Source organism: Lotus japonicus, chromosome 1, assembly GCF_012489685.1.
Source record: "Lotus japonicus ecotype B-129 chromosome 1, LjGifu_v1.2".
Taxonomy (NCBI): domain Eukaryota; kingdom Viridiplantae; phylum Streptophyta; class Magnoliopsida; order Fabales; family Fabaceae; genus Lotus; species Lotus japonicus.
The window spans coordinates 64,686,354-64,757,811 of record NC_080041.1 but is presented as its reverse complement, the minus strand read 5'-3'; the positions used below and the strand labels follow the sequence as shown (position 1 = coordinate 64,757,811).

At 35.8% G+C, this 71,458-nt stretch overlaps 6 protein-coding genes across 7 annotated transcripts; 4 read left to right on the top strand and 2 right to left on the bottom strand.

Annotated features, from left to right (window-relative positions):
• Positions 1 to 2,900: 2,900 nt before the first annotated feature.
• Positions 2,901 to 8,488, bottom strand: LOC130738678 (cyclin-A1-4-like). Its single transcript, XM_057590781.1, has 12 exons — positions 8,418 to 8,488; positions 8,024 to 8,273; positions 6,371 to 6,800; positions 6,070 to 6,203; positions 5,280 to 5,372; positions 4,780 to 4,913; positions 4,538 to 4,613; positions 4,365 to 4,441; positions 4,241 to 4,274; positions 4,005 to 4,154; positions 3,782 to 3,913; positions 2,901 to 3,039 (listed from the first exon to the last, which is right to left on the bottom strand). Exons 2-12 carry the CDS (start codon positions 8,246 to 8,248, stop codon positions 2,977 to 2,979), a joined length of 1,548 nt encoding a protein of 515 aa, XP_057446764.1. The 5' UTR covers positions 8,249 to 8,273; positions 8,418 to 8,488; the 3' UTR covers positions 2,901 to 2,976.
• Positions 8,489 to 9,996: 1,508 nt separating this feature from the next.
• On the top strand, positions 9,997 to 20,487 carry LOC130738694 (replication factor C subunit 2). Its single transcript, XM_057590804.1, has 12 exons — positions 9,997 to 10,171; positions 10,265 to 10,343; positions 10,423 to 10,502; positions 10,582 to 10,704; positions 10,797 to 10,866; positions 10,951 to 11,024; positions 11,489 to 11,609; positions 11,709 to 11,771; positions 12,287 to 12,346; positions 12,911 to 13,036; positions 13,141 to 13,224; positions 20,175 to 20,487. The coding sequence occupies exons 1-12, from the start codon at positions 10,128 to 10,130 to the stop codon at positions 20,277 to 20,279; spliced, it is 1,029 nt and encodes a 342-aa protein (XP_057446787.1). The 5' UTR covers positions 9,997 to 10,127; the 3' UTR covers positions 20,280 to 20,487.
• A 1,341-nt stretch (positions 20,488 to 21,828) lies between these two features.
• On the top strand, positions 21,829 to 23,123 carry LOC130738663 (uncharacterized). Its single transcript, XM_057590761.1, has one exon. The coding sequence runs from the start codon at positions 22,124 to 22,126 to the stop codon at positions 22,676 to 22,678; it is 555 nt and encodes a 184-aa protein (XP_057446744.1). The 5' UTR covers positions 21,829 to 22,123; the 3' UTR covers positions 22,679 to 23,123.
• A 16,231-nt stretch (positions 23,124 to 39,354) lies between these two features.
• Positions 39,355 to 45,862, top strand: LOC130738653 (metal transporter Nramp7.2-like). 2 transcript variants are annotated; one of them, XM_057590749.1, is made up of 14 exons: positions 39,355 to 39,752; positions 40,691 to 40,799; positions 41,085 to 41,160; positions 41,270 to 41,310; positions 42,279 to 42,357; positions 42,505 to 42,609; positions 42,731 to 42,840; positions 43,465 to 43,646; positions 43,794 to 43,863; positions 44,055 to 44,228; positions 44,345 to 44,449; positions 44,751 to 44,882; positions 44,971 to 45,066; positions 45,375 to 45,862. In XM_057590749.1, the coding sequence occupies exons 2-14, from the start codon at positions 40,737 to 40,739 to the stop codon at positions 45,702 to 45,704; spliced, it is 1,563 nt and encodes a 520-aa protein (XP_057446732.1). In that variant the 5' UTR covers positions 39,355 to 39,752; positions 40,691 to 40,736; the 3' UTR covers positions 45,705 to 45,862. The 2 variants fall into 2 exon arrangements, with proteins under 2 accessions (XP_057446732.1, XP_057446729.1); XM_057590746.1 differs by having other exon boundaries at positions 39,355 to 40,799.
• A 6,482-nt stretch (positions 45,863 to 52,344) lies between these two features.
• On the top strand, positions 52,345 to 58,067 carry LOC130742585 (metal transporter Nramp7.2-like). Its single transcript, XM_057594680.1, has 13 exons — positions 52,345 to 52,633; positions 55,549 to 55,644; positions 55,748 to 55,788; positions 55,937 to 56,015; positions 56,136 to 56,240; positions 56,368 to 56,477; positions 56,571 to 56,752; positions 56,863 to 56,932; positions 57,067 to 57,240; positions 57,335 to 57,439; positions 57,548 to 57,679; positions 57,769 to 57,864; positions 57,980 to 58,067. Exons 1-13 carry the CDS (start codon positions 52,345 to 52,347, stop codon positions 58,031 to 58,033), a joined length of 1,533 nt encoding a protein of 510 aa, XP_057450663.1. The 3' UTR covers positions 58,034 to 58,067.
• A 3,844-nt stretch (positions 58,068 to 61,911) lies between these two features.
• LOC130738629 (metal tolerance protein 4-like) lies at positions 61,912 to 64,517 on the bottom strand. The gene is made up of 5 exons (XM_057590721.1): positions 64,273 to 64,517; positions 63,888 to 64,086; positions 63,008 to 63,337; positions 62,486 to 62,616; positions 61,912 to 62,338 (listed from the first exon to the last, which is right to left on the bottom strand). The coding sequence occupies exons 1-5, from the start codon at positions 64,387 to 64,389 to the stop codon at positions 62,159 to 62,161; spliced, it is 957 nt and encodes a 318-aa protein (XP_057446704.1). The 5' UTR covers positions 64,390 to 64,517; the 3' UTR covers positions 61,912 to 62,158.
• Between the last annotated feature and the right edge of the window lie 6,941 nt (positions 64,518 to 71,458).

The window sequence follows — 71,458 nt, the reverse complement described above, 5'->3', positions numbered from 1 at the left end:
ATTTTATCTAGTCTTGGGGCAAATGCCTATACTCATGCCTTTTCGTCAATTGAGATGTCCTCAGACAGGGTGGTTTAGAATTTGTACAAAACATCTATATATAGAATTTTATTTATTAATTTGAGATCTACAGTATAAAAAATATTCAAAAATAATAATTTATTATACTTCATATTTTTAAATTAAAATATTTTTAAAAATCCCATACATTTGAAATATGATATATATATAAATCGGCTTAAAGGGTCAAATGACCCCTGAGATTACAAAGGAAATCAGTTCCAGGACCTAGAAATTTTTTTACATCAAATTGGGTCCCTAGAATTTTTTTTTTTAATTCAATTAAGGTCAAATGTTGCCAGCCTTCAATTTTGTCCTAGTCAGCAATACCACATGGCTTTTTTATTTTTTTAATTAGAAAAATTATTAAAATTTAATTTTTAATTCCAACTCAATTATTTAACCAGAAAAAAAACATAATAAAATCCTAATCTAAATAAAACCTAAACAAAAACCTAATCTAATAAAATCCTTAATCTAATTAATCTCTAAGTCTCTAACCTAATCAAAAACCTAATCTAATAATAACAAATCCCTAAATTGAACCATTTCAGCCCCAAATTCAACCCTATTCATCCATATCCCCAAATTGAAACCGAACGATTGTTAGAGAGAGAGAGAGTCGACGAACAGAGAGAGTCAACGGAGCACGAGAAGAGAAGCGAACGAAGCACAGAGAGAGTCGACGAAGGAAGATGAATTCACATAACCACGAAGCATCGAAGAACCTGAAGAACCCCGGGCTCAATTTCATATAATTCACCTTTATCTTTTTTTTCGAAAATAGAAATGTGTATTAATAAAAGATGAGGAAATTTGCAAGATTTAGACCCTCCTCATAGGGATCAAAAAAGAAGCAACCTCGAAAGAGCCCGAAAAACCATCAAGGAAAAACCTCACGCCGGGGAATACGCCAAAAAACCCAACCCCAAAGCCTAAACAAACCTGACTAGAAGCTAAAACAACCAACAAAACCCAACTAAGGACCCAAGAAAAACAACTGACCCTAAACCAACCAATAAAACCGGAAAAAAAACCTACAAAAAACCGAACCTTCCTCAGCAAGGACTAAGGAGGTTTTCTAGCCAAATTATGGGCTGCAATCACAGTTTCAGCTGCGACGTCTGAGCAATCAAAAGACATCCCCAGGCGTTTCCCCATCAGAACGACGCTCCTTGCACGCGTCAAAATTCCGTATGGATTGGACAACTCCGGTGGAAGGACCATCAATTCACCTTTATCTCATGGGTATTGTTTGTATAGGATAAAAATGATGATATTGTTTTTTTTTTTTTTTACTTTTCTTAATGCAAACTGTCCAAAATTCCATCCAACATTTATATATTTCATTTTTTCTTTTACTTCTTTCCACCTTAGTTCCTCCTACTTTCGTCATTCAAACAAATGATACATGTTTTTCTATGATATAAAGGGTTATATAAATGATTGAAATTAAGAAGAAATATGCAATATCAATCATGTGGGAAGTATGCAAATGAAGAGGAGGAGATTTTTTTCATGTGAGTTCATTAAACAAGTTGTCATAAGGCAAGTTTCGTATATAGAATTAGAAGGAAGAATGTTTTTTCTAATTTTGCCGCCATTTTCAATTGATAACCCTAGAGAAGAGCGATATAAGGAGGAAAGAGTAGATGAATGATCAATAAGTCATCGACGCATCACCAAAAAGACAAGGCATCAACGCATCACAAAAAAACCATTGATATATTAATTAAAAGTTTGAATGACTATGATAATAGAATTGATAAACCTAGAGGAGTGACAGGAAAAGGCAACACAAGGAGGAAAGAGTAGATGATGGACCAATAGAGCATTGATGCATCACCAAAAAGTTAGGTCATCAACGCATCACCAAAAAATACCATTGATATATTAATAAAAAAATTGAATGGCTATGATTGTAGAAATGAAACTATAAAAATACCTTAAATCCTCTCCTCTCCCCATCAATCCCCCTTTGGAACCTATATTCCTTGGCTCCCATCATTGTTGTGTGATCGACCCTTTTTTCCCCCACTTCACCGTCTATTCTTTCGATGCAACATTGCTTGACCTAAGCCCCACAATTGATGCTTCGCCATTATGCACATAACCATCCCCACATGTGCTCATTCCCCCATCATTTCTCTACCAATATGAGGAGAAAACACCTAGGAGGTGATTTGCCAAAAACCACCCCCTAATCATTTACTGTATAATAATTTATTTTTTACTTCTCACTTATCTTCTCCCAACCAAACATACCCTAAAAGTTTTAGAAGTGAGTTTTTGAGGCTTTAATTTCCTTGCTCTATATAACACGCATATTCATTTTTATGACACCGACTCCTTCTGTTGCTTGTCAAAACTAACCCTTTAATTAATTATAAACAAGCAATCGAGTTCTTTATTCAAATACGAGGGGCCACTTTTCTTTACAAGAAAAATTAAGGCAGGGAAAAGGAAAACCCCTATACTTATTTTCTAGGATAATTGAGGTCCAAACAATATAGTTTGCTATACAATCAATTTCAACTTAACATTTTATGTAACAGTCTAAAAAGAAGGAGAAACTGTGCATGGCAAGAAGGGCTGCGAAATGAGTCAAAATGGACATCCCACAAAATAGCTTGAACATCTAATAATTGGCACAGAACTAGTCCAGGCAAAATTCCACATAGCAAGATGAGTAAGGAGCACCTACATGGCTACATCCCTTAGCTGCGCTGATCCAGAACTTCCAGAGAAGACATCCCATGCCGCTTACCAGAATCTTAGTATGCGGGCTTGGAAACTGATCATCTCAATTGGAAAAAAACTTGATTATCTAAAGTTCTGCCGTCTAACACTGTTGATGATAAAACTTGACATGGTCCAAGTTTTTTTACAATTAAGAGGATCCTGATCCATGCGGGCTTAGTTGTGAAATATTTCTACAGGTATTGATGGAGGGCAATACTTCTTTGCTACAAACTTGAACTGAATGCATATATAAACACGAAAGACATGAAATTAATTAGTAACTTTTAAACATCATAAGTGGGGATAAAGATTAACACCATAACATGACAGAAGTGTTTTATAATGAACAAAAAAATTAATCCCAAATGCAAGCAAACCAGTTTGTTAAAAAGTAAAACTGATCCATTTCAGAGTTGCAGAAAGATGCTACAAAATGAAGGGATGGGGGAAATTGATCACATGCAGGCTCAATAGTTTGAGAACCAGATGCAGACAAAACACAAATAGATGGGGGCATCGTGTGAAGGTTAATATAGCTTCAATCTGTCATGCTATGATTCTCAGCTAGATGGGGGCATCGTGTGAAGGTTATAGATTCAATCTGTCATGCTATGATTCTCAGCAAATGACTGAAATTATAATAGAAACTCAAGAAATAAAACTCTTGTTTTGAGTGGACGGGTCTAGCAACCGCTGACCAGAAATCATAATACTGCAATGAAAATCCACTCACTTAGTTTAATGTTAGTTATTTTTTTGGCTTAATAGATCAGCAGAATCTAAATTCTTAATGCAATTAAAGAAATTCATGTTATTAATAACAATTCCCGTCAGTTTTCAATATCAGTATCACCTAATCAGCTATTTATATCAAATAGGTTATAGAAAGACAGCTCGAGGGAACTCCAAAAAAGATGAATGAGATGCAGAAGATGCCTACTGCATATACATAGGGGGAGCAAGACAAGGGTTTTCTCACCTTATGTTGACTGTATTTTGTCCTGATGGCAGTTAAGTTAAGACAGCCATTGCAGAACAACCAATGCAATTGCTTGACACATTCACGCAATTCTGATGCTTGGTAACCTGTGTAATGCCTCAGCATAGAATTCTATACCAAAACATATAACAGCACAGAATCACTATATATGTTTATCAAAAGAATATATTCCTCAATAAAATAGGATTCCTTCAATACATACCCAAGGTTTCTTCCTAGGAAGAAGTATGTATTTAGCCAAGAAAGTGGCTGATGCAGCTATTACTGATGGTTTGTACTTTAGCATGCCATACTCTAGAAGAGATAACTCTGCGAGATAGTCTGCCAAATACTCCAACCGCATCAGTGGAACCTAAAAATTGTAAGAGGCAACCACCATGAATTGTCACTAATGTCCGAATTCTGAGAGGTGAAAAGAAGCTCAATCAAAGTACAAACCTCACAGGTTTGTTGGGCAACTCTAATGAATCGCCTGCATCGGCATGATCACAAGTCAATACTAGAGAAACACAGTTCTATTCCACTCGTACTTGTCAATAACAAGAAGAAAACTAGTAATTACCTCAAAAAACATCTAGCTGTAGGAGCTGTCATTTCAAATTTCAAGAAATACAGAACAGAAGATTCCATTTCCAATATCTGCAAAAATTTCATACATATATTTTTAGGAGATGTCGCTATTAAAAAGGCATCCATAGCTCCTGTTATAAATTAATAGATAACAAAAACCCGAACCTGCTCCTTAGAGTATGTATTATCAGTCACGTAACAGAAATCTTCCGCCTTAGGGGCACAAATCTCCTCGTATTTGCTGGCATGCAAAATCAAACTAATTTATAAGCTTATAGTTATGGAACAGGCACAGAAATGCATGACAGACAGAAGTGAAGAAGAAAAAGAAGAAACACACATTGTACACTCGCACAAATTAAGCATACATTTCTTAACAAACAAGAATTAAGAGATAAGAACCCTACGCAGCAATCATCATGCAGGCAACACCAAGTAGTTGTAATCGCTGCTGAATTATTGCCTTGCCCGAAAGATATCGATCAATGTAGTTAACTGCCAAAAATAGTGTATCAGGTAGAAGCCTATACTCTTCAGTAACCTACAATGTAAAGAAATTCAGGTGAAACACATTTGAAAGACAACTCAAGGATTTAGGTCTTCTCATGCTCTGTCTCAAATTATGAGAGTAAGACATAAAAGCAAGTTTAATGAGGCCTAATATAATTGCTTTAATGTCTTTATCACTCGTAACATGAGCAGATTCAAATCTTTAACACAAAGAAAGAATTAGAGAATTGGCAATTTAATCTCTTTCATGAAGTAGAAAGCCTCATTGATCAGGATAAAATAAGACATAGCATAATTTCAATGTATACACAATTTTCAAGTGGGTTATGGAGAAGAACAAATTTCCCTGTAATAAATATATCCCCCCAGCAATACCATCACCCGCCATAATTTATACCTCCACAAGCCAATCAATAAGTATTGCCCGCATGGTAGCATTGAGTTCTTTCTGTATCTTCTCCATAAAGTCCATAGACGGCCTTCTGGTTTCCTAAAACCAGAAAGTAGACCAGAACAAAAGATGAAAAGGAATAAAAATAGAGAGAAAGGATACAAGTTCAAGTTCGCACAGGCATGACTACATGCATAACTCTGTTTGAAACTCCCAAGAGGCATATCCCATAATAACTTAACTCTTCAGGTTGTCAAAATAAAATGCAATAGCCCATTAAGTGGGACCAAATCACATTAATAAGATACTCACAGAATTCTATTGCAAATTTTATCAACTATTTTTCCATATGACGTCAAGGTCAAATTTATATAAAGAAACAATTGAGAAGGACAAAAGAGAAGAAAATGCAAATGATGGATTTCAAACTTTATTAATCCAAACATTACATGATATTCTACCCGATGTGAACATGACTTTTACTATTATGCCTAATTTTTCTCAGAAACATCTAGACAAAAGGTGCAATAATATAATCAAAAGTTGTATATGTGAATAAGACAAATGTATTTGGAGAAGAAGCAATTCAGTTCGATTTTCACATTTAATAAATGTGTAGCATTCCAATTATGATATCTCTTATTGACAAATGCCACAATAGTTAATTTAACAAAAACAAAAAGTTTCTAAACATATGAACACATCATGTGAAACCAAACTGCTACTCTCTGCAAGCAATCACCTAGCGATTTAAAATAGGTGGTTAAAATGAGTAAAATAGATGAAGATGACAAACCTCAGTTACACGCAAATTTTCATAGATTTCATGGGCAAAGGATGCACAGAATTGTGGATCATTGATATTGTAGTCAATATCCACAACTTCATTTGCTTCTCTCTTCATGATGGCATCACTGCCATGTATTCTCCCTGAAAATAAAGAGAGAATGCAAATGAAGGGCAGTAAAACAAGTATATATATATATATATATATATATATATTCCATATTGTAACTTCAATTTATTTAATAAAAGTATAATCCAAATTAGCTTAGAGAGAGTGGGGGAAAGTAAGATTCAGTCTTCAATAAATGAACCTGCTATTTTCGAAGAGTCTGAAATACTGAGAATTCCACATGCCCTATTCTCAATTGATTTGGTCGATACAACATCACCATTGTCAGCATATTCAAATTCCAAACTCATCAAAGAATCACTTGTTGACATGCTCTCATCCAGTGAAACTGAATTGCTTAAGCATTTACTTTGAGAACTACCCACCAGCCCCGGAGCAGAGATCCCACTATCAAAATTAGGATAAACCACATCACCAGTGCTTGGAGCAACGAAGGCTTTAACTCCAGTCTTAGGTTGCTTAGTTCCAGTTGAACATGCATCTTTGGAAAACGCCAATACAGTTGATTTTGAACTCAGTGAGGCTTGCCTAGTGTTCCCAGAAATAACTTTTTTCTGCGAAGTAACAATGGAATCCTTTTTTGTCTTGGCAGTTTTGGACATGCATGGAACCTTCAAATAACAATATAACAGTCTGTTAAAGCACAGAAATCAAACATAGTTTAACACATGCACGAAAACAAAAAATGCTCGACATTCAAAGCATATGTGGTGAGCACTCATGATTTTAATAATAGACTAAATGTGATGTTAGTCCAAAATAAAAAGCCAACATTTGGCTTTAAAATAACCCATTTTGATGAATGTTTTTAAACAGTTACCAATTTAGCTCTAGATGTATGCTTTTTTATTCTTACTTTGGAGATTTAGTGCAACTGCAAAATGATATATATTGGGAAATAATAATAAGTAAGTATCTTACCACAAATACTGTTCAATATTAATATCACTTTTGTGTATAATTTAATTCAATATTTTATTAATATTAATTATTAAAGTGAGAATTATTCTAATAATGAAATGATCCTCTAGTGAATCAAAATTGCCAAGTATTTTTACAAGGGTTTTGATATAATCATTCTCAATTTCTCTATATTTCATATTTTACTCATTTTCTCGTATATTTTTCTTATTTCTCATAACACCACCTATCACATATTTATAATTTCTGTCTATTCTATTTCTATCTCTATAAGTGTAGGTGGATTCAGGATGCGAATTCCTTTTGACAATAAGAGAGGTGAAGCTCACCGTAAATTTAAGTATTGAACCATGTTGTTATCACATTGCTATAATGCTTCAACAACACAACTTATGCACGTTCACAATTATGCAATTAGTCCATGTTTAGGTGAAACCAAAATCATGGCGCGCAGCTATAAAAGCCGATACAAGTTACTTCTGGTCATCAGATTTCAGCACACCATGATTTCGGTACACTATGATTTTGGCACACCATGTTTTTCAGGTGCACTAAAATGCATATTTGATTTGACATTAGAATAACGTAAACATAATTTTAAGTATTTCAAGCACAAACGAAGAAGCTAAAATTTCATCAGAAGCAGAATTCTAACACACTGACTTCAATGTGGATCACATTGAATTCAACGAAAATCCAAAAGCACGCCGAAACCTTCACCTCTCGTGCTTGTTCATATGCAAATTCACTAATAAGAGAAGCACCAATAAAATATAACCAAACGTAATTTCAACACCAATCACAAGTCACAAAAACAAACAAACAAACAGAATTACAGAACACAAACTCAAAATCACAAATGGACAAAAAAACGAACATAGAATAAAGGAATCCAATGGTCGAACAACAGTACCAGAGGCTTGGGCGGAACACAACCAAATGTCCTCGCAGCAAGAGTGGATGGATTTCTACTATTGCTGACATCAGTTAGAGCGGGGCGCTTCTGCTTCTTCGTGAATTGACTCTTCACAGCATCGACCTTCTTGGTCACCTTTTCCGAAACGGTGGAGGAACGCTTCTCAGATGAAGAAGAAGAAGAAGAAGGAGGAGGAGGGAAACGCCGCGTTCGGGTGAACATTTCGCGTCGAAAACCCTAAAATTCGCTGCAGGGAAAAAACGGTGAGTTCAGTTTGTTAATCGTTTGTGAAATGAAGCGCATGAACAGAGAGGAAGAAGAGGGGAATGTGTAGAAGAAAAGGAAAACGTAGAGTGTGGTAGTGTGTGATTGAGATTGAAAAGGGATGAACCTAGGTTTTGAGATTGCAGTGAAAAGCCCTATTGGGATGATTGCTTTTGTTTCGCGAACGGAAGACGCAGCGAGAGAGAGGAGAGGGGGCGGTTTGAATAGCGATTATAATTTGTTTGCGAAAGCGCGAAATGGGCGAGTTTGGGTGAATGAATTATGGCCGTTGATTGGAGCCAAGTAGATATCTGGACCGTCCAATTTGCTACATTTCTTTTATGTTCAAACAGGACTAAAAGCGGAAAAACAAAAGAACTAGGTCCTTTAGTACAAAGTAGTACTACACTAGTCAAACATGAAATAGACTATACTAAAGGGAGGAAGAATCTCAAAAGAAAAGAACTAAGTCAATTCTTTCCAAACAACCGAATTAGGTTTTCAAAAGATATGCTTCCAATAGATACGTAGATTTTGATTCACTAGGTGGTAAAACTGTTTAACCAAGAAGTAGCAATTATGAACCATTGACAATCTTTGTTCATGAGATTAATAGTTGTTTCAGAAACAGATTCAACTATGACTTTGGTGAAGCCTCTATCTAGTGGAAACTTTTTCTCCCAGTACTAGTCTCCATAATTCAACAGCATGTAAGATATGGCAATCACCTAGCTTCATTGAAAAACCAGCAATAAAAATGTGCTAAATATGCTAAAAAATTAATCCACTAGATTTTTATTTTTTCATTTTTTGGTTTACAACGAAATTAAAACACAAAGACTACCTAAGGTGGCACAACACCTCTTATATGACACAAGAAGTAGAACAAGATCCTCAAGGAGAACATACAACATTCTAAGGGGGCACTACATTCTCAAATCCATAATTGTTAGTCAAAATGCGCAGAAATTAGCCTCCCAACGAACATGGCTAAATTATTTCAAAAAAAAAATAAAATACGAAGATGGCTAAAAGAAATACTCTAAGAACGTGAAGCAGCAATAGAGAAGATTTCTACCAGGAGTAAACCCAAAGGAGGAGACGTCACATGAGCTTGCTTCTCCTAATTTGATTGTATTGAGCAAGTCACTCTTACAAATAATCTTACATAACTCTTGGGTTCCGTTTGGAAACACAGCTTAATTAAGCGCTTATAACATAAGCGCTTAATCATAAGCTATTTTAATTTTTTTTTATTGAAATAAATTAAAAATAAGCTATATATAAACATAAGCTTTTTTTCATAAGCTATCCTAAACAACTTATGAAAATAAGCTCAAAACAGTTTATGGTAGGTCATAAGCTGTTTGCATAAGTTCTCACAAACACTGACATAAGAGCTTATGTTATCAGATAAACTCAAATAAGCTCTTCCAAAAGGGGTAGATCCCAAAGCCAAATGAAATCCATGCTTAATAGCTAACAACTCAGTTTGCAAGGGATACTTTTTTTTGTTGCATTTTTCTTGTTATACAGAATTATATTTTTGGTCACTAACGGCTTCATTGTGATCAAATTTCCCTCTTATTTTTGGTCAACAAATTTCCCTCTTATATTTTTATCTAGTTTTTTTATTTTATTTTTTCAAATTTGAGGCCCATATTACTTATGCAGGGGTGTTTGGTTTCATGGATATCGATGTGAAACGCTGCGTTGTAGGGCAACCAGAGCGGGAAAATACCAGTGTTCTGCACAAATAGCACCGTGCAGTAGAAAGAGCAAAATCAGAGTGAGAACCAGAGAGTGAAACTGAGAAGAAGAAAAAGAAGAAGAAGAGATGGCGCCAATCGTTCAGAGCTCTCAACCATGGGTCGAAAAATAGTAACAATTTTCCTCTTCTCTCTTTCCCTAATTTCAATTCTCTCCATTTATCTACTTTTCAATAATCTAATTTCATCCCTCCCAATGTACCAGCCGCCCAAAGCAAGTGAAAGACGTCGCTTACCAAGATGAAGTTGTTCGAGTCCTCACCAACACTCTCGAAACCGGAAGCGTAATAATTTCCATTTCCCTCTTTCTTCTTCAACCCCTCAATATATTCCATTCAATATTTATTCCCCTTTGTGTTACAGTGCCCTCACATGCTCTTCTATGGTCCCCCCGGTACCGGAAAAACCACCACTGCGCTCGCAATTGCGCACCAGCTTTTCGGGTTGGCATTTTTCCCTTGATTGTTCTATGAATTGGAGTAAAAATTTGTTGTTTTAATCTGTAATAATCATGCATTGCAGGCCTGAGCTGTATAAGTCCAGGGTGCTGGAGCTCAATGCTAGTGATGATCGCGGGATTAACGTTGTTCGGACTAAGATTAAGGATTTTGCTGCTGTGGCTGTTGGTACTAACCCTAAGAAAGGGTGTGTGAAACCTAACCCCCTTTTGATGCTGTTGTTGCTTGTTATGTTTGTATAACTTACTTCTTATTTTGGTATTATTTATGGTACTTCAGTGGTTATCCTTGTCCACCATATAAGATTATTGTTCTAGATGAGGCCGATTCGATGACCGAAGATGCTCAGGCATGTTAGCTATGTTTTTCACTCCTAACATTGCTTGTCTTGTGAATTGCTTTAGTTTAACGCTACCTGTGGTTTGGTGTGCAGAATGCCCTGAGGCGTACTATGGAAACTTACTCTAAAGTTACAAGGTTCTTTTTTATATGCAACTACATTAGCAGGTACCTTGTCTTCCATTATACAGTTCGCTGGTTACTTCCTTTATCATTTTTTAATCTCACATCTTACAACGTCTATGAGAGAATTATAGTTGCCATGGCCCATGGATAAACATGATTTTCATCAATTTCGGAATTTGTCCAAAATATTTGTAGCTTTAGTGTCCAGCTCTAATAGTTATTTATCTTTTATTACTATTGTTTAAATCCATTAGTTCGTTCATTTAATTATTTTGTATTACTTTGAATAGTGTATACTTATTTTTCTAAAATCTGCACCAATATTACAACGGTATCCTCTTGTCTTCAAGGATTTTCCTCTTTGCATGTATCATGTGAAGTATGCAGAAAAATGATAAGGCTAAAAAAATAATAATTATAGTCTTTTCTCCTTGTCAATCCTTTGCCAAGGATAGGTGACTGTGTCACATTAATTTCATTCTTGACAAGGTTGTCATTTTTTGTAGGATTATAGAACCACTTGCTTCAAGGTGTGCAAAATTCAGGTTCAAGCCATTGTCAGAAGAAATCATGAGCAGCCGCATATTATACATCTGTAATGAAGAAGGAATCCATCTTGATGCTGAGGTAGGAACCTTGAATCTTATATTGATGGTTTCAATCCTTTGTCTTTAGAGGTTTTGTTGACATCATGGCGGATTATTTTAAGTGCCTTTGCTTCCGTAGGGTCTTTCTACCCTTAGTTCTATTTCTCAAGGAGATCTTCGTCGGGCCATCACATACTTGCAGGTGAGCGATACTTTTTTGTTAACACAGTATGTCTTCAAATATGAAATTATATTACAACTGTTTTAGTGAGTTTACATGGTTTTTATTTTCCTTGTAATTTTGATGAGTAATTGGTGTAACTGAGCCATTTTACTCTGAATAAACTGTGTATATCTTAGATGGCTATACTTCCATCCTATTCTGCGCTACTTCACCATATTAGGTTGTAAATATCAATTTATGTGTGTTAATAGTGCTGCTTTTTAGGAAATAAGTAATATAAAGAAAACTACTATTTTTGGTAATGTTCTTAAGAAAGATTGTTTTGGTGTTCAGAGTTGTCTTATAGTAGCTATGTATGCTTTCATTTTTCATACCTTTGATGCTGGCTCAAATTAAATAAAGGGATTGTTTATATTCTATTATTTGCCTTATGTATGGATTAGTTTCTTCAATAACAATAGTGATCAAGCTTTAATGAATTGCATATGTATATCCTATTTATTATTTTAACTTACACAGTTCTAACGTTGCAGTCTTCTGCTCGCTTATTTGGTTCTCACATTTCTTCAAAGGACCTGATTTCTGTGTCTGGGGTAAGTTGTGGAACTAATTTCCTGTGGGTTGTTCTGTTTTTATTTTGAAAGCAAATAATGATATGCTCTTTAGTTGTATATTTATATTATTTTGTATAAGCGCAAAAAAAAGCACCAAAATATACATTATTTTGTATTCTGTTTTCATGTCTGACAAGGTACATTATTGTAAGCCTTAATGATTGGCATAGTTATTAGCTGAAGGGCATGGAATTTTAGTTTTGGATTTGTTCTTATTCAGTAATTTTCTTCCTGGATTTTTAAATTATATGGTTAAAAGCTTGATTTGCTGGTCCAGATAGTTCCATCACTTGATATATAAGTTCACGAAATTGCAGTCTATATGCCATTTTATGAAACATTGGATGTCGGCATCTATTGCTTTAAGGTTCTTTGTATGTGATATCTTACTTTCCTTGCTGTGTGCCTCCTTTATGCAAGGTTAACCAATTTTTGTTTAACTGGGTGGGTTTTTTTTGGACATAATTTCTGGTTATATTTGTTATAGAAGATCTTTTGCTCTCTTCCACCTTGTTCTTACTTTCTAAAATTTCAATCTATCAGGTTGTTCCAGAAAATGTTGTGGAGGCAATTCTTAAAGCATGTAAGAGTGGTAATTTTGATTTAGCCAACAAGGAAGTTAATAATTTCATTGCAGAGGGGTATCCAGCCTCTCAGTTGCTAACTCAGGTATTGTTTTTGCCAGTTTCATTGTGAATTTTTTGTTGTTGATGGCTGTGCTTACCCAGAGAGGTGTTCTAAAATGTAGCTGATTGATTTTCTTTTTTGTTCAGTTATTTGATGCCATTGTTGAAGAAAAAGGCACATCTGATAAACAGAAGGCAAGAATATGCAAGAAGCTGGGTGAAGCAGATAAGGTTACTCATGACCCTTTAGGATTTAATATACACAGTGACCCTCCTCCCTTTTTTTAAAAAAAAAAATCCTTTTCGGGCTTGTGGATATGATTTGACAGACTACTATCTTGTGAATTTACATGTATTTTTAAATTTAGGTTAAATTTAACATATATACATTAAAAGAAAAATATGGAAAGGTCCTGGAGGAGGTAAAGGTATAAAATGACTTGCATAGTTATTCAATGAAATTATATACTTTGAAACTTTGGGAAAGAGTAATTCAACGAAGATTACAACTAGAGACCCACAAAACAGAAAATGACTTTGGCTTTGTGCCGAGAAGATCAACCATGGAAGCTATGTGTGTTGCAGATACTGACGGAGAAGTATCTGATGAACCAAAAGGACTGTTGGAATCAAGAACAGAGAAAGAGAATTGGCTTATTCAATTGAACTGAAACTGAACCAAGATCCACAAAGTGTGAACCAATGGCTCTGAGATACAAGAATTGGAAAACTGCAACTGGAAACTATGAACCCTAGCTCCTCTGGAACTTCGAGAGTCCAGGACCTCCAACAAACTAACTGAATCTCTAACTACTCAACAAACTACCCTGTTCCTCTATTTATAGGACAGGATCCTAACTGCCAACTCTAACAGACTAGTTACTAGGCTAGTCCTTATTACATTGATATCAGAATATAACAGAATTAGACTATACAACTGTCTTCTTCTTATTCCTTCTTTCATAAACCTTCTTTATTAGAGGACGATGTTCATCAATACCCCCCCCTAAAAGCTTCACCTTGTCCTCAAGGGGAAAAGTAGGAAAAGCCTCATGAATGCGAGCTGCAGACTCCCAGCTGTTCTCACTAGAAGGTAGGGTCTGCCACTGAACCAGAACTTCAATTTCCCCCAGCTTGTCCTCCCTAATGTCCAACACAGCCTCAGGAGAAACCAACAACTCATGATCCTCAGTCAAAGCCTCGGGCAAAGGCTGGGACTGAAAATCAGTCCCCACAACCTTCTTGAGGAGAGAAACATGGAAGACTGGATGCACCTTACTCTGAGCAGGAAGATCCAACTTATAAGCTACTGCCCCAATCCTTTCCAAAATCTGGTATGGGCCATAAAATCTGGGACTGAGCTTCTCATTCATCTTCTTAGCCAGGGATCTTCTCCTGTAAGGTTGAAGTTTAAGATAGACCCAATCTCCAATCTGGTACTCCACATCCCTTCTATGCTTATTGGCATATTTTCTCATCTTGTCTTGTGATTTCAGCAGATTGGCCCGAAGGTCATCTAACAACTCATCTCTGCTACTGGTAAGATCATTAACCTCAGCAATCTTAGAAGGAATAGTTGTCCCTTTGAGCAAAAAGGGGGGCTCTTGACCATAGAGAGCCTGAAAAGGTGACATGCGAGTAGATCTATTGTAGTTACTGTTATACCAAAATTCTGCCCAAGGTATACAGGTAACCCATCTCTTAGGTCTGGATCCAGTAAGACATCTCAAATAAACCTCAATGCACCTGTTTACTACTTCTGTCTGCCCATCCGTTTGTGGATGGTAAGCAGTGCTGAACTTCAACTGAGTTCCAGAAGCTTTAAAAAGCTCTTTCCAGAATTGACTAAGAAAGAGAGAGTCCCTATCAGACACAATAGTTGCTGGGAATCCATGCAATCTTACTACCTCTTGCAAAAACAGAGTGGCAACCTCAGGAGCAGTATAAGGGTGACTAAGAGGAATGAAATGAGCATATTTGGTCAAACGATCCACCACCACAAGAATTGTGTCCTTGCCTTTGGATTTGGGAAGGCCCCCAATGAAATCCATTGACACATCAGTCCAAACCTGAGTAGGAATAGGCAGAGGCTGGAGTAAGCCAGCAGGGGACAGATTGTCAAACTTATTCCTTTGACAAATGTCACACTTGGACACAAACTCCTTAACATCTGTTTTCATGCATTCCCAATACACCACACTTGTCAATCTCTGATAAGTTCTGAAATAGCCAGAATGTCCCCCCATTAGAGAGGCATGGAATTCCTTACATAGTAGAGGAATCCTAGAGGATTGTTTAGACAACACCAGCTTCCCTTTGTAAAACAATTTGTGGTCCTTAAGGGTATATCCCTTGTGAGAATCAGGATTGACTAGCAAATCCTGGGTAATGGCTTGCAATTTTGGGTCTTGAAGCAATTCAGTTTGCCATTCCTCATAATCATTAACTCTGAGGACAGAAAGTGCACAATAAGAACTTCTTCTAGACAATGCATCTGCTGCTGAATTGTCTTTTCCAGGCTTGTACTGGATCTCAAAATCATATCCAGAAAGTTTAGAGACCCACCTATATTGTTCCTCCCCCAAGACCCTTTGCTCAGTCAAGAATTTTAGGCTTTTCTGATCTGTCCTGATCACAAATTGCCTTCCCATCAAATAATGCCTCCATCTCTGAACAGCTCTAACTACTGCCATCAATTCCCTCTCATAGACAGACTTGGCCTGACTTCTATCTGACAAAGTAGCACTCCAGAATGCAAGTGGTTTGCCCTCTTGAGTAAGCACAGCTCCCAGTCCAGTACCAGATGCATCTGTTTCCAATACAAAAAGCTTGGAAAAATCTGGAATGGCTAAGGTAGGAAGGGCTGTAAGGGCCTGCTTAAGAGTTTCAAAAGCTTGTTGTGGTTCTGGTCCCCACCTGAAACTATCTTTCTTCAACAATTGGGTCAAAGGTCTGGCTATTTTGCCATAATCCTTAAAAACCCTTCTGTAATATCCAGTCAGGCCTAAAAATCCTCTCAAACTCTTTAGATCCTTAGGGACTGGCCATAGCCACATGGCATCCAGTTTTTTTGGATCAGCTGCAACTGCTCCAGCAGTAATAACATGCCCCAAATACTCAATTTGTTGCTGGCCAAAGACACTCTTCTTCCCATTAATCTTCAGGTCATGTTGCTCCATCAATTGGAGAACTTGTGAGAGATGGAGAACATGGTCTTCTAAACTGGAGCTGTAGATCAAGATATCATCAAAGAACACTAAAGCATGTTTTCTTAGCACTGGCCTTAGAACCTCATTCATTAAGGACTGAAATGTTGATGGAGCATTGGTGAGACCAAAAGGCATCACCAAAAACTCATAGTGTCCCTCATGAGTGCGAAATGCAGTCTTTTCCATGTCTTCCTCTCTCATCCTGATCTGGTGATAACCTGATTTAAGATCAATCTTGGAAAATATCCTGGCAGGTCCTATTTCATCTAGCAGCTCATCAATGACAGGAATTGGGAATTTATTGGGGATAGTGACCTTATTTAAAGCCCTATAATCAACACAAAATCGCTACCATCCTTTTTCCTTACTAAAATCACTGGACTAGAATAGGGACTAATACTAGGTCTGATTATACCTGCATTCAACATCTCAGCTACCAATTTTTCTATCTCATTTTTTTGGTAATGAGGATACCTGTATGGTCTGATATTGGGAATGGCAGCTCCCTCCTTCAAATGAATTGCATGGTCATGCCTTTTTTGAGGGGGGAGTCCTGTTGGATTCTCAAACAAGGCAGGAAAATCAGCTAAAACCCTCTGCAATATCTCTGGAGTCTCAGCTATGGGTGCTACCTCTTTTTCCAACATTCTACACTTAACAACAAAACCTTCACCTTGCTGTTGAATCTCCTTCACCATAGTGTTCATGGAAGCTTTCTTCTTGGTCAGCTCAGGTTCACCTTTGATGAAAACTAATGTATCTCCCACTTTGAATTTCAAGGTCAATTTCTCAAAGTTGGCTTTAATCTCCCCCAAACTAGCTAACCATTCCAGTCCCAGTACAATGTCCACACCTCCTAATTCAAACAAGAAGAAATCTTGCATAATCTGATGTCCTTGAATCTGCAGGCTAATGTTTTTGCAAACCCCTTTGCAACTCACTTTATGACCATCTCCCACCTCTAGTGTATAAGATGGTGTTGCTGTAATTTCCAAAGCCAGAGATTTGGCTAATTTTCTGGAAATGAAATTGTGAGTTGCCCCACAATCTATTAACACAATGATCTTTTCTTCCTGCAATTGTCCCCACACTTTGAGTGATCTTCTTGTAGTAATTCCTTCACTGCTGTTGAGGGAAAGTTGTTTGAGCTCTACAACTTCTTCCAGATCCTCCAATAGTTCATCTTCATTCCCATTTTACTCCTCTCCTCCATCTTCTTCTAAAAACATTACCCTAAGCTGTTTGTTCTTGCACACGTGATTTGGCCCAAATTTCTCCTCACACCTAAAACATTCCCCTTTCCTCAATTTTTCCTTCATCTCTTCTCCAGTTAATCTCCTGAATCCTCCCACTCTTCCTGGCCTCATTGTTGACTTCTCTATCACACTTCCACTGGAAGATTGGGCAGTCCCCTGAGAAGTTGTTCCCCCTGTCTTTTGCTCTGTATCCACAACAACAGTCTTTTGATATGTTGGGGTCCTGTATGAAGATCTAAAAGAGAGAGCATTCCTACTCCCAGTACCCACTCCAGCTTTGCTGACTGCTAAATTCTTTTGTTCCACCATTAGAGCCTTCTTGACCATAACAGTCAAAGTCTTGGGCTCATAGAGCTTGATTTCTGCTGCTATCTCCTCTTTCAACCCATTCACAAATATATCCATGAAGTGATCTTCCTCTATACCTTTGAGCATGCAGGCAAATCTTTCAAATTGCTCCACAAATTCTTCCACACTTTCTGTTTCAAACTCAGTAATGCTGCAAAAGGACTCGAAGCTGTTGCGAGTTGGAAACGTTCTAACATGGCTTCTTTGAAGCTGTTCCATGTAGTAGCTTGATTACATGTCTCCCACCATTGGAACCAGCTCAAAGCTTTTCCATCTAAAGCCACCATAATCGCTTGTATTTTCTCTTCCTCATTGGCTACTTTCAAATGAAAATACCTTTCCAGTTTCTGAATCCAGCTATACGCGTCTTCTTCTCCCTGGAACACTGGTATATCCAGTTTCCTCCAACGCTCCATGTGAAGGTTGCCTTCACCGTGGCCTGGATCACGCTGGTGCCCCACCGTCTCTCCCAACCTGCTAGCTCCCCCGCTTTCCTCAGCGTTGATTTCTCCGCTCCTTCTCACGCCGCCGCTGCCGCTGGCGTCACGCGCACCCTGGATTCCCACGCCGTTGCCGCCATTAGCGTCGCGTGCTCCCTCGCCTCGGCGCGCCACTGTCTCCATGAAGTTTTCCAGAATGCGAAACCTCTTGTCGGTTCGCTCCTTCTCAATCGCTCGCTCCCTGCGTTCTTCCTCACGAATCCGTCGATCTTCCTCACGATTCCTGCGTTCCACTTCACGATCGCGACTCAACTCCTCGATGAACCTCTCGATTGCATCTACTCGAGGCTCCATTCTGCTCACAACCATAGATGAATCGATACCACAGCTCCTGGATGGAGCTCTGATACCAAATTTATGGAATCAAGAACAGAGAAAGAGAATTGGCTTATTCAATTGAACTGAAACTGAACCAAGATCCACAAAGTGTGAACCAATGGCTCTGAGATACAAGAATTAGAAAACTGCAACTGGAAACTATGAACCCTAACTCCTCTGGAACTTCGAGAGTCCTGGACCTCCAACAGACTAACTGAATCTCTAACTACTGAACAAACTACCCTGTTCCTCTATTTATAGGACAGGATCCTAACTGCCAACTCTAACAGACTAGTTACTAGGCTAGTCCTTATTACATTGATATCAGAATATAACAGAATTAGACTATACAACTGTCTTCTTCTTATTCCTTCTTTCATAAACCTTCTTTATTAGAGGGCAATGTTCATCAAGGACCTACACATGGTTTTTGTTGATTTGGAAAAGGCATATAGTAAAGTACCTAGGTAGGTGTTGTGGGCGGTTCTGGATAAAAACTGAGTCTGAGTTACTCACATAACATTCAAGCAATCAAAGATATACATAAGGGGGCCACAACTCACAACTAGTATTAGAATACTATGTGGCGATAATGGAGATTAAACCCTTAGCTTCTTGTCTTGGTTTTAGAGACTTAACACGTCCTAGAAACGCCGCAATACATGTTTTTTTGTGGAAGATAAAGTTTTAATTGGGGATTCAAAGAAGAAATAAATGAAAATATGGAGAGACTAGTCTGAGAAACACTTGGATTTGTCCTAATTATAAGTAAAACAAAGTATATAAAACGTAAGTTTAACAAGAGACATTAACATTTTAATGTGGAGGTGAAATTGGGAGAATATACAAATAAGATACCTCAAGTTTCACATTGTAAGTGCTTGCTGTTTATCATATAAAATGACGGGAATTGAGGGAGATATTAAACTCATGATTAAACTCATGATTCAAGCAGTGGATGAAAATAGTATATGCTTAAGGTGTTATTTGTGAAAGTACCATTAAAACTTACAAGAAAATTGTATGACAATTATAAAACCTGCAATGTTGTATGAGACCTAATGTTGGTTGGTTAGGAGCAAAAAAAAAAGGATCAGTGATGCAGAGATGAGAGTGTTATGTTGGATGAGTGGATACACAAGACCAAATAGGATGTATCATTAGAGACGGTTGAGGGTAGCTCCTATTTTAGAAAAGATGTTAGAACCCTTATTTAGGTGGCTTAGACATGTATGGAGACAACATGTGGAAGCACAGGTTAGAAAGGTTGATCAAATGGAGGAGTTAGATTATAGTCAAATAGTTAGATGCAAGAGAAGACCAGGAAAAACAAGACAAATAATTTAGAGATTTTGAGGTAAATGATATTTTTATAGACTTGGTGCATGACAGGGAATTATAAATGATCCATATTGGCGTGGCGACCCCTTAATATTTAAAATATAGTGTTTCTGTCCACCGTGATTTTGGTTTGATCGTCGTTTTCCACCTTGTACCATATATGCACTAAGTTTGGGTACAATTCTTACTTTTTACATGTGGAATTACAGTGCCTAGTTGATGGAGCTGATGAATACTTGCAGCTTCTTGATGTGATCAGCAATACAACGAAAGCCTTTTGCGACATGCCAGAAGGGTTATCTTACGAGGGTTAAATATTCGATTATCAGCTTGTTAAATCAAGAAGAGTTACTTATTCTGCTGTAAAGAAATCAAATTTGCGCTCTGTTGATTTTTAAAGTATTCATCCAGGGAAATTGTACGCAAGAATTCTAAATGCTACTATGCTAGCATAGGACACTCCTGACTGCAAAATTACGGCTGCAGCTGATGAAATGAATATATAACTAGAATTTTGCTGTATTTGCACTCATTTTCAAAGTAGTTATAATATCTTTTGACAAAAAAAAAGAGTAGATATGCTCTCTCCTTTCCTTGAGAACCTTTCTTCTCTAAGGAACATGGCAAAATAGCCCCGTAACTACGGGAGAAGGGCGCCTTCTCACAAAGGGGTCTCAGTCCCAGAATGAAAAGGGCATATTTTAAATGTTCTACTTAAGCTGCAAATCATTTTTATTTTGATGTCTTGCTGATTTAATTTTATCAGTTGTCATCTTACATTCTTCTAGTTAACATGAGTAATGGGATGTGGTATGTGCTTTTAATTTTCTATTGGTACTCGACATATTTTCACTTGACACTAATATAATACATAACAATTCCATTCAGGTAATTTGTGTGGTAGTGTAATTATCGTGTGACGGCCCTTTGTTCTCTCATCCACTTAGATTTCAAATAAAGTTAACTTTAGTTAAACTTTTTTTTTCTTCATAACTTTTTGATGTTATGAAGCTTCTAAATAATTGAAGGGTTTCAACTTTCAACTGACGAACTACTAAGCACGCCGAAGATTATTATGTTTAGGAAGCAGTAATTACTCAGAATGATATCTAGTAGAATTCTTGTTCTACAGGAAGAAAATAATTTATTAATGTGGTTTTACATGGCAATATTATTACAAGCCATTGAGCCTCTTTTAAGGTGTTCGGCCTGCTTGACCTTTGTCTCCCTCAACTAGTGTCTACCCAACTTCAGCAACAAAAAAACCTAGTGTCTAGCCAAGTATACCCTTTCAAATTCGAGTAGCGCCTATACAGTAACACTTTCTCAGTTGCTCATCTAAATGATTACACCTGGTCCAACTTGTCCCTGTGAGAATGCACCACTCAACGTCTTTTCTTGCAAACAAATTTGAATATAGTTGAATACAAATTTATTATTTCTGATTATTAGTAATTGACTATGATCCGTTGAGGCTGCTAGAGTGAAAATTATTACCTTGAACGTTCAATTGTTGTGCTGAGTGGGTGGGATTACTAGAGACAAAATAGAGACTAAAAAATGGGAGAAATTACTTCCACTAATATAGGAGAATAGAGATGTCACCCTTGTTATTTCAAATACTCATACGAAATGTGGCAAAAAAAGTAGTGCCATGGTCAAGCTCTCAAAAAGACATTTGTTTCTTAAAAGAGTACTATAAACACTCTTTCCAACACTTTTTCTTCCAACATTCTCTCATTGTTAGTTGAATTTTATACGAGTTCCACTAATTTTGAAGTGAGCCAGACATTATTACTGAACCCGGAATTTTAATCACAAACGTGTAAGTGTTGCTACCAAAAAGTCTCAAACACAAAGCTTAGTCACATGGCATGTAGCTAGGCATTTTCTCAAAACTGGTAATAAAGTCAGCTACTCAAATCAAAATGGACCCGTAAGTCCCCTTAGTGTGGACCAAGCCAATAGTCCCACTAATCCATGCCTTTGATTTAGCCAGTACAAACAAGACCTTATTAATCACCCTTCACATTACTCATCAGTCAGCACCATCACCATGCTTATAAATTGAATGGTACACAAACAAAAGGGAAAGCTTATATATTTTTGGGTTTTACAAAACAGGTTTTGATTTAGAATTATATAAAAGTTGAAAACAATGGGTGTGGTTGTGGTGGAGGATGATATTGATATTGATATTGATATTGATGATGATTCTTTCAAGAAGCCAGGAGCAGTTCCATTCAAATGGGAGATAAAACCAGGACTCCCCATGCTCCATCACAACAACCACCAGAATCAGCAAATTCAGTCACCGGAATCGCCGTCACTCAAGCTGAAGCCACCGCCGCCAGCCGGGTCGTACCTACTATCTCCGGTGGAGCCCCGGACCCGATCCTTCCGGTCAACCCCGAAGGGCCGGTCTGACCGGTGGCGGTTCGACAAACCGCTTCTTGCCCGACCCGAGATCGTGTCGTCGTCGGGTTGTTTCTTCTCGCCGTTTCTGAGGCGATTGCGGAGCAGGAAGACGGTTCCGAAGCGGGTCGTCGAACCCGATTACACGTCGGAGCTTGAGACGCTTGGCCGGTGGTCGTTGTCGTCGAGGAAGTCCTCCCCCTCGCCGTTCCGGACCTCAACGACGACGTCGTCTTCTGTTATGTCGTCGCCCCGACCCGTGACCGATGCTGAATGGGCCGGGTTCGGTCTTTTTTGAAAGTAGCTTCTTAATGTACTTGCTTAAGAATCCCCTGTTTAATTTAATGCCTCTAAAAGGTGAAAATTACTCTGTTTGTACTCTCCATTGAAGAGAACTTGCATAGTTGCATGGTACAAGTAAGTACATGAATGAGATGATAGAAGTACTTATTTTTAAGGAGGTTTAATAAATGAGAAAGAAAACAAGGAGACACTTGAGGGCATAACCAATTCAGCATGTGTAGATGACAGCTCAGAGTCCACCTCAGCATACAGCTAGCAAGTTGTTAGACAGTTACAACCATCTAACTGATTGAGGAGTAGAGTATACCCTGTAGTTTAGATACACAGTAGTTATAGTGCTCCTACAGCAAGTAGTATAAATAGCAAAGAATAAACACACAGTGTATTGTATTGAATCATTTTGTTCAATCAATAGAATTTTCTCAGTTTTCTTCTTCTTCTATCTGGTTTCTGTTATGGTATCAGAGCTCTCTTGTAGAGCTCTGCTGCGTTTACTCTGATTCAATGGCAAGGAAGAACAACAATGGACAACCAGAAGCTTCTGGATCCAACAATGGCGTACTCGATCCTTCTCTTGATCCTCTCAGTCCCTATTTCGTTCATCCAGGTGATGGACCTTCCACAGTTACCGTTTCGCCGAAGCTGACAAGTGCGAATTTCCAGACATGGACGCGTTCGATGCGAAGAGCTCTGAGCGCGAAGAACAAATTCCGATTCGTTGATGGAAGCATTCCAGTTCCAGAATCAGATCATCCACTCTATTTCGCATGGGAAAGGTGCAATAATCTCATTCATACTTGGATCATGAACTCTGTTTCTGCTTCAATTGCACAAAACCTAGTTTACATTGAAAATGTTCTTGACATTTGGAATGAATTGAGGGAGCGATTTTCACAAGTAGATTTAATTCGAATTTCTGAATTGCAAAGTGAGATCTCAAATTTGAAGCAAGGATCATCTTCTGTGACTGATTTTTTTACTGAATTGAAAACTCTATGGGAGGAGATTGATGGTTTTAGGCCACTACCTATATGCATTTGTAATGCTAGATGTCCATGCCAGGGTAATGCTAAGATCTATAAGGATCAAGACTATATAATTCGTTTCTTGACTGGACTCAATGAGGAGTTTGCTACTGTTAGATCACAAATCTTGCTTATGAAGCCTTTACCATCACTGAATGAAGTGTTTTCTATGGTGATTCAACAAGAAAGACAATCTAGTTCAATTTCTAGTAATTCTGGTCAGAATTTAGGTGATACAAGGTCTATGTTGAATGCAGTTGATAATAGGCAAGGATTTGGTAGAGGTAGAGGTTATCCTCAAGGAAATCAGTATAATGGTGGAAGAAATTCCACATCAAGCAGCAATGGAAGAGGATTCTACTCAGGATCTGGTAGAGGAAATAGAATTTGCACACATTGTGGAAAAATAGGGCACACGATTGATACATGTTACAAGATCTATGGTTTGCCACCTTCTTTTAGGTCTAACAACACAGGAACTGTGAACAATCTACAGTCAGAAGATAGTTATATCAGTGATAATTCTTATAATGAAGAAGGACAGAATCTGGATGTTCCACAATCTTCTCATGCTTTGAATGGTTCCAGCATTAATTCTACAGCTTCATTGCCAGTTTCAGTTCCAAGTTTCACAGTAGAACAATATCAGAAGTTGCTTACATTGATACAAGGAAATTCAGAAGCACAAGCTGCTAGTGCATCTCATATCAATCAATTAAGGATCCATGAAGGATCACATCAAGTCAATCAGATACATACTCAGCAACACAAGTCTCTTGATGGTAATAATTCCAAAGGAAAAGGTACAGCTATTGTATTGTCTTATTATCCTCCTTCATCCAAAGCTAGTAGTTCTTGGATATTGGATTCAGGAGCTACTGTCCATGTGTGTTCTAGTCTTAATCTTTTTCATTCCTTTTCTAAAATAAAACCTATGAGTGTTCAGTTGCCAAATGGTAACACAGTGAGAGCTCAATTGGCTGGTACTGTGATTTTCACATCCTCACTTTCTTTGAAAGATGTTTTATATGTCCCTGAATTTAGTTTCAACATCATTTCCACTTCCAAGCTTTGTGAACATTTGTTCTGTGTAGTACATTCCTATTCCTCACATTCTTTGATACAGGACATCATTACTCAGAAGATGATTGGTTTGGCTAAACAAGAGGAAGGACTCTATTACTTGGTGGTTGATGGTCTAGTGGAGCAATCAGCAATGGAAACAGCACAAGCAGGAGCAAAGATTAGCACAGTGAGCACAACTGGTTCTCTAGTCATACCTAGTTCTGTAATTTGGCATTTTAGATTAGGACATTTGTCTAAAGACAAATTACTAGCCATGTCTAAGGAATACCCTTATATTCATGTAAATAAGGCTCTTGTTAGTGATTTGGTTTGTGATGTATGCCATATGGCTAGACAAAAACGATTGTCCTATTCTTTAAGTTCTAATAAAGCTGTGCAACCTTTTGAATTGCTACATTTTGACATCTGGGGTCCTTTCTCAACTGCAACAGTCCATGGTCATAAATATTTTTTGACTGTAGTAGATGATAATACTAGATACTTGTGGATTGTCATGTTAAAACAGAAGTCAGAAGTCCCAAGTAAGGTCCAAAATTTTATAGCTTATGCTAAAACACAGTTTGGAGCTATAGTAAAAACTGTTAGAACTGATAATGGACCAGAATTTACCCTTCAAGCTTTTTATGCAACTCATGGCATTGTGCATGAAACTTCTTGTGTTGAGTGTCCTCAGCAAAATGGAAGGGTAGAGAGGAAACATCAGGACATTTTGAATGTAGGAAGAGCATTGTTGTTTCAGTCCAAATTGCCAAGACAGTATTGGAATTATGCTGTTCAACATGCAGTGTACTTGATCAATCGAGTTCCAACTATAGTTTTACAGAACAAATCACCTTATGAACTCTTGCATCATAAACCTCCAGATTTGACAGACCTGAAAGTTTTTGGTTCTCTATGCTATATGTCCACATTGCAGAATAATAGACACAAGTTAGACCCTAGAGCTAAGAAGTGTGTGTTCATGGGTTATCCAAATGGGACTAAGGGATACATAGTTTTGGATATGACAAGCAGGTCTTTGAGTGTTTCTAGGAATGTGGTCTTCTATGATCATGTTTTGCCCTATCAACACACAGGGGCTCTACCTTGGGAGGTTCTGACATCTGGTGCTCCTAATCTTGACAATGCCACTACACATGAAGAAGGTGTGTTTTCTCCACAAGATGTTCTGACTTCTCAGCTTGAAGAGAGTTTGCTTCCTGCACAAGCTATCTCTCCAGGTGTCTTGTCATCACAGCCTATGACAGATTCTCCTGCAGCACCAGCACAGCCCAGAAGCTCCAAGAGAACTAGACATCAACCATCACATTTCAAGGACTACATTTGTCCTTCTTCCTCTTGTGTAGTCACTTCCACATCTTCAGGTAGTAAATATCCTATATCTAGTTATATGTCTTTTTCCCATTTATCTCCTCCTCATCATAAATATGTGCTGTCTTTATCTCTTGACTCTGAGCCTACATGCTACACTGAAGCTGCCCAACATAAATGCTGGATTGATGCTATGAATTTAGAAATTGCAGCCTTAGAAGCTAATGGAACTTGGAGTTTGGTTCATTTACCTCCTAACACTGTTCCTATTGGAAATAAATGGGTGTATAAAATCAAGAGGAAGGCTGATGGAACAGTAGAAAGGTATAAAGCACGATTGGTAGCCAAGGGATACAATCAAATTGAAGGCTTGGATTATTTTGATACTTTTTCTCCGGTGGCTAAATTAACCACAGTGAGAATGGTATTGGCTCTTGCTTCTATACATGGTTGGCATTTACATCAGTTAGATGTAAACAATGCTTTTCTCCATGGAGATTTGTTTGAAGATGTGTATATGCAAGTGCCAGAAGGGGTAATTTGTACAGATTCTAGCAAAGTTTGCAAATTACACAAGTCCTTGTATGGTCTTAAACAAGCCAGTCGACAATGGTATGCCAAGCTGACTAGTTTGCTAGTGTCTTGTGGTTATCAACAAGCACATTCAGACCATTCCCTCTTTACTAAATATCAAGGAGACAAGTTCACAGTCCTTCTCATTTATGTAGATGATATCATATTGGCTGGAAATTCACTCCTAGAGTTTGACGAGATAAAGAGAGTCTTAGATAATGCCTTCAAAATCAAAGATCTGGGAATTCTCAAGTTTTTCCTAGGCCTTGAGGTTGCTCATTCTGCACAAGGGATTTCTTTATGTCAAAGAAAGTACTGCCTAGATTTGCTTACTGATTCAGGAGTTTTAGGCAGTAAACCAGTTAGTACTCCTCTTGATCCATCTGTTCGATTGTCACAAGATGAGGGGGAGTTATATGATGATGTGTTTTCATATAGAAGGCTTGTGGGGAGATTGTTATATTTAACTACAACAAGGCCTGACATCACATATGCAGTTCAGCAACTCAGTCAATATTTGTCCAAGCCAACAATGGCACACTATACAGCAGCACAAAGGGTCCTTAAATATCTTAAAAGAAATCCTGGTAAAGGGTTATTTTTCCCTAGAGATTCTGTAATTCAGTTGCTTGGTTTTAGTGATGCAGATTGGGGAGGATGCATAGACACAAGAAGATCAGTGACAGGATATTGTTTCTTTGTTGGAAAATCTCTTGTTAGTTGGAAATCAAAGAAACAACAAACTGTGTCTAAATCTTCTTCTGAAGCAGAGTATAGAGCTTTAGCCTCAGCTACTTGTGAACTGCAATGGCTTTCTTACTTGCTAAAGGATCTAAGGATAGAGCCAGCTAAACCTTCAGTTATCTACTGTGATAATCAGAGTGCTCTCCACATTGCAGCTAATCCAGTATTCCATGAGAGGACTAAGCACTTGGAGATTGACTGCCATATAGTAAGAGAAAAGTCAGAGGCTGGTCTTATGAAATTACTACCTATCTCTTCAAAGCTTCAAGTGGCAGACTTCTTCACCAAAGCACTGTCAGTTGGTCCTTTCTCTTTCTTATTAAGCAAGCTGAACATGTTAGATATTTACCATGGTCCAGCTTGTGGGAGGCTAATAAATGAGAAAGAAAACAAGGAGACACTTGAGGGCATAACCAATTCAGCATGTGTAGATGACAGCTCAGAGTCCACCTCAGCATACAGCTAGCAAGTTGTTAGACAGTTACAACAATCTAACTGATTGAGGAGTAGAGTATACCCTGTAGTTTAGATACACAGTAGTTATAGTGCTCCTACAGCAAGTAGTATAAATAGCAAAGAATAAACACACAGTGTATTGTATTGAATCATTTTGTTCATTCAATAGAATTTTCTCAGTTTTCTTCTTCTTCTATCTGGTTTCTGTTAAGGTTCAATTTTCATAAGAATTTTGATTATTATATTGTTAAAAAAATGCTTTGATTAGTCTTTCTTGGAGCTAAGAGCTCAGGTGACATGCTTACTTGTCAGGGCGGAGCTGGCGTGGCATGCCAACATGACGGATGTGCTAACAGGTTGATAGAGGGACTACAACTAAATTTTACTAATTTCTTAGGGACCAAAAACTTATTCTACTTATCTTCGTTTTCATGTTTTATATTACCAAAAACACTCATCAAACACAAAATGGAAACCCATAGACCAAAATTAAAATTTGAGAACCAAAAAAAATTGAAACTTCACAAAAAAAATTCTTTAATTAAAGGCATTTGGCTCCTAGAGTTTAAGCATGTAGGGAATGGAAAACATTTGATTAAGGCTTAAACAATATAAACCATCACATTTGACTAATTTCTCAATAACTTGATGATTACATGACAAATCACAAAATCTATTTATTGAAATTAAAAGAAAACCACAATCATTAAATCTTAGACAAAGGAATCAATTTTCTCCTCATGAGCGGCACATAAATAATGTTTAAATGCAAAATAAATCTAGACTCAAGTTTCAACTCTAAGTTCATACTCACTTAGCTCTCGATTGTTCTTTGCGACTTTAATTGGGCCTTTAAGGGAACACTTTCAAGAAATTCTATGTCAACTACATCTTCATCAGTCAGAAACTCAAGATTCACTACCTTTCACTCTAAAAGACATACTCTTAAAACATTTATAGGATTGTACGCATAAAGTAGAGACGTCGTCTTAGGGATTCTATTCATTGAAACCCATTTGACCTTGATTTGATCCCTTAGTTTAACTTCAAAGAAAGAAAAAAAAACTCAAGCTGGGAGCAATATTAAAGGCATCACAAAGAAGGGTGAAGGCTCTAGTGAAGGACAAACTATTGGGGTAAAACTGAGTAGGGTAAACATTGAGCACTTGTAAAATAGAACATTCAAAAGTTGAAAAAGGCATTCTAATCCCTAGTGCCTTGAAGAAGGTCTCATACATGTAAGGAAACTGGAGCTATGAACCACTATGTCAATTTGAGATATTCAGAAGTAACACAAGAGAGGGGGTTGAATTGTGTCATCCAAAATTTTGGTTTTCCAAACGATTGACAATTTCATCTAGTTCTTCAATATCATTTGGTGTAGTGGATAATCCAGCAGAGTAATAAACAGTGGACAACATAGGGTTTTTATCCTGGTTCACCTCTAAAACGATAGGGCTACATCCAATCCTTGTATATATATACTTTAGAAAAGATGAAAATACTCATTTCATAAATAACGTTTCAGTTTCTCTGATGTTAAAAAAATTAGTCTTTGTTTCCTATAAATACTCATTTCCATAAATAAATATAAACCAATCATTAATAATAATTGAATCGTGCGTTTTTAATATTTTAATAAATATCAAGATTTATACAATCATTCCATTCTTATGAAGTCAATATTAAATGTTAGTAAATGAATTTCCTATTTTAAGATTGGAAAAAATAAGTATTGAAGTTTTTGTCAAAAAAAAGCTCCTGCAAATTTCAAATACCGTGTAGCCGTAACCCTAATTTTCCTTCCTTTTTTAACTTGCATTAATCAGTAACCCTAATTCTGAAATTTCTATATAAATCACCTCATGCTATTCTTCAACTTCATCAGTCCTTCCATTTCCCACCAACTATTAGCTTTGACATATACTTTGTCCTGATGGCAATCGACGATCTCCCCACCATCGATGCCTCGAAGGAGAACCGGTCTATTGTTGCAAAGGTGAACCGTTTATAGCTTAGTTCGAGCTTATATGGCTCCAAACTTCCATTTTCCATGGACATAATTATTATGGATGACAAGGTATATCACTTTTCCACATAATCACCATGTTTTAAGTTCTTTTTTTTTAAATCGGCAAATCTCTTATGTTCTCATTTTATTGAATTTCAGGGTTGTAAGATTCACACTTCGGTTGGGAAGACTCTTATATACCGATTCAAATCTTTGCTACGTGAAGGACGTGTATATCAGATTTCGTTCTTTGGTGTTTGTGAAAGCGGTCGCGATTTCTGTCCAACCTCACATCCATTCAAGATCAACTTTGATATTCATACCTCTGTGCGATTGGTTCCCAACAAGGCTATCAACTTAAGCCCTTACTCTTTTATGTCAATCTCTGATATAATTTTTAAGGACCTTGATAATATTTGACATGTAAGTGGTGATTTATCTTACAATTAATTTCAATTTAAATTTTATTAATAGGAAAACTGATATGGTTATTCTTTTAATTGTTGACAGCATAAAAAGATGTCAAGCAGTTTATTGATCATCTAATTCGAAGGTTTATTGGCGTTTCTATAAGGTTCGTTTAACATTTTCAAATTATACACAGTTTATATTTGTATTGGTTACTCATTATTACTCTTATATAAATTTTTTCATTTGTAGGTTCTATAGCTCAAATATGTTTGACTGACAACAAGATCAGTTATGCAATTTTTATCATTAATCATGAACTACAACTTTTAATAAGGGTTCATGTTGTTGTCATTGTTATGTTTATCTTATTTCAATTTCAATGTAATGCATTCCTTAAAAACTTGGTTCTTATTACTATTCAAATGTTGACATTGTGAGGTCTATACAACCTCATCAAATTAATATATTTTCTGTGGTCCATTCATCTACATGTTTGTAACATATGTTCGGTTTCATATATGTTCAACTTACTAAAAAGAGTCTAAACTAAGTCAAACCATATTTCTACTGATTCATCTTTACAATAAATTTAATCGTCGTGCATCGCACGAGTAAAGAACACTAGTATACCAAGATCTTACTAATCAAGTATAAATGACTTCTCCTATAAGTATTCTTTAGGACTTCTCCCAACAAGTATTCTCCAGGACTTCTCCTTACAAGGATTATACATGACTTCTCCTCAAATGATCTTGGACGTTTACTTTTACTAAAATCTCTTCTTTACAAGAGTGATTGTAGAGAAGTTTAAGCTCATGAACTATAAAGTATTAAAGATGAGATTTGACTCTAAGATTATACTTTATGTTCTAATACATGAGTGAGCAGGATAAAAGTATTTGACTCTTAGGTATGGTTCTCTCCATGTTGAAGTAGACGGTGTTGATAAACCTTTTTAATTGTGAGCACAAAAGCTAGCTTGGGGTGTCTTCAGAACTTGCTCTATATACTTCTGAATCTCATGTGAGAGAGATTATAACCGTTGGAACTTGTTCTTCACAAGGATTCTAGCCGTTGGATCAAATGGTGCCCTGTGTCAGGAGTATTAAATGCATGGCACTGTTTGATGAAAACCTTTTGTCGAAAAGATGTAGTCTGTCAACTATTAGGTAGCATCGGTCTTTGCTTCTATCCGTTGGCGTAAAGATATGGTAATTTGATAGTGACATCATTGTACTTTCACTTTGTGCATTGTACTTTGTCAGATCATGTGATCTTGCTTTAAAACTTCTTCACAAGGCTATTCATAAATATTTTCCAATTAGATCGTGATGCACATTCTCCAGACACTGTAGCTTCCTTTATGTGATAAGCTTATTTTCTTCATATGTTCCTTCTGCTTCAATCCTTCTTCTTTCCTTCTTTCCATTGGTCACTTGGAGTTAGAGACACTCTTTGACCAATCACTTGTAACTTCTTCCCAGGAATTGGATAGTTTTAAAAGTGTGTTTCCTGACTAGATTAGAGTATAGTAGGCGTAGACAATAAGCTATATTCCATTCCTTGTGAGAGAGTAATAGGAAACTTGATCATGACAATGTTGTACTTGTTTCCTTTATCAATGTGGTTTGTAGAGTATCTCGTGATTCTCTGCACTTGACTTTCTCCTCACGAATGTCAGAGAGATTTTCCAATTTGAAGATGACGCTCATTCTCTAAACATTGCTTTCATTGGTCAGCTTTGAGATAGACGATAAAAATCTTCATTTAGTGTAGTCTTCTCTTGGTCAGACGATCTATCATATTTGACTTTCTTCACTTGTTGTGCAGACTGTCTTGCAGCTTTGACCATTCTTCTCTTGTATGGACTGTCTTTTGGCATAGTCTTGCACTTAATCATCAGACAATGAGGGATGTGAGTCATAAGGGTTATTTCCTGAAATATAATACATATGAAATTTTTAATCGTTACACTTATACTCTTGAAATTATTATCATTCAAAATATGATAAACGATGTATCTAGCGTTTGAACTTAACACAATTGACATCATATTAGAGAAAGTAAGTTTAGTCCTAAGTCTCATGATTGAAGACGTGGTGGTGAAATTTGACGAAGTTTTCACAACCTCTTTCTTAACCTAATTACGATCGATTGGCACAAACAAGGTCCACATGCAGCCGTCGAGATAAAGACGCACTTATCTTAAAAGCTTCAGGGTTAGGACTTGTGGTATTACAAGATGAGATGAAAACAATGACCAACTTTCAAAAGACACGCTTTGTCTTAAAAGAGTTGATACCTTTGAGGCTTGTTGTCCTACATGATGACCGACTGTCTAATATGGAAATAATGATCGGCTTCCAAAGACAGGCTTCGTCTAAGATTTCTTGTTTTCGAGGTTTGTGAACATTACCGAAGCTGTATTAAGGCCACACTAGCTAGAGGGTGGATTTATCTCCATTATCATGATGGTTGGTCACTTGGTCAGCCACAATCATTAAGAGGCACACAAAACAAATTGCTTCTAGGATACTCCCTCCGTTCCAAAAAGTTTGCTCCCTCCGTTCCAAAAAGTTTGTAGTTTAAGGTTGTGACACAAAGAGTAAGAAAACAATTATTGATAGCATAATTTGACTAGATTGCCCTTATTTAATTTTACTAGTATGATGTGCAACTATTAAATTATACTTAGATAGAGAAGAATGTAATTAATAGAGAAGAGTTGTGGTTAGTTAATATAATAGGTAATAAGTGAGAGAAAATGTATTAAATGAGGGTAGATGTGGAAAAAATTAGCAAAAAATGCATTGGTTTACTAAAACAACAAACATTTTGGGATATTGAAAAATGGTGCAAAACAACAAACTTTGTGGAACGGAGTTACTCCCTCCGTTCCAGAAAGTTTGTAGTTTAAGGTTGTGACACAAAGAGTAAGAAAACAATTATTGATAACATAATTTGACTAGATTGCCCTTATTTAATTTTACTAGTATGATGTGCAACTATTAAATTATACTTAAATAGAAAAAATGTAATTAATAGAGAAGAGTTGTGGTTGGTTAATATGAAAGGTGATAAGTGAGAGAAAATGTATTAAATGAGGGTAGAGGTGGAAAAAATTAGCAAAAAATGCATTGGTTTTATAAAACAACAAACATTTTGGGATATTGAAAAATGGTGCAAAACAACAAACTTTCTGGAACGGAGGGAGCAATTATTGCCTAAGTTACTTTGTGCTATTTGAGAAGGGTTATTAATGCGCATTTACTATAGATGAGTTTAAATACGACAATAGCGCTTATATATCTGGAAATTTGGAGCAAGGTCCTATCAATTTTAAAGGTGAGATGGTGAAATTTGACATGATCAAATTTTTATTACAATCGAGAGGATATGTTTCCTTGGAAAATCATAAGATAAGAGTGAAGTTAGGATAGAGACAAAAAAGAAGTGATAGATTTCAGGCCCTCCTATGATAGGACTCCTATCTATGGTCGATATGTTTGTATATGACTGATGAGTTAGATTTTTCTGTTCTACCTTTGTCTCATTGAGTTCAGTGAGTGAAAAACAACCAAACACACCATTAGAAATACGTGGAAATCAACTTAAAAAGATCTACTCTGATTTATCCTAAAAAAATGACCAGTTTCCATCCACAATTCCAAGAGCACAAACAAACACGCCAGAAGATGCATGGTGCAGAATATGGTGGCTGCTAGGCGATATTTTGCCAATGTTTATAACTCCAAATGAAAGTTGGTTAAGTTGCCACAAGCCAATCTCAGTGCTACTGCTATAGGATCTAAGAAATGCTTGACTTTCTTTCACACTAATAATTATCACTTAAAATGAAAATTGTAGTTGCCAGCCATGCCTTCTTTCTCAAAATAAAAAATTTGTGCGACATTATAATATTATATGTACAATTAATATTATTGTACTACCGTGTCCTTGCTGTCCTCTATAGAATGCTAGTTGCAGTTAGTTTAATTTCAACATAGCCATCGCAGATAAGTTTATTTTATCTTAAATAATAAACAAATGTATCGCTAAATAGTCTTCAACTTTTTTTTTGAACGTAACTAAATAGTCTTCAACTTAGCTAATATATAATTGTCATTATTTGCTTTCATATATGATAACCAATACATATTTTCCACACAAATTGGTGGGTGACATGCTGAATACTCTGTTATAAATATTTTCCGTATCATTCAAGCTCTGACAGAGATTGAAATAGTTAAATTAATACCCGTCTACGGAAATAATTTTCTTATTACGTGATGAGCCAAAGTTTAACTCCGAACATTTTTTAATGAGCGGTGATACAAGAACCACTAAAAATATAAGATTGGTGGGATAAACAATTTGTGATAGTTTTAGATGGTCAGAAAATATTTTTTGTTGTGATGGTTTGAAACAGTCACATACATAAATATTAATGGTTTTTTTACGTTGTATAGGTTCATGAATCATATTTATTTTATTAAAATTAGAGAGACCTAACTTAATAAAAAACTAGTTCAAGAGTTGAGGGTTGGTCTACTCTTTATAAGTACTTGTTTGACCACATCTCTAGCCAATTTGAGACTTTTAACACACCTTCTCATGCTCGGTTTGACATCTAAAACGTGAAATTAACATCAACGGGTGGCCTAATTATAAGAGGTCTCCACAACAAATGGATATAGGATAGACTTTAATATCATATTAGAATTAGGAAGACCTAACTCAACCCAAAAGCTAACTCGGGGTTGCTCTACCCTTTATAAGTACTTGTTTGGCCACATTTCTAGTCAATGTGAGATTTCTAACATGTTTTAAATTAATACTCGTCTACGGAAATCATTTTCTTATTACGTGATGAGCCAAAGTTTAACTCCAAACATTTTTTAATGAGCGGTGATACAAGAACCACTAAAAGTATAAGATTGGTCGGATAGCAAATTTGTGATAGGTTTAGATTTCAGAAAACATGTTTTGTTGTGATGGTTTAAAACTGTCACATACATAAATATTAAAGGTTTTTTACATCACAAATGATATATATTTGTTTTATTAGAATTAGAGAAGTTTAACTCAACAAAAAATTAGGTCAAAAGTTGAGAGTTGCTCTACCCATTATAAGTACTTGTTTGACCACATTTCTAGCTAATGCGAGACTTCTAACTAGGGCTGTCCAAGTCGGGCCGGCCTAAACCGAAACCGAGCAGTCTGCGTTATTTTTAAAGGCTGGGTCAGTTCGGGCCAAAAAACGGGTTACACGGGTAGAAAAACCGGTTGAGGGAGGTTTGGTTTGGTAGGCTTCAGTTTGAGCTTCAGCTAGACTGAACCGACCAAAGTAGATCGAAGTAAGAAAAACTAAATAACAGCCAGGCCTGGTATTGTAATGGGATCGAAGTAAGAAAAAAAAGGCCCAAAACCAACCCAAAATCAATGTTAACCAACCAAACCCTAATCTCTTAAAAACAAATCTCCTAGACTCCAACCCTAGCTCCCTCTCACTACCGCCTCTCTCTCTCTCTCTCTCTCTCTCTCTCAGTGCCTCCTCTCATCCTCTGTCTTCCATCAGTGGCAGCGCCGCCTCTCCCTCTCACTGCCACCTCCCCCTCTCTAACTTCCTAGTGCTACCTCCTCTCTCCCTCTCCTCTCACTTCATTTTCCCTTCCCAGAAAACCCTAGATCCACAACCACATAAATCCATGGCTTCGTCGTCCTCAAGATCGAAGCACATCCTTAACGTCCATGGCTTCGTCGTCCTTGAGATCGAAGAATTTGTTGGATGCGCATGTCGTCGTCGTTCGGTCCTCGCCTCCGATCACACTTTTGTCATCCACCATCGCTGTATTCATGGATTCTCAAGTCAAGGCTTTAACTTTTTTGTAGTTTCTCATCTCATCTTCTTTTCGGTTGTAAAGTTTTAATTTTTTGGATCATTTTAAGTTTGTAATGTCGTTTTTATGTAGATCTATTGTAATTTATTCGAGATTTGTTGTTTATCTTCTTCTTTGTGCATTTTTCTTCTTTTGTCTTCTATTTTGATCTAGATCTGTGTTCTTCCATCTTCTTGTTATATATTTTTTTGCGATTATTTTCTGGATTCACTACCCGTGCGAACCCACCCGAATAAACCGACAACCAACCAAATCGAACCCAAATCACCCGTAGCCATTGAACGGCGGTGGCGGGACTGGTGGTTTGGTGTTCTTCACGCGACCAAAATCGGGGTTTGGGCCAGAACTGCCCGGTGAACACCCCTACTTCTAACACACCCCCTCACGCTCAAGGCTGGACAAAATTAACATCAACGAGTGGCCCACATATGGTGTAAGATCAAGTTTTGATCTAGTAGTACAACTCTATGTTTTGATGATTACAAGTTAACCTTTTGATATGAACAATTGTGGTACTCTAACGTGTTTTTCTGAGTGTGCTATTTACAGGCTCTGACCTCAACTCAATCTCACACAAATCAGAAGCACTGTGTTAAAGAGCGACCCAAGCAACGCTTTCGCATTCACCATGTTCAGTATGAACAGTGGAAAAGCTTCAGAAGTTCTGAAGTTATACAAACTCTGATGTGGACTCAGTCACTAGAAGTTCTGAAGATCCAGAAAGTCTGATAACCAAGAAACACTGAAGGCTTAGATATTCTGATGGTGTAGAAGACTCTGAAGATCCAGAAGCTGATTAGTGAAGTTCTGATGTCCAGAAGCAAGATACTCTGAAGACCATGTTCTTCCCTCTGAGTTCAGAATCAGAAGAAACAATGGTCAGAGGATCTGGGCTTTCCCTCTGACTCTGATCAACCGGCTTCACAAGTTCCAATATGAAGCATTCCCCTGATCAGAAGTCTCCTAGGTTTAAAGGTCAAGTCGCTATCCAAGTACAAAAGCAACTGTACCTTCCTGACGACCTACCTAACAGTCTCAGACATTGCAGAAGCTGGATTTTCCAGAACTGCCCTCCAATGGTAGCATTTTCCATGCAACGCTCAACCCTAATCCTTGGAGTATATAAAGAGGCTGAAGACTGAAAGAAGCGGCAAGAAGCATTCACATACGCGCAAGACATTTTGAAATTCTTCTAAGCTTTCTTTCATCTGAAATTCATTGAGTTTACTATTAGCTTTTTAGAAGCAAATCTCTTGTAAACAATTCTTTGATAAACAGTTTGTTTAGTTCCTTTAGGAGATCAAGGTTGATCGGATCCTAGAGAAGACTAAGAGAGTGAATCTTAGTGTGAGCTAAGTCAGTGTAATTGTTAGTCACTTGTAGGTTTCAAGTGCAGTTGTAACTCTTACCTGATTAGTGGATTGCCTTCATTCTAAGAAGGAAGAAATCACCTTAACGGGTGGACTGGAGTAGCTTGAGTGATTTATCAAGTGAACCAGGATAAAATCCTTGTGTGCTTTTCTATCTCTTATCTTTAGCACTTAAGTTCTCGAAAGATTTGTCAAAATCTTTAAGGTGGAAGCTTTATCTTGAAAACGTTATTCAAACCCCCCCCTTTCTACCGTTTTTCATACCTTCATATGGAACGTCTCCACAACAAATGGATCTAGGATAGACTCTGATACCATATTAGAATTAGGAGGCCTAAATCAACCCAAAAGCTAGCTCAAGAGTTGAGGGTTGCTCTACCCTTTATAAGTACTTGTTTGGCCACATCTCTGACCAATGTGAGACTTCTAACATGTTTTCCTATAACTTTGGACAGATCGACCAGGATTTGGCTGCTGATTAACATTTCGAGTAATGATTCATTCACACTTCACTTTTTCTTCCATCTCAATGCCACTCATTTCTCTTTATATCTCTCTCTTCCATTTCTATATATCATTCTCTCTCATTTCTTTCTTATTTGATTAGGTGGATGTATTAGATACTTAAAATTATTTAATCTGATCCAGTACCACAACCACAAATACCACCACCCTCCACCACCTTCCTTAAACATTGTCGTCGTCAACACCATTACGGCCAGCGCCACTACCACAACTAATTCGTCCACCACCGCACTACAACACTGCACCACCACTGCCACTGCAAACAAACCCTTATTACTCAAATGTAATTTTATACTGTAGTAAAATTTTAAACACTCTCAATGCAATTTTAAGAACAAACGTTTCAAACTTTCAATATGTAATATGAGGTTGTCTAAATGACCTATGATAAAGTTTGAGTTAAATAACCCACCATCCAATCACATTGGAGATAAATGAGTTGTAAATAAATTAATAAATAAAATATAGAAATTTCAACTCACTTATCTCCAATGTGGTTGGATGGTGGGTTATTTAACCCAAACTTTATCATGGGTCTAGACAACCCCGTGTAATATAAGACAATTATGATATATACACACCTCATTTATTAAACATTCAATTTTCACCCATTTTTATTTTTATATCTCTCATCTTATCATCTATCACATGTTATACTTTTTCTCTCTTACTTTTTATTTTCTTCCTATCTCTCTCCTTATTCCACCTCTTTCCACCTCTTTCCAGCTCAAAGAGAGGTGTGAAATAAACATTATTCAATTTAAGGACATAGTTCCAAGTCTTCATAATGCAATTTTTAAGGTCATAATTACAAACTCTTACAAATATACACTACTACCCAAGTCTAATACACGTACAAGATTAGTACGGTTGTGGTGAAACAAACTCAACATAACTTTACAAGATTAGTACGGTTGTGGTGAAACAAACTCAACATAACTTTTCATGTTCATAATAACTAGGCTTAAATACTCTAGAAGTCCCTGGAATTGTATGTCGTACGAAAATAAGTCCCTGAATTTTTTTTCCGATTCCGGATCCTTTGTAAAAAAAAATTAATCGAAATAGGTCCCTACGCGTGTTACCGGCTGATGTGGCTTTATTTTTGCATAGTTATTATTTCCACGTGACTTTTATTAATTTTTTTTACTACACATGGATTATTAAAACAAAATTAAACATTTTATGTTTAAATTTAATCCCTAATTCTAATTATCCTTAATCCCTAATCCCTAACAAATTAATTAGAAGAAACCTAAACCTCAATTTCAGAATTTTCGAGCTCAACCTCAAGCCACACTCCACAACCCTCACTCACTCTCTGTACTCTCTCACAACATTCACTCTCTCATCTCAAATTCATCTCCAGACTCCACAACCACATGCAGGGGCGGATCCTCACTCACTCTCTCCCCTTCGCTCTCTCTGTCTCTCAAATCCCACAGGCCACACCCCACACTCATGACTCACCCAGTTACCTTCCCTCACCCACGAGATCACGAGAGAACAAAGTCAAAGACTCAAAGAGGTTTACAATACCTCAGTCAGTCAGACTCTTTCGCACAGAGGACGAGATGTCGAGATCGATGGAGGCAGAGGCGGTGGAGTCTAGAATCGATGGAGGCAGAGGCAGTGACTGAAATCGGTGAATGCAGAGGTGGTGTTGTGGTAGTAGTTTTCGTTGGTTCTTCTTCGTCTTCGATGGATCTGCATAAAAATTTCCCCTTTCTTTTTCTCTTTTTAGGGTTTTGTTTTCCCGCTTTCTTTTTTCTGAAATTAGAGTAGGAAGTTTTAATCTTATATGATTTAGTCACTCAAAAAAAATAAAAGAAAAATAAAAAAGCCACGTGGAATCGATGATTGTGCAAAAATAGAGCCACATAAGCACATAACACGAGTAGGAACCTATTTCGATTAAAAAAAAAATTCCAGGGATCCAGAATCGAAAAAAAAATTTGGGGACTTATTTTCGTACGACATACAATTCCAGAGACCTTCAGAGTATTTAAGCCTAATAACTATTCATCAATTGTTTCTTTTTCACACAACTCGATGTTGTACATAGATCTATTTTCTCTACTTTTTTCATCTTCACACTACTTGTACTTGATGTGTGACTTGGATGTATACCCATGCATAACATGAAATTCATCTTATGATCATTGAGATAAACGTATGCACGTTACATACTACTAATATTCAAAACATCCACTAACACCTCATATATCACATTTCTCATTTCACTTTCTTGTAATGTAAACATCTTTTTCTTTTCAATAATGAAAAATCAAAGCTCATCTCAAATTGAATGGACTAGTGTCACAGACTTACAATTGAATATTTTAATACATAATCTGCACATCAAAATCATGAATTGAGTAAGCTCTTCCCTGCTGCATATAGTCTGCATACATTAAAGATATAGAGAGACTCTTGCCGGTTTGACTTGAGTAAATTTCATGGAGATGGAACATGAAGTACAAAGAAGTAGTGATTTAAATATGTTTTTGTTAATTATAAATAAATACACACACTTTTAATTCACTGAAGCCCACTAGTCTTGCCCATACCATATAATACAAACAACTCAATCAGAGGACGAGCCAATGTGAGATGCAAAGAAAGAAAGAGTGACTGATCGATGATGGAGCAAGTGAACGATGCAAATGGACCACATAATCATCAATACTCCTCAAATCACGAGGTATTTTTCCTTCTTTCTCTATGTGGGTTTCTTTTTTAATGTTTTTTTTTTTCCATTCAAGTTCTTGAGTCAGGTGTAACCCACTTGATTTAAAGTTTTCCAGCTAGTTTTAGCAATTCAATGACTCTTAGCTTGATCCATTTAATATGTGTATATTAATATATGTGTTTATAAACAACCAACTATATATCTCACAAAGGCTTATCAAAAAATATATCTCACAAAGTTTAAGCTTTCTTGATATCATGATTTCTAACAGAAATTAACTTATGCAAAATGACACAGAAACCATGGAGAAAGTTCTTGACACATGTAGGTCCTGGTTTCCTGGTCTCCTTGGCTTACCTTGATCCTGGGAACAGTAACTCTCTCTCTCTCTCTCTCTCTCTCTTCTGTATCTCTTTATATATATTCGTCTTGATCACTCTCTTGCACGTGCTTAATCGCTAAGTTATTTTACATTTTTGCAGTGGAAACTGATATGCAAGCTGGAGCTAACCACAGATATGAGGTATAGTAATTGACAAATAAACCAATAAAACAAATCAAACCATTTGAATAAATAGATGCACACCAAAAATACTACTGTATTTTTCTTTTGTCAACCCAAAATGCTACTTTATTTAAGTTTTTGTTACTTGGAAGCGAGTGTAGGTTGGGTTACTTGTGAGTGTAGTGTGGTCCCAAATGTTTAAAACTATTGAACTTATCACATCTAACCTTATGTACCATTGTTGTCTCCTATGAAGTATCCAATGGGACTTTGTTTGTTTCAAAATGTAACTAGACTAATTAAGTTAAACTTATTTGGTTTGCACTTGTATTCAAGGGTAATTTTAAAGACCATCTATGAACATGTTCTCTTTTCTGTCTAAATTTGAGTCTCGGTAACACATGACTAATTATCATATTAGTGGCTATTGTTTTTTTGAAATTTACTCTTTATTGATTAATAAGCGCAGGCTCTGCAAAGAGGGATACAAGGGAAGTAGCATCTTATCATATTAGTTGTTTTTTTGAATATTAATTTATCTTTTTTCTCTCTCTTCATTGAGCCCTTTTCCTTGTAACTTTTATTTTTCAGGCTTTTTTCTTTCTTTTTAAATCATAGGTTGAGGTCTTTTGGTGTTTTTTTTTGTCAATAGTTCTTTTGGGTTTTGATAGTGCTTGTTGGCCACTTGGCCTAGGCAGAAATGGATCTTTATATCCGAGAGTGTGTTGGGTTAGATGTGATAGCTTAGTCCAAAATGTGTAAGTAGTTTTTTCTAAATAATCTGTTTCAGTTTTTGTTAAATAATCATTTTTTAAAAAAGTGGAAATAATATGGGTTGGGTATGGGAGGTCCAGGGATCGATTCCTGGCGGGTGCAATTTATCTTTCCGATTTTTTTTTTAAAAACTTCTTTTTTAATTAAAAATAATTTTTTTTATATAAAAAACCTGAAACAAACGCACTCATTATGGTGTTCCTGGTGTTCAGCTGCTCTGGTTGGTACTCATTGGACTGATATTTGCGCTTATAATTCAGTCATTGGCTGCAAATCTCGGTGTAATCACTGGTAAGATCCAAAACAACACAGTAATGCATGAAAAATGTTCAAATAACACAAAATTCACATATGTTATATATGCATGTATGATTGTATATGTTATTTGTTTGTTATTTTCTTTGCGAGAATATTATTAATGTTATTTGAATTTGGCAGGGAAACACCTTTCAGAAATATGTAAAGCAGAGTACCCATTATTTGTTAAGTACTGCTTGTGGTTATTAGCAGAGGTTGCTGTCATAGCTGCAGACATACCTGAAGGTACTTATTTGTTTTCAATTTTTTTGTTTTTTGTTTTTTCCCTTTCAATCATAATCATTCAATTCAACAATAAAATACACTTTGTATTTTAATTTTATCCAAACGTGATGAATTGTTGCAGTGATTGGCACAGCCTTTGCACTTAACATACTCTTCCACATACCATTATGGGTAGGAGTTCTGATGACTGGCTGCAGCACTCTCTTGCTTCTGAGTCTGCAGAGATTTGGGGTAATTTAGCTTTTTGTAATACTTATGAAATATGAACAATATAAAATCTCATTTAAGACATCATAATTCAGTAGTAATGTTTAGTTTTCTCTAAATCGTACACGGTTAGTTGATTCAAGGGATATATGTTTGATTTTCCTTAAGTTAGGTTTTCAATTCGAGTCTTGTGTATGGAAAAACCTCGCTGTTCATGTCATCAACCAAGACTAGATGTCCAGCTATTTTCACTATAATGTTGAACATGTAAATTACAAATTCACCAAGTCATGTTCATCGTTGATTATGATTGTAGAGGTGTCATAGACTTCTACCTAATGACATGTAAAATTTTCAATATATTCTTAACAATTGAATATAATATTGTGTCTTAGGCTCTTAGCTGCTTAAAATGGATAATTGCTCTTTGAGTAGTTTTTAAACAATGAGAAGAAAAAGTGGGTTTCATGGTTAAACTAAAAACCGCATTTTCAAGTTGCACATTAACTTTCTTTATCCAGTGTCTATATTTTGTTAACTGCATTGTAATTGAACACTAGAGAACACAAGTTCACATAGAAATTGTTTCTCTTCACCCTTAAGAGTTAAGATTATATATTTACATAGTTTTTTCTGGTGTTTGTGCAGGTGAGGAAGTTGGAGCTACTGATAACAATCCTAGTTTTTGTGATGGCTGCATGTTTCTTTGCTGAAATGAGCTATGTCAATGTCCCCGCTTCTGGTATACTCAAGGGAATGTTTGTGCCCAAACTCGATGGTGATGGAGCCGTTGGCGATGCAATTGCCCTTCTCGGTGCCCTCATCATGCCGTATTCTCTCTTTCCCTTTGACATAACTTTCAGAGTTTAATAACTGTGCACTCATAATACAATTTTTTTTTACAACGTCATCTAATTAGAAAAGTTCATGTATTGTAAATATCTACTACCCAAAATTTTGCTTTGGACAAAATGCAGGCACAATCTTTTCCTCCATTCTGCTCTGGTGCTGTCTAGAAAAGTACCAATTTCGGTGCGCGGCATCAATGTAAGCCATCCTTAAATTAAACAAATCCATAAGTGACAAACTATAAAATTTCACAAATAAATAATATTTGAGACAACTTAAACTCAAACCTAGCAACTGATATAAACATGTTCCTAGTTGCAAATCTAGCTTTGCTTAATATATAACATGTGAAACTTATACTATTATGACTTATCTGATTGATTATGCAGGATGCATGTAGATACTTTCTCATAGAAAGTGGGTTCGCACTCTTTGTAGCATTTCTAATCAATGTTGCAATGATTTCTGTCACGGGCACTGTTTGTTTTGCCAACAACCTTTCTGCAGAAAATACTGATCGGTGCAATGATCTTACCCTTAACTCTGCTTCCTTCCTTCTGAAGGTTCTTAATTTAATTCACTATGCAGCAGAAGTTTCTATAATTGAACATAATATAAAGTTTTCTGCCTAACTAAACAAAGTTATCTCACATATAATTTCAATATACATCAATTGCAGAATGCGTTGGGAAGGTCTAGCTCAACCGTTTATGCCATAGCACTTCTAGCCTCAGGACAAAGCTCTACTATCACTGGAACCTATGCAGGGCAGTACATTATGCAGGTAATTAAGAAAATGATTCGTCGAAATCCGCATAGTGCAGACACATTGTGGACACTAAGGGTGAGAAAGAAATGGAAGAGAGAATAGTAAGAGATGTGATATATAATGTGACGTGATAAGAAGAGAGATTGAGAAAAAAAATGAGGTGTCGGTGGAGTGTCTAACTGTTTGGATGTCTAAATATCATTATTGTTTAGGGATACAATTAAACATTTTTTAATGAAGAAATGATAACTAACATGTTATGTTGAAGGATTTACTGAATTTAATTAGGTGATTGTTTTGTTGGTGCTATATATAGGGTTTCTTGGAGATAAAGATGAAAAGATGGAAGAGGAACTTAATGACTAGGTGCATTGCCATAGCACCTAGTCTTGTTGTTTCCATCATTGGTGGTTCTTCTGGATCCAGTCGCCTTATTATCATTGCATCAGTGTGTATATTCTATATTCTCATTGTTCCCTTCACATAGAGAGAATTGAATTATATATACATGAACACCAACTAAAATTGTTTTGCAGATGATACTTTCTTTTGAGCTTCCTTTTGCATTGATTCCACTTCTTAAGTTTAGCAGCAGCAGTACCAAGATGGGACCTCACAAGAATTCTTTGATTGTAAGTTGTCCTTTTCCATTTCTATAAAAGAAAATTCAATCCAAGTAGGATCAAAATCTTCTGTCCCCAAATAGTGTCTCAATTTCCTGTTTCACGAATGAAATATTGTCAGATCAATTAAAAACGACATGAGTGGGGCAGTATCAAATTTATATGGTGGTTTTTAATTGACATATCAAGATTTTATTGGTAGGACTGAGAATGAGACACAATTTGATATCAGAAGATTTCAATCCTTATATAAAATGGTTATAGCCATTAAGATTAGTGAAATAGATTTGAAAACATGTGACATAATCTTCTTGCAGATTATTGTCATCTCATGGATACTAGGCTTTGGGATCATTGGTGTCAATGTATACTATCTCAGCACTGCCTTCGTGAAGTGGCTAATTCATAGCAATTTGCCAAAGGTGGCAAATGTGTTCATAGGGATTATAGTGTTTCCTCTAATGGCAGTTTATATTCTCTCAGTTATCTACCTAACATTTAGAAAAGACACTGTTAAGACATATATTGAGACAAAGAATGACCCAATGCAAAGCCATGTAGAAAATGGGATTTTGGATAATGGTCAATTAGAGTTGAGCCATGCTCCTTACAGAGAAGACTTAGCTAGTTTCTCACTTCCAGAATAGGGGACTAAGTCTATGAATCAAAGGCATCGCCAACAAAGAAAGGGAAACTTCACATTGCTTTCAAATCATTCAAATGTGTAACGAGAATCTAATGATTGTTGGTTCTCAAAATGATTGGTTAAAGACTTAAAGTGATCATAATATTAGGACTTTGAGAATCTTCTGCTTGAGTTGACCCCATATGCTAGTTTTGTTTATATTGAGATGTAAGTTTTATGTGTTTTGTTTTATAGTAGAAGTTTATAAGAAAACTAGTTTAGTGCAAGCACCATTCTTAAACATTCTTAATTTCTTTTTTATAAATGAAATCCCCACAGTGAGTAGCTGTGTTAATTTCTTAAACTGGTTTGATGTGATTAAAATTAACACATATACATCATCCAATCATCCAACCACATCACACCATATACATCACACCATATACAGCAGCAGGTAAATTGAGCCCTCCTCTAGCCAAAGAGCGATCTTGATGTTATTAAAATGAATTTGAAATTAGAAGAAAGAACATGATTATTTCATTATTTGATAAATCAACATTACAATACAATAACAGGATACAAATATTATTTATAGTGCAAAACCTGGTGTGACCTGCTAAAATTAAAACAATACATTTAGAGAAGGGACTTTCTCTGTAACAAAGTCAAATTGGACTAGTTCCATCAAAAAAAAAAAAGTCAAATTGGACTAGCAAATATAACAAATTTAACTAGCTAGATCTAAGATTTTCAACATAACAGTCTAACTAGCTTTGATACGAGACATCTGATACCCCTAACCACGGTAAACCGTGTCCATTTTCTATCTCACTGGAAAAGTTGACTCCGAAATCGATGGTGGAGTTTCAAATACGAGCTCAAAAGTACATCAACCTGGAAGATAATATTCGTTAGACCTTAATAAGGGTCCTAGAAAACGAACAATTCTCAATATCGGTCGATTAAGAGGTTATCAATGAGGCTATGACATACATAACATATGAGATTATGATTGATGGGGTGAAGACTATTGATCTAGCATGAGTTTCCTATGATGCTTAATTGATAGTATCATGGATTACACGAATGGTTACACCAGTAGGTCTGAGGTGGACATTCTCCTTAAACTCACGACCTTCTATTTCTTGTGGATTATGACTTAAGTATATGGTGGATGTGATTAGATGATTTGGTTGAGACAAATTTATGGTTTTTATCTAGTATATTAATTTGTTGATATTTGACAACCGTACTGTTGTAGTAGGTATGTGTTAAAGTAATTTGCAAAGAATGCAGTATAAGGTATTAAGACATCAGTACAAGGTATTAGAGCAGTGGAGATGATTGACGTAAAGTTCTTAGGGGGCGTTTGTTTCACGGATTGGAAAAAGATTTTCGGGAATGTTTGGGCCGGAATCTACATTCCAGTGTTTGGTAGCAGATTTGAAAAAAATATTCCCGGGTATCTTTCATTCCTGGGTAAGTCATATGCCCATCCAGAAGCATTTTTCATTCCCATGATGGAGAGGTGGGTAAGTTGAATCCTGAATAGAAGGGAATGAGATTTTTGGTGTGAAATCTCTGAATTGCCACTACCCACTACCCACTACCAACTACCCACTACCCATGTCTTTTACCGCGAAGGGTATTTTAAGAATTTTACTATCTATTCCCATGAATATACATTTTGAACCAAACATATATTATAATTATACCCAGGAATATTAAAAAAGATTCCCAGAAACTGATTTTGTGAACCAAACGAATTTTTTAAAGATGTCTGGGAATAACATTCCCATCATAACATTCCCGGGAACAAGATTCTCGGGTATCATTTTCCAATCCGTGAAACAAACAATAAGAACTAGTTATATATTATAGGGTTAAGGATCATATTAGTCCCTGTGTTTGTAAAAACGTTTGATTTTGGTCCCTCGGTCAAAAACCGTCAGTAACTGTATTATAAACCGCCACTAACTGTAAAAAAACTGCCACTAATAGTCATTTTTTAGCTAAGGGACCAAAATCAAACACTTTTACAAACACAAGGACTAATATGACTCTTAACCCCATATTATATAAGCAACTTTACTTTATAAGTTCTTAGCATAAAAATCATTTTTTTCTCTCATCCAAATAACTTTATAGGTTTTGTTTTATTATTTTATGAAAATTAAAAGTAAAGTAATGTGTGTGGTAGGACCAAATGAACAGTGTTAAGAACTCAAAGTTAAGATCATGTGGTTAGAGCGAAATATGCAAAAATTGATTAAGGGTTGCTTAAGCATATATGGAGGTACGGGCTCACATGAATAGTACTTAAGAACCCACTTGTAAAAACTAGCATTGGAGATGCTATTAAGACACTAGGGCGTTCTCACATACACTTAGTGAGACAAAATCCTAAAGAGACTAGAAATTTAACTAAGATTTAATCGTTCATTTGCATCATACCATCCTAGACCACATAAGATATTTAAATAAACTTGTTGAATGAGTCTTTGGGTAAAGTTTTTTTTTTTTTTGAAAACAAAAATCATTATATAGAAAGAGGTAAAAAGTTTTGGTACACAATCTCTCCCAAGTGAGAAAAGAGTACTGTTACCATACAAGAACTGAACAAAAGAAAAGTTAAAACTAAAGCTAAAGCAAAGGAAAAAAGCAAAATAGATACTAAAGAGCAGCACCCAGAAAGAAGATTAGGCAGCCAACTCATGAGGGGAACAACAACATCATCAAAAATCACCAAACCCATTAATCAGCAATCAAACACACAGCAGGATCACTACCAGAACAGCAACAAACTAGACATCCAGGTCCTCCAAGGAAAGAAAAACTCGACCACCTCATTCGATCTAGAGCACGTAAAAAGGAGAAGAAAGGCATACTCCTCGGTAGCAGAAAAAAAACACGCCTTTGTTCTTTGACCTCCCTAGTGATTAACAGTGCATTTCTCCTCAATAGAATAGCCAAACCAACTGAAGTTCGTATAGCTGGTACTGTCAAAGCTTCATAACCCATAGATTGCGCCCAATTGTGAAATCCATTGTCCCTATTGGCATACAATTTTGTTTGTTGAAGAAAAATCAGCTCTGGTTTCAGGCCTTCCAACGCATTTTTAACTGCCAATTTCTTTGTTGATCTGCAAAAACCTCTGACATCCCAGGAGACCCAAAACCTCCTCATCCTTCCCCACCTCACGCTTGGATACAACATTTTTTGCCTTCTGCCGTGGACGAAAAACCGCGGGTTCATGTTAAAAAACCGTGGTTGAAAGCTTACACCGCGGTTTTGCCACGGTTTCCGTGTCGTAGTGTATGTGGCCGTGGCCAAGCTCAAGTGCCACGGTTTTGTCAAGGTAAAGCCACGGTTTGCTCAAAACCTTAATGCCACGGTTTATATAATACCACGTTTGGCAAACCGTGGCTTTGTAAATTTCAACCACGATTTTTTTACAAGTATATGTCACGGTGCTTTGTGCCTTAAATCCCACGGTTACTAATGCCTTTATTGCCACAGTTTTTTAACCGTTGTATCATAGTGGTTTTTTAGAAATGTTCATACGCCAGTTGCTTTTTAGAACCTTTTAAGCTATTTTTTTCACCTGCGCTTCCAATGTACCCCATGTCCTACCCATTATATTCAAAATTCATGATATTTCAATTCTTATGCATGATTGTTTATAATGTCTTCTAACAACGACAACTTAGATTACCCCAAATAACATGTAAGTTAAGATAACTATAAGAATGAATAACTATAGTGGATAACATCTCTAGTATTTAAAAAGTTAATTAACATCTCTGACCAACCATCTCAAGATTCAAATCCACCTGTAACTTAAGGGGACAACTATATTAATGTATAAGAATAAACAATTCCTGATCAAAAATAAAAACCTTCTGATCTTCGGGATTGGACTTCATCTGATCCTTGAAGTGGTAAACCATATGTGTCTCGTTATTAACTCTGTTGCACAAATACAAAGTTGAGAAAACATTATCAGAGGTCATTAAGACTCATTCATTCATCCAAAACATGGATCTACTGCACTTAAAATTGAAAATTGAAAATGTAACTCTGTATCGTTAAACTCAATTCAAGCTTAAACCAGCAGACACTTATAGTCTTATACTCACACTAACATTATTTAGCTCCAGTAAAATTGTAGCAAATTTCTCATACAATAACAAAACAGCATAAATTGCACAACAAAAATGCAAGCCTAGTAAGAAAACTAAGTCTGAAAAAGTCAAAACTTACTAGAGAAATGGATACCCATATGGATTTATCATCAGTATCAATATCTGTGCAAGTATCATTAATTTGTTGGCTATTGTCTGCCATGCCTAAATCAGCCCAATTCTCAACACAAAAACCAGAAAAACCTGTTATGAAATCAAATGATGTAACTAAGAAATATCTCAATTCACATGGAGACTGAAAATTCTAGAGTCATCTATCTTGTAGTCTGACTTACAATTGCACATCTAAACCAAGCATCATATATCTTGCTGCTTGATTTTTCTATGTTGGGTTGATAAATGCAAGTTTCATGGTTCTAACAAAGAAAGCGACACTCAGTTCTAATGTGTATGGCACAACTTATGCAAGAAAAATTGACCGATGTGAGAAACCACACAGCAAGCGAATTATACCACATGAAGACTAAATTTTGATTCAAATTGGTATTGAATGAAAATAAATTTCGATATGAAACTCATCATTTTCAAGCATAGTGTGTTTTCTTTCAAAGACAACAAACTATTTTTAAATCCAACATGTCTAACTAAATTTATGCGCAAAATACTAACCATTGTCAAAACTGGATCAGCAACGGAATTATGCAGAAAAAACTTGAATTCAGAATGATATCAGCTCAAATTGGATCTGAAACTTATACCACTTTAAAGCTTGGTGTGTAAGCTTTTCAACAAACCAAATTGCATCTAAATCATACATGTCTAACTCAAGTAATAATTGAAGCAACAGGGGATGCTTAACACCATGACAAGACACAAGAAACATAGTACCTAACAAAGATTGATGAGATGTTCAAATGCATCTTTAGTTGTATTACTAAAAGCTTCATTCTTGAAAAATCTTTCATCCAATATTATGTCAAGAGAAGCCTTCAATTCCAGAAGACATTGAACCTTGAACAAAGAAAGTATATTCTCTGAAGGTCTTCAATTCAATTCCCATCCCATAAGCATAGTAAAAACCTGAAACATAAGACGAATTAAAGGGAAAATTGAAACTGATATCTCTGGACTAAAATCCTAAAGATCTTATCAACTAGAAGTTAGAACCTTATCAAGAATGGAAGGAATGTGACGTTCTATAAGTTTCTAATCGCGGTCACTATCAATGGTTTCCTAGTACTTGCATCCAAGTATTTCAAACATATGAAAGGTAATGTCCATAGAGAAAGCTAGTAGCAATTGCAAATTATTCTGAGGCACATATGTGAATATCTTATATGCTCTTAAATTTATGAATTCATTATACTATCAAAACCCTCTTTAACTCTCTCAAAATATATATTTGCCAATAGGTGATTTTATGATACCACAATCTGAAAATCTATTTGTCACTACTGCTATTAGAACCAGTCTTCCTGATATATCACAACTACTCATCACATGGCCCATTTTTCACTGGGCTAGTTTAAGAAACATATGTATAGTTTTGAATAATGATATGTAAGTAAAAAGGAAAATATAAAGATAACAGTTCCATCACAAAATACTCAAAACATAACTAAAGAAAACTAAGGGAAGAGTTTACCTCTTTAAACTGGCTAAATGAAAATGGTCCTCAGCCTTACTTCTCTGCACCCCCAGCTGAAGAATATAGCAAAAGACTTATCCCTCCAGAAACTCCTAGATTTAGAGACTAAACAAAAGCTCAAAGCTTCCAGAAATCTTCTAAAAAACACAAGAAATTTTTGATTAAAACTGGTCCATACAGGAGCTGAAACTGAACTAAAAACTATTAAAATCACAAACACAAACAATGGCAAAAGAGGACTAAATATGCATAAGTGAATCCTCCAAACCAGGATCGATGCCCAAATTGAGCATCATCATCAAACTAAAACAAACACTGACTTCAACAAACAAAATAATGCATAGAACCAAGCAACACAGAAGGACCCTGTAATTTCTAACATCTAATATGAAAAAAGAAAAACACACTCAACCCCTAATGAATAATGAGAAGAAGAGAGGGTGTACATGATAAAGAGGGTTACCCATGGAGAACAAGCGGAGAATACCAGTCAACACATTGAACCCCTCTTTATCCACGAGATGAGAATCAGTGGGGTTGATGGTTGATCTTGTTGCTCTCGTCGCAGAGGAAGAAGACCGGACGCATGGCAAGGGTGATGGCTCACGTCGCTCAAGATCGAAATCGCTCAAGATAATCGGTGGAGGGAGAAGGGTCGCGTGAGATGAGACGTCGCCAGTGAGCGGTCCCAGCGGAGGGAGGAGGGTCACGATCAATCGAGATGGAGAAAGTTAGGGTTCATAATCTTTCACTTTGTCATCGTGAAGTTCTGATGAGAGTGTGATGTTAGGGATTTGATTTGGGGTTTTTTTTTTGACAGTCAGGGTTTTTCTTCTTTTATTACTTTCAAAAAAATTTAATGAAAAATTATGGCAGAAGGAATTTTTTCTGTCAAAAAATATGTAAATGTTTATGCCACGACTGCACAAGGTTGTATGTGGGATAAGGTTTCCACGGTTGCAAAAGGCGTAGCCGTCAATCATCCACAATTATTGAACCGTGGAATAAAACGTACGTTGCCACGGTTTTCATCACCTGTGGTCATCAAGTTGCCACAGTTATCGAACCGTGGCAAATACTATACTCAGGCCACGGTTTTTTCTCCGTTGAAGAATTTAGCGTGGTCTAAAGTGAAAAATGCTGTAGTGATCACTCCTTGTGACTTTCGATCTGTTTAACCGAACCTTCCAAAACTGTACTATCGGGCATGAGAAGATGTTGAAAGGTTTTTACCACAATTACTTTCAAATCTCTTTCAAGATTTTACTGTAGTACACTAAAGGGTTTTATCATCCTCAGGGAACCGGAAATACAATGTCGTTCTTTAGCTAAATTACTTAAGAAATAAAATCAACAAGTTTGTTTGAAGTTTGTTTCGGTCCGCAAACTCATATAAGTAAAACAAGCGAAATTAAAACGAGTTTAGATCAGATTAAGAAAACTGTTGGAATTAGGTTTCGTACTTCAACTCTCATACAACTTTTAGCTCAACACATATGACCTATTTTATACTTGATTCCATCACATCAGTTCTTATCTCTCATTAATGTCTTACATGAGCCGATCAACGAATCACTTCCTTAATTATCGATGTCTCGCATAACTAACAAAGCAAAGCGTGATTAATTCGGGTGTTCAATGACTAACAACCTAACTTTATGTCTAGCAATTAGGATTATTAGATGATATGATCTATATCCAATTCAAACATGTAGCTTTCACTCACATATCAAATTTTAAATAAAGTTCTAGTTGATCAAGCCAACTATAGATTTAAGCAATTGGTTTTAACTTAGTAGTGAGTGGCAAGTGGTAAAAATAAAAAATAATAAAATGTAAAATATATTATTAAAATTATTATTTTTTTGAAATTACTTTGTACTTAAACGATAAATTATTATAGAAGTAGATAAATAATTTTAAATAAGAGTAACTGATAATATAAAGTAAGTCTATAATTACTTCTAATAAATCAATATTTCTAAGTGAGTAGTTATTTCACTGTAAGTGAATAATAATTTTATTTATTTTTTATTATAATATTAATTAAAAATGATTTTATTTTGAATGGTAGTAAAAAATAATGTTAAGTAATTAGCAACAAGTGATAATGATAATTTAATTATTTTATATGAGTAAATTAAATATTTTCACATTTATAATTATTTCATTTAATAATTAAATTTATGAGTAACTAAATAATTTTAACTTAGCAATAACAACTAGTAATTGTTAAATAATAAAATTAGTATATTACTAAAATTAATATTTTATATTTATGAATTAGTATTTATAAATTATATATAATATAAATGTTGAAATAAATAAATTTAAGATTATATTCGGAAAAAAATAGAAAACTGTTATCTTATTCTGTGAGGATAATTCTATCATAACTCTCCCTCAAGATAACTTTTACACATGATGGATAAGATAGGATAAGGGTCAGGATTGTGTTATGACGTTATCCTATTATACTGACGCAACAAACAACAGATAAGAGCAGGATATGATTGCACTATCCTATCCTGTCTTCTTATCCTGTCCACCTAACCCTCTAATTAGCATTGTTATCTGAATTAATAGTTTTATGATTTTTTAATACATATAATGCTTATAAATTTTATTATTAATAGCTAATACATATACACAGATTTGTTTATAATTTTACAGCAATGATTAATATATATTAATTTTTATACTTTTTAATATTAAAAATATTTTTTTTTTACTTCGGAAAGATAGATTACACCCTTTAGGGATTGATCCCTAGATCTTCCACACCCATCTCACATGTCACTCAGCTCTTACAACTTGACCTATCATTTGGAGACTTATTAAAATAATGTAAACACTTAAAATTATATAATTCATAAATTTTTGAATATAAACATCATGAAATATTTTCTTTCCTCAAGTTCATTTTATTATATATATAGATCAAATTAATTTATGTTTCTTTATGCATTTAATTTTTTGAATACTACGCACATAATATGAGTTTAAACTTTAATGTGAATAACATATAATATTATTTAAAATTTTCAAAATATTTAGCAAATATAATTGTGCCATTAATTTAACTAATTTAATATTTTAATTATATACTTTATACAATTAATATTTCATACTTTTTTTTTTCCGAGGAAGATTTTTTTTCCCGTATATATAGTTTGTAGTATAAAGATTCCTGAACTTACTCCATTTAGATAATTTATATTTTACCATTAATACAAAGAGTAGTTGATAACTGATCAATATACTGCCATTGATGCATTGAATTCATATTTTACGTTTAGGACTGCCATTATTGTATTGAAGTGAAGAGATAATTAATTCAAGAATATATATTAGTATGTTTCTTTTAGTTCAGTCAGTGGCAGCAGAGTGAGTGGAAGAGGTGGAAAAATAGCTAGTGATGATGATGGCAATGCAGCAGCAAGAGCAAGTGAATAATGGTAGCAATCGAATAGCAGCGATCAATAGGACACCCTCAAACACTAACAGTTGTCACACACCATATCATTCAAATCACGAGGTACATATGTATATTAATTAATTTTATGCATTTTTCCACAATTTGAAACTTTTGCTGCAAAGGTTCTCTACAACTCTCTCTTACGTTGTAGGCCATCGAATTTATAATCAATAGTTAAAAAAATATAGCTTTTTTAATTAGTGAATTCTTGGTGATTTATTGACCCCTAGAGGCTCAAGAGAATCTGAAATCATTTTTGCGTTGCTGGATATTTTTTTCAATACTAACAAATGGTTGGTTAAGTGGTATTCTGCTTAAATAATGTGTCGGTTTGAGTTTTGTGAGTAGAAAAAAAATCTAGAAGATTAATCCTATTAAAATGTGAATGTTTCAAGCTTCAACAATTTACATGGCAAGCTGGTTTTTAATCCTACTCTTCTGATTCTGTCTTGGCTAGCTTCATTTATCTTTTATATGTATGTATATATTTACACAACCAGCTATCTGAAAAAGTTCAAGCAACACATACACACACATATATATATATATGTATATTTTCTATTATTATGTATATTTTATGTATATTTTCTAACAGCATCTTATCCAATGACAAAGAAACCATGGAGAAAGTTTTTGTCACATGTGGGTCCTGGTTTCTTAGTCTCATTGGCCTATCTTGATCCTGGAAACAGTAACTCTCTGTCACTCACTCTCTCAATATATATCTCTCATCATATCACACTCTTGCAGGGCCTATATGTGCTTAATTACAAGTTAATTTTCAATTTTTGCAGTGGAAACTGATCTGCAAGCCGGAGCCAACCACGGATATGAGGTAATAAAGCAATTAATTAAGTCACATTCCAAGGATTAAACCAAATTAAGATGTATGAAGAAATTTATTAACAAATACATATTGACATGGGTTTTGTTATCTTATAAATTAGACATAAGCTCTAACATAATGTGGGTGCTGTTTTCAGCTGCTGTGGGTGATACTTATTGGGTTGGTGTTTGCTCTTATAATTCAGTCACTGGCTACAAATCTTGGTGTTTGTACTGGTAAGATCCAAGATGCTCTCATCTTAACATTTCAAATGATATTATATTTTTGTGTGTATGTACATTTCAAACTTCATTTGCTTGTAATAATTATTTTAACTATTTACTTGAGCTGGGCAGGCAAACACCTTTCAGAATTATGTAAAGCAGAATACCCATTACTTGTGAAGTACTGCTTGTGGTTATTAGCAGAGGCTGCTGTCATAGCTGCAGACATACCTGAAGGTACTTATTTGTTTTCAATTTTCTTGTTTTCTTTTTTTCCTTTCAACTGAACAATAAAATACACTTTATATTCATAATTAGACTTGTAAATTAATTAAATTTGTCCAAACTTGATACATTGTTGCAGTGATTGGCACAGCCTTTGCACTTAACATACTCTTCCACATACCAGTATGGGTTGGAGTTCTCTTAACTGGCTGCAGCACTCTCTTGCTTCTTGGTCTCCAGAGATTTGGGGTAATTTTTAGCGTTTTATGATTGTTATTAGAAATATGAACAATATAATGTATCTTTATATAGGTATTAAAATTCAATACTGTTTTTGGGTAGGTGAGGAAGTTGGAAATGCTTATAGCAATCCTAGTTTTTGTGATGGCTGCATGTTTCTTTGTGGAAGTAGCCTATGTCAAACCCTCTGCTTCTGGTGTATTAAAAGGAGTGTTTACACCCAAACTCAATAATCATGAAGCCACAGGCGATGCTATTGCCCTTTTGGGTGCCCTTGTCATGCCGTATTCATATTCTTTCTCCTTTCTTTTAAATTAGTATCATATGCCATTATTAGCATATTAAATTAATTAAGAGTTGCCTACCTAAAATTTTTCTTTTTGACAAAATGCAGGCACAATCTTTTCCTCCACTCTGCTCTGGTGCTGTCTAGAAAAGTACCTACTTCCGTTCGCGGCATTAATGTAAGTCACTCGTCAAATAAGGAAACTTATAGTTTTTCTTTGATGCACATCTAACTACTTTGTAGCTAGCATTACTTGATCTTGAAGGTACTCTACACTTTAAACTCATTTCACCAATCTGGTTGATTTTGTAGCATGCATGTAGGTTCTTTCTCATAGAGAGTGGGTTCGCGCTGTTTGTGGCATTTCTAATCAATGTGGCAATGATTTCTGTGTCCGGCACTGTTTGCACCGCTACCAACCTTTCTGCAGAAAATACTGATCAATGCAGTGACCTTACCCTTAATTCTGCTTCTTTCCTTCTCAAGGTTCTTAATCTTATGAGATGCATGCTATAATAAATCAAATCATGATATCATGTTTAGCTCTAATTAAACAATTCACATATAATTTTGCACATAGAATGTGTTGGGACGGTCGAGCTCAACCATTTATGCCATAGCACTGCTAGCCTCAGGACAAAGTTCTGCCATCACTGGAACCTATGCAGGGCAATACATCATGCAGGTTAATTAAAATCATCAAATACTTCAAAATAATAATAATAATAATAACTGACATGTTTTGTTGAACTGAAATTGGGATTTGTTTGGTTGTTGCTACTGCTATATACAGGGTTTCTTAGACTTGAAGATGAAAAAATGGATTAGGAACTTGGTGACAAGGATCATTGCCATAACACCTAGTCTTATTGTCTCTATCATTGGTGGTTCTGCTGGTGCTGGTCGACTTATCATCATCGCATCGGTTTGTATATTCTAAAATTTGTCATTCTTTTTTCCATGTTAGTGTGTATATACATTGAACTATACATACTAATAAAAATTGTTTTGCAGATGATACTTTCTTTTGAGCTTCCATTCTCTTTAATTCCACTGCTTAAGTTTAGCAGTAGCAGTACCAAGATGGGACCTCACAAGAACTCATTGATTGTATGTTGTCCTCTTAATTTCGTCATCTATTTTTTTAATCATATATAATTAAGAAGATATATTTTAATTAGAGATAATTTTACATAAAATTGTGAAATAATGTTATTTTATGCAGATCATTATCTTCTCGTGGATAGTAGGCTTGGGGATAATCTGTATCAATCTATGAAGCACGGACTCGGACACGGACACGGGACACGGACACGGGCGGGAACGGCGACACGGCAAAACTCCAAAAAATAGGATACGGGGACACGGCTTATATATATATATATATATATATTAAAAAAAACCAAAATAATTTTTTTTAAGAATCAAAGAAGATTAATATTAAAAATAGGGACTGGAAAAACCAGCAAAGTCACAGTTTAGAGCATAAAAAGAGAGGAAACAAAACAACTACTAATAAAAACTAGCTAAAGGGACAAAACAGAACAGAATTGATTGTGTAGCAGAAGATGAAACGTAAAAAGGTGTTGTTTGTTGTGTGCGTTATGGGCAAAAGAAATAGGGTTTAATTGTTTTTTAATTAGATAAATCTGTTTGACTTTTAATTTATCTTTTTTTTAAGTCAAAAAAATAATAAAAAATGACACAAGTGTCCTATATACGTGTCCAGCCATAACGGTGTGTCGGCTCATGCTACGAGCCGTGTCTCAGCCGTGTCCGCGCCGTGTCCGAGCCGAAAAATAATAACAAAAAAATCAGACACGTCGCCGACGTGTCCGACACGTGTCAGCCACGTGTCCGCCACGAGTCTGTGTCGTGTCCGTGTCCGACACGCGGACACGCCTCCGACACGCGGACACGCCTGTGTTCCAGCGTGTCCGTGCTTCCCAGGTATCAATGTATACTACCTTATTACTGCTTTTGTGGGTTGGATATTTCATAACAGTCTACCAAAGGTGGCAAATGTGTTCATTGGGATCATAGTGTTTCCTTTAATGGCAATCTATATTCTCTCAGTTATCTACCTCATATTCAGAAAAGACAGTGTCCAAATATATGTTGAGACAAAGAGTGACCCAATGATGCAAACTCATGTGGAAAAGGGGTTTATGAACAATGGTCAATTAGAGCTGAGCCAAGTTCCTTACAGAGAAGATTTAGCTGATATCCCACTACCAGAATAGGGGACCTGAGCTATGAACCAAGCACATCCATCACCATTCATAAACAGTAATTTCAAATTGCAAGTTGATCAAATTTTTCTGCTGTAGTCGTGAAGGATAGAATTATGTTTATGTAAGATTAAAATATTTTTATATTTGATTAGCATTAGCCCTTAGAGGGGTGATTTTAAGAATATGAAAAATTAAAAAATTTATTAGGAAGGGATTTTTTAGAACAGCAAAAGTTTATTAATAAAAGCCGTTTAACCACCCTTCTTCCATTGAAGTCACCTACCATATTCTCTTACAAAGCACTTTTTTGTTATGGGGTGAGAGGTAACTCTTACTGTTCAAGCATGAGGATGCATGATCATGGATATATTTTTTATTCCCACGTTGAACTAATGAACTATATTAGTGAATGACACCATCTACTTAGGCATTAGTCGGCATACTTCCATAAAAACATATTAATTTTACATAAAGGTAATATCAATAATGGAATACTTCCATCCTTCAATAAAAAAAAAGTGTATTCAGTGGCATTTATTCTGTCAAATTGTGCCATTTAATTAAATGTCCCAAATACTATTACCGGCATTTTCCTAAATTGCCACTATGACGAGTGCCCCAACTTGTTTTATGGCACTATCATGAGAAATTGCTTCAGCAATTTCGGCATCTTGTAAATGCCACAAACATCAACTATTGTATTAGGCTCAAAATTTACTAGCAATCCAAACTGAAAATTAGGTGTTACAACTTACTGACAACATATAACTGCCTCAAACTCTAAATTGTAAACTACACCTAATTTTAATAGTGGATGTTTTTCTAATTTTAATGCATAAAGTAGGTCAAATTATGCAATGTGGTCCTGCTTTTATTCAATACAATCTGATAGCCTTGAAATTTTTAAGCCATACCATCAATGACACAACACAATAAGAGGAAAAATTTAAGCCAAGCAACTTAAAAGCACCCAGTAACTGTTGGGAATTTTCAAGTGTGAGTAAGTCCCACATTGGAAGTTAAGGATAAGTTTGAGTGGTTTATAAGTGTGAGAACACATACACCCATTGCCTTAAGGTTTTGGGTGAAAGATGTGGTGTCTGGTCCACTTATGGTTTGCTCTTTAAAGCCCAGTGTGGAGTTTTATCCCCAATTTTAACCATCTCCTTTGTTTGGGTCTTTCTTTGGCCCCACAGTAACCTTGACACCTGTTCATCAATTGACTCTCTCATCAGACCTTAAACTCCTAATCAAACAAAAAACAGAGCTAATGCATAGATTGGGAGGCAGGATACCTGATATAGAGAGTGGTACATGATCCGATTTGGAGGGATTGGCTGGTCAGTTCCACAGTTTGGGAGATTCTTAAATTGCAAGCTTATAAATCAAGGTTATTATAGAAGACACAATAAAAAAATACAACATTGATTTTTTAATATATTTCAGATGCATCAAAATATTGCCTTGCTTCAAAAATTGGGTTACGATTCTGTAGATTTAAAAAATGCAGCACCCTATTACAATTGAACAAGATATGACTTTACTAAGATCAAGAAATAAAATTGCCTGTTACACAATCAAGAAATTATCAAGTGTAGTATAAAATATGATCTTTAACAATTCAGAACCATATGAACAAACTAATGAAAAGGAGACCATACCCTTGACCAACAGACCAAGTCATTGTTTCCATACCAAGCATGTAACATCACAATGGTACTGATCACCAGAGAGTCTACACAACAAGCCTATCATGTAGAAAATATTTGCGGCACCTATCATTTAGAAGACATTCATTGAACTAAGAAACATGTATACGGTATATTACAAAATGCCGTTACTTACCATTAACTAGATTGCACTATTGTTTTATGTATGGTTCAGCAGTCACAAATCAAAATTATACTTACTATAATTTCCAAATTCGTTAAAATTAAGTGTTATGAAAAACCTTATTATAAGAAGTAAAACAATTGTATTTTTCTAGTTCAAGAAAGTGGAATATACATGCATTACGATGCTAATAAACTATCGAAATGGTCCTGCACACAAACTTAGCTCCACAATATGAGAAGAGGAAGAAACTGCCCTATTGTAGCTACTTCTGTATTCCCTTGAACCAACTCCCTTTAATATGAGCAAGATTTCTAAAAAAGCATTTTCATGACTTATCTTCATAAGGATATTTCTAGAGGAAACAGATTGATAAATATAATACCTGTATCTCAGCATTGCTTCTCAAGAAAAAATTTCATTCTTTATATACTCATTGTCACTATGCGGTTAGATTCTTATGATTTTCTTTGCAGTGTCATTATCTCACAATCAGCTCAAATCCAGATCAGGCAATTCTCCAAAGGAATCAGGAAAACTAAGCGATGAACAAGAATGGGGTAGCGAAAAAATCGGAAATCGGAATTGAAGTGAGAGTGATGAAGTGCTTCCCTTACCAGAAATGTATCGGTTTTTGCTACTTTAGTATGGATAGTATCTCTAAGAAACTGAGATATTGATGTATTAAGGATAGAACATGCAAAGTTAACATTAAATATATCATGTCTATGACATTACAGTAACACGTTATTGATTAATGATTTTAAATTGTGATTGCGGTTACAATTATGATTATGGTAGTGGTCACAGTTGCAGTTACTGAGGTTGCGATAAGCATTGTTGGCTGTTGCCGTGGGGTGTGAAGTTATGCCTGCAGCTTTATGGCTGTTAGGATGCTGCATTGCAGAATTCTTAATGATTTTCGAACACCGCAATTGCAAACACTGCCTCGGCGGCAATACTAAGGTCGCATCACATGATGCGGTTCGCAATTTGAATCCATGACTGATCATCAAGCTCTATGTGATTTCAAAATGAACTACATAACCAATGTTTTTTTAAAAGGTTGGTAATTTGCCGATAGAACTACTAAGAAAATGAGTCTACAACTACAAGTTATTAGAACTTTTTTTTGGGTACATCGGAAAGATAAATAACACTATTCAGGGTTTGATCCATGTACCTTCTCCTCCCCAACCCATATGTCCACAGCTCTTACCACTTAAGCAATCATTCAAGGACAAAGTTACTAGAACTTTACAAACAAATTAGCAAAAAGCTGGATATTACTAAAGACTCATCAGCTACTATTGCATGGACTTGCAAAATGTGCTTAATTAGGGCTGATTGTTAGGCAGTTTGCTGAGAACTGAGTGCTCTGGTTTGTGATCACACTCAAAGTCTAGATGAGCAAATGCACGCTCAACCTCCGGAAGCTTTTCAATCTTAATCTGCCGGGTCTCTCCAATGGTATGCGCTTCTTTTAAGGGTAAATCTTCTGGCAGTTCAATGTCAACCTGCTCCAAAAAACAAGAGATTGTTTTATATAGATTGTAGTTTGGTATTATAGAAAAAAACAAAAAAAAACAAGTTTGTATTTTGGTGAACAAGGCTAATCTAGAAATCAATGCTTCTATGAATTGATCTATTATAATGTAACATACCTCCACAAAGTATAGAACCCCAAATGTGTATGCGCGGACAGTGTCTACACGCTTAATTTTAGGGTGACTTACAGCGAGATATGTCAACTTCTGCAAAACTTCAGGAGATGCAGATTGTCCTACCAGTGAAACTGGACATAGGAAGTAGTCTAAGAATCAGAACGGAAACACAAATTTGTTTACAAACAGCAAATAATTTTGAAAACTACTTTGCCTTTGACTAACATTAGTACTTAAAGAAGTTAAGAGATCAAGTGGAAGCCGTGAAAGTAATAGCATGTTTGAATCAGCTTATTTTTTCTCAGAATCTACTCATAAAAATTTCTCCCCGAAATTGATTTTGACTTTAAATCAATGGTAGAAATGATTACCCTCTAAGAGGTCAAAGAAATCTACACTTTAGGACTAATATGGGTTGTGCTTCCTGGAAGAAAACTGATTTATCATCTCATTTCCCAACAGAAACACTAGGAACTAGATATTACTAATGTGCTAATCAAGCTTATGATGATAACGATTTACCTGCATTTTCCATTACAGTGCGAGACCAATTTGAAATCGTATATAGCGCAAGCAGAATAGCTCCTACCGGGTCAACCCACCAGAAAAACTTATCGCCAAGAACAGCCGCGACTAATCCAACCACATTTGTTATAACATCAAAGTGGTGATCATCTGCATAGGCACGAACAATCTTGTTCTCTGAGCTTCTACAGTAAAGCCAGAGAATAAGCTTCACCGCCGTCGCGAATATCATGATAGAGCACAGCCATATTAGTTCCTCTGCAGACATCTTTTCACTAGGCTTGTCCTCTATTAGTTGTTGTAAGGCTGTGATTAACACCTGAAAGCCTGTAGAAAAATAGATTCTATGTATTATGGAATCTTCTGAATGTCAATGTATATAATTTTGATGATTTCTAAGAAAACAAGTTCCTGAAAACTATAAGGTAGACCAAAATGTATATAATTTGAACGTAGAGATCAATAAGCTGAAGTTCATTGTTTTTAATCCAGCACTTTCATTAGTAAAATCAAGTTCTAGTTCTCTAATTAAGGCTAATATGACTAAATGCTCTCTGCTGTCAATTTCCTGAGGCAAAAGCCAAGCAATCTATGTAAGGTATAACATTCTTTGGTATAATAGAATCTAATGATATATGATCAAACAAATAAAAGAAACTTATGCACCTAACTTAGCCTAAAGATTTCTTGTATGTCACACATTTTAGAAAATCTCAAAATAACATGTCAACAGCTATAACCAAAATCTTTATGCTTTCCTCAAACTTTATTAGAAAGCCTACAACTCATTTTACAAATTCTTATCAATATTGATCCCGCGTACTGCGGAAGCTTTGATGCACCAGGAATAGGAATAGTTAAAGCGAGTTTGACGAACCAAGTGTTGCCATGATTGCAACAAAGATAATTATGCCCACTGGCTGCACCCTGAGCTTTCCAATGGGGTACTTGTAGATATTGATGTTCTTCATTGAGACATGAGTGAACCAAAGTATGCCACCAGCCATGAGATCAAGCAAAGAATCCAAAGTTGATGCTCCAATAGCCATTGAACCACTCCTTACTGTGGCACAAATCTAGACACAATATGGATTTATAAGTATATTGTTATTGCACAAAATGTACAGAGTCACTTGAACATATATCTCAACTGAAAAGCCCCAAAATTCAGAAAGTCATTCAACTAAGCCTATCTATCAGAAAGGGAAGGGGGGGGCGAAAGAAAGGAGGAAGGAGGGTAAACTCTTTCAAGAAGAACATACCTTTAATGCCAAGAGAGCAACATTTGCATAATTGAAAATCTTCATTGCTCTTTCTTGTTGAGCCTGTTCATCACTCTCCTCCTCAACAATGCTGTTATCAAATTCAGATTCCTCCATGGAATCCACTTCCTCAAATGATTTCAGTGTTGCCAATTGTCTTTCATAGTACTCTTTCTCTCAATGAAGTATCTGTTTTGATTCTGGCTTATTTCTTACCATACTACCTTTATATAAACTTCTACCCTTACTCTTTTCCCATCTGTTTTAATGTTAGAGTTTACCGCTGTAAAGTAAGGTAAGAAAGGCAGATAATTCAGAGTAGAATCACTATATTTGTGCTCCAACTAATAACAAAATTACAAATATTTATAGTTGGCAAAGTAAATAAATGACTCAATCAATCATACCATTATTTCATTCCAATAATACGAATGTGTTGGTTGCATGTCTTTGTATATCTTTACTATCATATATTTATCACGCTGCTCTTTACAGGTTTCAAATTGTATTAGAAGAGGGGAAAATTTCAGTGACTGGATGATAGTAACTTGAAAAAGTGAAAAATATCTTCTGAAGTTGTGGGGATCAAACATGTGAGTTACTGCAGACATGCAGAGCTTTTATATCGAATTAGGTATTTTTAACTTTTTGTTTAATCAAATACCGACCTACCAACATGTGTCAGTGAGTGTGTGTTTCGCTTAACTCACACAAGTAGATAATGAAGGACGACTAGTATTATAGCCTCTTCTGGTTTGTGTTACTGTCATAGTGTGTTAAATTAAATAATGGTCCATGTGTTCCTGGGGTTGGGTTATTTTGTTAGGTGTATAATTATTAAATGGGGACCCATTCATTCTATTTGTTTGGAGCGATTTTGCCAGGAAGGAAAACATCATTTCTATATGTTTGGATTAACACATATGCTTTGTTGGGATGCATAGAAAGAATATAAAAGTAATTAAAAGGCATGAAAACCGCAAGTGTACATAACATGATAGTTTTCCTCGCATATGTGGGATGAAAACGGAAAGGAGAGGGTAATTAGCGTATAATCACAGTAATACCCCTATTCATGTCCGTGTGTCTATAGAGAGGTTCTTATTTTTAAGGTCCCTTGCTTATTTTGGGGGAACCATGTTGGGGGAGACAGGGGAGCTCATGGGGGAGGAGCAAGAGACCAAGAGATCTTAGACACCACATCTTAACCCAAAACCTTAATGCATTAGGTTTATGAGTCACATCTCTTATAAACTCTTCTCCTCACCCAAACTTAACCAATGTGGGACTCTAACTCCGCACTTGAATTCTCAACAATCTCCCTTTCAAGTGCAAGTCATCTCCACATTATCATGGCCCCCCTCCGCGGAAGCTTATTCACTCTTGCACCGCCGTTTTCTTCACCGCGTAAACGAAACCCGCCGCCTAGCCACACCGCTAGGAAGACTTTCGACACAAGGAGTCTGTAACCATGGCTACACCAACCATCGGCTCTGATACCACTTGTTGGGAAGAGTCACGGCAAAGACCCATGGGCCAAGGCTGAGAGGAGACACCAAAGAGATCTTGGACACCACATCTTAACCCAAAACCTTAAGGCATTAGGTTTATGGGTCACATCTCTTATTAACTCTCCCCCTCACCTTGACTTCTCCGATGTGGGACTTGACTCCAACACTTGATTCCAACATACCATTGGAGTATAGTGACAAGTTACTTATAGCTTATATTTTAGCAATGTTGTTTATTTAAGCAATACTTGCTTATTCTTTTTGTGGTTGTTTTTTTGACAAAAAAATTATATTTTTTCTTTCATTCAGGACCCAACCAAAAGTAAATATATGAGATATAGTGGGACTCAACCAAAAGTATAATAAAAAATTGTGGTTGGAGGGAAGTATGAATCGGTTGCTTATGAGTTGCTTAAATCCTATGTGGCATTTTGTGTCTTCCAAAATAGTGTTTAAGCAACTCATCTAGCAAATCTGAATTGGAGATACTTAGAAAATGAATTGCTCATTGATATTAACATTAGTTCCAATGTTTTTTATTTCATATAATCGTTTTAGTCCAGTTTTAACAAAAAAATACTCCCTATGTTCCTATATGTAAGAACCAAACCACCAATGCACACCCCTTAAGAAAGTGGTTGGTTGTATTAAATTTGCTCAAATTTATCTTGACTTTTCAAAACTACCCTAACTTATTTTTCTTAGTTTCTACTTATCATTAATGAGTTATATAGTGGAAAGAAAGAGAGAAACCTAAATTAGGGTTTATTTAGTGTACACAAAAAAATCCTTGTGTAAGGTTGCACCACCCTAGATTTACTTGTTACAGTAGGTTACTTTCCAGGTAAATCTTTTTTTAATTTTTTTTAACTAATTAGCTAACCCTGGTTTAACCCACCACCACTGTTCACCAAAAAGAAAACCCACCACCACCACAACCTCAACGCCGTCCACCACCACCAGATGAATCATCCTTCCTCAACAAATACACCACCACCTTCCACTGATTGAAGAAAAACCCAAAAAAGGAATTGAGCCACCTTCTTCCACAATCTTCTTCTTGTCCAATGAAAAACCCAAAATCCACCACATGCAAAATCCCACAATTGAAGAAAAACCCACAATTTTCTTCTCTAACTCAAGGTGGTGGTGATTGACATAACCTATAGCACTTCATATTTTTTCCCAACATCGGATGATATGGTATATCGTATGTATCTTGAATTGGTCTACATTTCTGAGTGACATGTTAAAGTCATCACTGGCATACACCTTGTCTGCTGCTACTTTGTCACCACCACCACCTTCTTGTTGCTAATTGCAAAACCAGAACAGGGTGAGGTTGAGTTCAGAGGTTCAGATCTGGTGAGAGAAAAGAAGAATAGGGTGAGGTTGAGTTCAGTGGGTTTAGATCTGGTAGAGAGAAGAAGAATAGGATGAGGTTGAGAAGGGAGTGGTAGTGGTGGTGGTGATCGGGAGTAGAGGAGGAGGGATTGGGAAAGGAAGGGGAGTATATGAGTTTACGGGTGTTGTTGAGTGGAGGTTGAAGGAGGAATACGGGGAAGAGAAGGAAGGGGGTGGAGTTGGTGGTGGAGAAAGGGAGAGGCGGTGATTGGTGTGGGAGGAGACGATCTGGGTGTGGCGGTGGATGGCGTGGAGGAAGGTGGTGGAGAGAAGGAGAGAGTAAACACATAAATTTTTGAATTAAAAACATAGAGATTTAAAAAAAAAAGTTTAAAATATAGATGACCTGGAAACTCACAACAGCAGGTAAAAATGACACTTGTGTAACATTGCACAAGAATTTTCTTGTGTACACTAAATGAACCCCCTAAATTAAATGAGGGTATTGTTGTCAAAATATAATTAATGCACTTTGAAATTTGAATTGGTTCTTATAAAAAGAACCAAGCTACACCCCTCATTTGGTTCTTGTAATAAGGAACGGAGGGAGTATCATTTGAAAGATATAATTTAGAAAATAAAAAAAAAACTATAATTATACAAATATAAACATTTTAATTAAGTTTTAAAATTTATTTTAAAAAGTACTTTAAATTTTGTTTCAAGTTAAAAATTAATTATTAGTATTTAAGTATAGTGAATATGTTCTATTATAATATTAAATATTATTTTAAAAATAAAATAGTCAAATAATACATGTAAGGGCGAATTAGTAATATCAAATTACTCTCATTTTCCTTCTTGTTAGTTTTTTAATTTTTTTTTCCATTCTTTTTCTTTTAATCCAAACAACCTCAAAATCACTTCAATTTTTTTTTTGCTTATATTCTCTCTTATATTTTTCAACTCATATTCTTTCTTCTTATTTTCACATCTGTATCCAAACAGAGCATTTACTATAACATTTATTTTGTGCTTTTTTGCAACAGCTGAAAAGTACTGTACCTAGATATAAAAAATGTTTTTAAACTTTACGCAGTAGTTTTTGACTGTCTCATGTTCTGATGTTCTGGTCTTACATATTTTCTTTGATAATTATTTCTCGTACGTACTTTATGGTAACACTGCGTCTGTGAGAGAATGGAGAATGCAATATATTGTGGGGGAAAAATAACAATTATCACATAATAATTGTCCTCTATTATTATATAGAGAACATTTATTTAGTGTTGTTAAAAAATGTGTTGTCTAAAACTAAACATTTATGGCAACATGCACAAATTAATTCCTGGTGCACCTTTAGGCCACACTTTTTACTCGTTGCATATACCCTTGTTATTAAAAGGAAAAAATGGTGTAATGAATAGGCAAAACTATTCATGCCACCCCTAGCATAATGGCACCATCCTGTTTTCAAAATGCTCTCGCAACGTTTTACATACCGCCAAGTAGAATGCGGTAGAAATAGGTACCTGAAAAGTGGTAAATTGAAGGCCTTAGTATAATATGATCGAACAAGAAGAGATCGTTCACTACTATGTTTGTCATTGTCACGTCACGTGAATACGTGATAACGTATCCTCTTCCTCTAAGGCTCTGACAATATTGAATCCATCATGATATTGGTGCATTAACTTAGTTATTAGTATTATTTTGATTACTGTATTAATGTAGGTTGCTTTTAATTAGAGTATACTTCATATTTAAATTTACTATTTTTGAAATTCAAATTTATTGGTAAATCATGTATATGTATATATGTATTGTTGTACACTATACCAACTCAATGAAATTCAACATCACAATAACTTTTATGTTATCATAATTTATATTGTTTCATTGGCCTGCCAATACTCTTGGTCTCCTCCACCTCCACTATAAGAAAAACGCTTATTAGTGTCGACCTAAAACCAACGCTAATGAGGTAAAAACCAACTTTACATATGTTTTTCAATGTTGCGTAGCGTCGAATTAGGTACAGACATTAAAATGGTCGAAACTAATTTTTAGTGTCGGCATTATAGTTGCTGCAAAAAGTTAGAGTGAGTTCAGCCAACTATAGGTCGACACAACGCTCTTCTTCTGCTTGACTGACGCAGATATATTCCACGCTAAATAAAAGATCATAAAATTTCACATTTATATATTAACCCAATCACCATGATTCTTTAGAAAAATAACAACAATAAATGGAGTAAATACATTCACACCCTTCAAAGTTTGTTAGAACGACTTGTCTTAAATCAACACTTCATTCCATCCCTCTCACAAGTTAACACCGTCTAAAAATATGCTAACAAAATATATTTATTTTATTCTTTTATTTTGAGAAATTGGAAAAACATATTTGGTGACATGGAGGGGCAATGCCCTAGAAAGCAAAAAAAGTTACGACATAGGAGCACTAAAAGAGCCTCAGAAGCATCCTGATACAGTAAACAACGACATTCGACTAAAGAAAAATGCAAGACATGGCCATGGGTGTCAAAGCCAAACACATGGGTCTTCCGAGCGAGGCAATCAGTAACAGTATTAGCTTCAAGGCGAACCAACTGGAATTTTACCTGAATCTGAGATGGGAAAACACAAACTTAATCCCCAAGCATCACCTCTAGCCAGTTAGCCACACAATGTCTGAAATGTAATAAGATAACACAATAAAGGGGGGTTTTGAATTGTGTTCTTATAAAATTTATTTTTCAAACGATTATTAGTTCTAAAAACGTTTTCGCAATCGTTTGGTGTAGCGGTAAAAGAGCGGGAAGATAAACGATGAAAACACAGGCAATATATTCTAGTTCACCCTCAAACGATAGGGCTACGTCCAGTCCTTGTTTTAACCAAGATTTCACTAAACAAGTATCAAGGACTTCTCCTATACCAAGTATTATACAGGACTTCTCCTCACCAAGTATTCGAAAGGACTTCTCCCAACCAAGTATTTGACAGGAATTCTGCCAACCAAGTATTCTAAGGACTTCTCCTTCACCAAGTATTATATAGGACTTCTACTAAAAATATTTTTCAAGATCGTTTGCATTTACAAAATTCTCTTCTCACAAGAGGGATAGTAGAAAATTCTAAGCACAAGAATTACAAAGTATTGAATAAGATTTGACTCTGTGATATACTTTGAGTTCTAGATCTAGAGAGAGTGTGGGATAAAGATTTGACTCTTAAGAATTTCTCTCAGTCGATGTGGGGACTTTTCTTTCTTGCTTGCTTGATGAAGATTTCTTATTCAAATGAGAATTGATGTGTTGATTGTAAAGTTGATTCTTGCTTATGAAAATCTTCAAGTCCTCCTTTTATACTTCAAGTGCTTATAGAGTTTTTTGATAGTCGTTGGAGCGTGTGGAGCACTTCAAATGGTCTTTTCGCCAGGTGCATTAAATGCCTTGTACCCTTTGACTGAAACTTGTTGCTACAAAATGTATCTTATCAGCCGGTAGGTAGCACTTGAGCTTTGTTCCAGTCCTTTTGTGAGAGAAAGAGGAAACTTGATTTTAACAACGTTGTACTTGTTTCCTTGGTCAGAGTGCTTTGTAGAGTATCACGTGATTCATTGCACTTGACTTCCTCTTCAAGAATGTTAGAGATTTTTTTCCAATTTGAAATTAGCGCTCATTCTCTTGACATTGCTTCCATTGGTCAGCTTTGAGATAGACAATGAATGTCTTCACTGAGTGTAGTCTTCTCTTGTCTACACGGTCTGACAGATTTAATTGTTCTTCGCTTGGGTAGACTATCATGTAGCTTTGACATTTCTTCTCTTGTGTGGACTGTCTTGTACCATTGTCTTGCAATTAATCACCAGACAATGGAAGATGTGAGACATAAGTTTTATTTCCTGAAATGAAATTTTCAACCATTACACTTATACTCTTGAAATTGTTATCGGTCAAAATATAATAAATGATGTATCTAGCGTTTGAACTTAACAATGCATTCTTCTATTCAGTGCTAAATTTTATTCACATATGGTCACACTACTTCTGTGTGCGACCACCGCTTGGATCAGAATTTTGCACCAAATTAATCTAGTTTTAATCCTTTCAATAAACCTTATCCCCAACAATTCAATTAGCAGGAAGTTTTTTTTGAAGTCAACGAGCTCATTCTCATCCAATAATCAATTTCATATTTACACCAATAGACCTTATTTTAACGCTTTGTGCCGGCTTGGCTTCAGTATAGTCAATACTAATGTCAAAATATAGTGTTTGTTTCATGGGCAACGCTAATTATACGACGCTATAATGCACCTTCTC

Bases quoted from the DNA above. Each gene is read 5' to 3' on its own strand.
- LOC130738678 (XM_057590781.1), bottom strand. From the start codon at position 8,248: ATGTTCACCCGAACGCGGCGTTTCCCTCCTCCTCCTTCTTCTTCTTCT. The intron at 3,914-4,004 runs GTATGTATTGAA...GTTTTGGTATAG, and splicing joins TTCCTAGGAAGAAACCTTGG to AATTCTATGCTGAGGCATTA. The intron at 3,040-3,781 runs GTGAGAAAACCC...ATATGCATTCAG, and splicing joins CAAAATACAGTCAACATAAG to TTCAAGTTTGTAGCAAAGAA.
- LOC130738694 (XM_057590804.1), top strand. From the start codon at position 10,128: ATGGCGCCAATCGTTCAGAGCTCTCAACCATGGGTCGAAAAATA. The intron at 10,705-10,796 runs GTGTGTGAAACC...ATGGTACTTCAG, and splicing joins GGTACTAACCCTAAGAAAGG to TGGTTATCCTTGTCCACCAT. The intron at 11,772-12,286 runs GTGAGCGATACT...CTAACGTTGCAG, and splicing joins GGGCCATCACATACTTGCAG to TCTTCTGCTCGCTTATTTGG.
- LOC130738663 (XM_057590761.1), top strand. From the start codon at position 22,124: ATGGGTGTGGTTGTGGTGGAGGATGATATTGATATTGATATTGATATT.
- LOC130738653 (XM_057590749.1), top strand. From the start codon at position 40,737: ATGATGGAGCAAGTGAACGATGCAAATGGACCACATAATCATCAATAC. The intron at 40,800-41,084 runs GTATTTTTCCTT...AAAATGACACAG, and splicing joins AATACTCCTCAAATCACGAG to AAACCATGGAGAAAGTTCTT. The intron at 42,610-42,730 runs GTACTTATTTGT...GAATTGTTGCAG, and splicing joins AGCTGCAGACATACCTGAAG to TGATTGGCACAGCCTTTGCA.
- LOC130742585 (XM_057594680.1), top strand. From the start codon at position 52,345: ATGGCAGAAGGAATTTTTTCTGTCAAAAAATATGTAAATGTTTATGCC. The intron at 56,241-56,367 runs GTACTTATTTGT...ACATTGTTGCAG, and splicing joins AGCTGCAGACATACCTGAAG to TGATTGGCACAGCCTTTGCA. The intron at 56,753-56,862 runs GTATTCATATTC...GACAAAATGCAG, and splicing joins TTGGGTGCCCTTGTCATGCC to GCACAATCTTTTCCTCCACT.
- LOC130738629 (XM_057590721.1), bottom strand. From the start codon at position 64,389: ATGGAGGAATCTGAATTTGATAACAGCATTGTTGAGGAGGAGAGTGAT. The intron at 63,338-63,887 runs GTTCGTCAAACT...ATTTTTCTACAG, and splicing joins TGCAATCATGGCAACACTTG to GCTTTCAGGTGTTAATCACA. The intron at 62,339-62,485 runs GTATGTTACATT...TTTTTGGAGCAG, and splicing joins GGGTTCTATACTTTGTGGAG to GTTGACATTGAACTGCCAGA.